The 72,089-nt window shown below is 44.1% G+C and overlaps 1 protein-coding gene across 1 annotated transcript; it reads left to right on the plus strand.

Annotated features, from left to right (window-relative positions):
* The first annotated feature begins 2,895 nt into the window (after positions 1 to 2,895).
* On the plus strand, positions 2,896 to 22,131 carry Adamts8 (ADAM metallopeptidase with thrombospondin type 1 motif 8). Its single transcript, XM_012950387.2, has 9 exons — positions 2,896 to 3,633; positions 10,699 to 10,938; positions 12,328 to 12,463; positions 13,012 to 13,179; positions 14,084 to 14,385; positions 15,615 to 15,798; positions 18,231 to 18,403; positions 18,492 to 18,667; positions 20,937 to 22,131. The coding sequence occupies exons 1-9, from the start codon at positions 2,896 to 2,898 to the stop codon at positions 21,505 to 21,507; spliced, it is 2,688 nt and encodes an 895-aa protein (XP_012805841.2). The 3' UTR covers positions 21,508 to 22,131.
* The last annotated feature ends 49,958 nt before the right edge of the window (positions 22,132 to 72,089 follow it).

The raw sequence follows: 72,089 nt of genomic DNA on the forward strand, positions 1-72,089 counted from the left end.
GAGAGATTGGCAGGTTGCCCATTTGGAATTTTCACTGGTGGGCGTGTTGGTGTTTGTTTTGTTACACTGGCTTCACCTGCCTGGCTTCTAACTGGTTCCACCACAAACCCTCTCTCCTTCCTTGCAAGGAGAGCCCACGGATCAGTATATCTGGGGTCAGCCTGACACCTAGTGGTTGTCTTACAAACGACAAGCTTCTCCCGGGAGGTTTCCAGTGAGGCACATCCGCTGGGAAGGATGCAGCCCAGGAAAGAGCAACAGTTTGCCAGCCAGCAATGAATATTATGATTGTAGTGTGGTTGTTGATGAAATGAAGCAAGTCCTCATTTCACAGTCCACTGTCTGACTCTCTTCAAAAGTAACTCCCAGAAACATTTCTTTCTATTAAAAGAAAAAAAAAAAAGCAGCAGCTACTTCCAGATCTTTCCCAAATTAAGGTAGCAAGGACATGCCCTTCCTCTAGTCTGGTTCTAGCCTCTAGCCTTTAACATATATTCAGGAGGAGAAAGGAGAACTGAGTACTCTTCTCCAGTGATCACAAAAGACTTGAAAGAAGGTAAACATAGGGGATCTATTGCTAATGCAAACCAGGAGTTTAAAGCCTGGCATGATGGCACATGCCTATAATCCCAGCTCCTAGGAGGTGGCTGAGTTGACAGTCTGGAGTCTGAAGCCAGCCTGGGCAACACAGTGAATGCACAATGTAGCCAGTCTAGGCTACATGGAGACCTGTCTCAAGAAAGAAAAGAAAACCTGGAGTTCCCCTCTGGAAAATGACAAATATGGACCTTTAAGAAAGCAAAGGCCTGGAGTTAGAAGCTGAGGCAGGAGGATTGCCATGAGTTTGAGACCGGCCTGGAACTACAGAGTGAGTTCCAGGTCAGCCTGGGCTAGAGAAAGACTCTACCTCCAAATATAAAAAATAAATAAATAAATGAAATTTAAAGAAAGCGACTGCAATGTCAGCACAGCGCTGAGGCAAATGAGGATTAGTCACTGTCTTCACAGGTCAGACTGTCCCACTGTTACAGGATGGGCATTTTGTCCATTTTGGCAAAGGGCTGAAACAACAGTTCCTTCCATGCCCCTGCCTCTAGAAGTGTTTCCCCTGATCCACCCTAGACTCAAGTTCTTCTATCCTCTGCATTATGTAGAAGGTTCCATGCCATACTAAGTTGGAGGTTCACAGTCTCCTAAGGCAGCAGATAGAGGGTACTTGGTGAGTTCTGTACTAGCAAAAGTGCTTCTGTCACTGCAAGAGCCTCCTCTTGGAAGGTAACAAATCCTGAAAGTCTCATGTGCACCCAAACCTTCATAGAAGGGGATCAGATGGGCTAAAAGAAGTAAGGATGCCTTCAACTGTGGGCATCCCTGTATCAGCAGAAAGCTGGGTAGCTGGGGTAGGTGAGCTGGCAAAGGACCTAACGCTGGATTCTGTGACCTCCTAGTGGGCAACTCAGAAAGGCCCTGAAGGCTAGGTCTGGGTGCTGGTTCTGCAGAACAGGATTCCGAATCCAAATGAGACCTGCATCATTAAGACTGGATTCAAGTGCTGAGTTTTCAGCTCTTGAGAGCCTTCCATCTCTCTATTCCTGGATGCCCCTCTTTTCGGAAGATGTGGTGGTATTGGCAGACTGACTTAACTCAAGCATGTTTGTACTGGAAGCTGAGAGGGATGTAGTGAAAGGGGGTCTGCCACCTCTCCTAAAGTTCCCAAAGAAGCTGGCAGAACTGTACCGCAGAAGACAGGACTGGAGACTTGCTTGTCTCCTGGGGAAATGCGACCCTGCCCTTTGAGGTGAATCCACGTTACCTCCGGGCTGGTAACTTCCTATTGGACTAGGTTTTGCCCCACTACCCTTGGACAGGAGCAATTAAGAATCCTTGCAGCTGGGTGCTATGCGTCTTTAATCCCAGCGCTCAGGAAACAGAGGTTGGAAGGTCACCATGAATTCCAGGTCAGCCTGGGCTAGAGTGAGACCCCGTTATACATCCTTGACCAGGTGTACTTCTTAATGTTATGCGGTGATTGGTGCGGAAAGCACAATTTTGATGTGACCCTTCCCACCTCCCTCTTGTGCCTCATCATTCAATTGGCTCTGGAATCTTCTCCAAAGACCTATCTCCTGACACGGTGAGGGATCTGAACACTAGCTGAGACCAGTGCACAGGCCGTTTATGATGCCTCAGTCACCTGGCCCCAGGGGACAGAGAGGCTAGGGTTTCCCCAGGGACTTCGCCTGCAGGGGCTGCCCAGCATGACAGGAGTTAACGTGGGTCCCTGAGAAAGGGAGAAGTTTGAAGTTGACATCTGACTGAGGAGGGAGGGGGCTCGCTGACTCCTGATTGGTTTTACATTTCATCCAATTTTTTTCCCTCCTCTGTCCTCTCTCTTTTCTGTTTCCCTCCTCCTTCCTTCCCTCCCTCCGTCTTCTCCTTCTCTCCTCTCCCCCCGCCCCTCCCCCGGGGGAGAGGAAACGGGAATAGTGAGAGATCAAAAATAAACCTCTTATGTCAAAGCCGGGAAGGAAGTATAAATACGAAGGGCTCTGCAGCCCACTCGGTGCTTCCCAGGCGGGCAGCGAGGAGGAGGAGGCCGCAGGCTGCTGCGCCGCGCCGGGCCGGGTCGGGGGCGGAGGACCGGCGCACGCGGCCGGCCGGGGCGCCAGCTGCTCGCTCGCTCGCTGGCAGGCGCTTGGCTCGCTCGGCAGGCGGGCGCGGGAGGAGCGGGCTGCGCGCCGCGCAGGGGCCGCCAGGGGACCGCCGCTGAGCCGCCCTCGCGTCGGCTGGATCCCTTTCCTGGAGAGAGCTGCCGGGCGGTGCCCGGGCTGCCCGCACCTGCCCGCGCCCGGGCGGACTTCTTCCCTGGGCCCGCGCTCCGCCGCCGAAGCCCCCATGCTCCGCGCGCCCGCCGCCTCCCGGTGGCCGCCTCTCCTGCTGCTGCTGCTGCTGCCGCCGCCGCCGCCGCGTGCCTGCGGCGCCCCGGCCGGCCCGGGCACCGGGGGACAGGCCTCGGAGCTCGTGGTGCCCACGCGGTTGCCAGGCAGCGGGAGCGAGCTCGCCTTCCACCTGTCCGCCTTCGGCCGGGGCTTCGAGCTGCGCCTGGCGCCCGACGCCAGCTTCCTGGCGCCCGGGTTTAAGATCGAGCGCCTTGGGGGCTCGGGGGTGGCGGCCGGGGGTGAGCGCGGACTGCGCGGCTGCTTCTTCTCGGGCACGGTGAACGGGGAGCCCGGGTCGCTGGCGGCCGTCAGCCTGTGCCGGGGGCTCAGCGGCTCCTTCCTGCTGGCCGGGGAGGAGTTCACCATCCAGCCTCAGGGCGCCGGGGACGCCCTGGACCAACCGCATCGCCTGCAGCGCTGGGGGCCCGGGCCACGCCGCGGGGACCCCGAGCTCGCCACCACCGAAGCCCGCCGCCCCCCTCAAGGACTCGAGTGGGAGGGGGAGATGGGAGAGGGCCAGGAGACGGGCGACGACGAAGACGAGGAACCCAGAGAGGCAGAAGACGTCAGCGAACTGCCATCGCCCTTGACCGCCACGACCAGGACCAAACGGTTCGTGTCCGAGGCCCGCTTCGTGGAGACGCTTCTGGTGGCCGACGCGTCCATGGCAGCCTTCTATGGGGCCGACCTGCAGGTAGGACTCAGAGCCTCCCAAGGTCTCTCAGCTGTACCCTCCCCAGTCCCTCCACGCTCCCTAGCCCAACCTCAAACTAGACTTTCTCCTCCCTGGGAAGAACTGTAACTCCTTAATCTTGCCACCCAGGCCTCTTGCTCCCCCCCCCCCCCGCCCCCGCAGACCACCCCCTCTCGCCCAGTCCTTTCCAGTGTTTCACTGGAGCAAGCATCCCGAGGCTGCACAAGTCCCAGGCACCTGCTTCTCCCACCAGAAATGAAAATTGCACATTTTGGAAAGAGCCCTCCATCAACACTACCCCACCTCAACACCCCCCCTTCCTCAGCTCTGTACTGTCCCCGGCCCTCAGAAGCTCCCAAGGAAAGGCAGCTGGGAGGGGCCACGGTGTCTGTTGGACTCCCTTTGGGTACCAAGCGGAGGTTGCCTTAAATAAAGGGCATTGAAGGGAATTGAACTTAAAAGAAGGCCGCCCAACTTCTGTATGCCCAGCTGGTTCTGATCAAGGGGCACGGATTACCTTGCCAACCTGGCGCTCAGCCCTGGCAGAACTTGGCAATGCCAGCATCCAGCAAAAGAAGGGAGGAGAGCAAAATTTCTGCCTGGGGGCTCAGCCCAGCCAACTGTAGTTTCAGGAAGAGAGGGAACAAGGGTGAGGATGAACTCTTGCAGTTAGTTGCCTCTGGAGAGACAAAGTTGAGCCAGATCCACCCAGCTGCCCTCTGTCAAGACAGCTTTCAAATGACCTGAAGCAGCAAAACGGTCCAGAAAACATTGCTTGTAGCAGAGGGTTTCTAACTAGATGCAAAGGTGTTGCTGACTCAGCAAGAGGTGTTTGTATATCCCTAAGCCCCATTCCCAGAAGGTGTGGTAAGAGTTCTGTCTTCCTGCTGGGAGCATAAAACCAGCTCTAGAAGCGTGGACTTGCCCAGTGACCGTAGTTCCCTGAAACAGATCCTGGCACCACAGCAACTCAGTTAACACTTTCGTAGTGATGACATCCTTGGCCAGGAACTCCATCCTAGGCTCAGCTCAGCCTGGGCCTGACTGTTGGGGTCACCAAAGGCATGAGCATTGCCTTTGCAGAATGGCCAGACAAGAAGGCAGTCAGCCTTGGTTCTCATGTGTAGGATGAGAAAGAAAGATCCAGTGAAAAATAGATGGAGAGAATGAGAAGGGCAGTGAGTGAGAGGTCCACGTGACTGCTTTTCTAGTTTGTAGTGTTGGCTCTTCCCAGAGTACCACAAAGCAACTCCAAGCCATCAGCACAGTCAGTTCCTGGGGGTTTGGGTTGGTGCTGATTTCATATTTGTTTCTCTGCCTGCCCTGAGACCAGGGGGAGATGCCAGCCACCTTTTCCGACTCCTTTCCCCCAGCAAGCTGCAGAGAAGGTATAGGAGAGGGACGAGAAGAGGGCTGCCACTTGTCATTAGAACCACCATGGCCAGCTCCAGAGCTCCTCCAGGAGCAAGCTGAGATATATTCATTAGAAACCCACTGAGTAGACCTGTCTCTGATGTCTGCATGGGAACCAACAGTGTAAAAAAGCCAATGAGAGCATGGGTAAGCAGTGGGACAATTTAGACTTTAGAGCCAAAATGTTCTCCCCAACACCTAGACACCGAAGGTGCTTAGCATTTCCTTCAAGGACCTACTTGGCATCTCTAGAAACTGCAACTGTGCCAAGGCAGCCCAGGCAGCTGCAGGGTTCCCAAGCCCCTGAAACAAGACAGCTTGTTCTGTCCCAGGCCATGCTCCTGCTGCTTGAGTCCAGTTTTGTTGGTCATCTTAGTTGGCTTTCTTTGTCACAAAAGCAGGACAGTGGTGTTCATGCTTGCCCTTCTACATGCACAGCTTTCCTGACAATTCATAACTACCCCCAGGCACCTCCACGCCCAGCCAGCCAACTTGGCTCTGGAGAGGACACAAGAATAGATGTCAGGTACCATGAAAGCTGAGTTCCCTCCCTAGTGAGTCTACTAGGTCTTAGACTGAAAAAGAAGACTTTGGTTAACCAGACTTGCCCAGCTCCCTCCACCTTGTTCTCATAATGTCCTGGCCCACCTGCACTCTCATTCTTACCTGCTGAGGTGGAGAAGGGGCTAAGACATAGCTGTTTCTATAACCTTCCACTGGGATCCTCTAATTGGACCTGAAATTCTCAACTCAGTCTTCTCTGGGGCCTCCTAAAATGGGTCCTTTGAACTCAGCCAAGAGAATAGTGAAAATCAAGTCCTAGTCACTCAAGACCTGGCTTACTTATACCAAGCTTCCCCAGATAGAATCCAGCCTTTGACACCTAACTTTCAAGGAATGGCCTGACAATTTCATTCACACTTGTGGGCATGTTGGAGTATCTTAGTATAGCAGTTGGGGTGGTGGTGAAGAAGATGATGATGAAGAAAAAGAAGAGAACCCCTGGCCCTCTAAGGAGCACCTGAACCAGGTAATCAATTCTGGTCTAAGTGTTTGTGTGGCTGCTTCATGCCAAGCCCATCTTCAGGAAAGGTGTTGTCCTTCTTAGTATGTTCCATTGACAGGATAGCGTTACATGCGTGACCTCAGTGGTGCTTGCAAGAAGGCAGAACAACACACAGCTCACAGAGGACTTGTGACTCTCCCAAGGTCATGCTAGTAAATGGTAGACTGGGGTTTTGCCCAGGACTCCTGAGCATAAGACTAGCATTGTCTGTCACTGTGCCATGCAACGTTTCATGAGGAGGACCTGTGACTTTCACCCACTCACACCTATCTGTGTTGCGCCATGGCTCCTTAAAACAGCGTCCTTGGTGTCCTGCCCAAGGGCAAAGAATATAAGAAGAAACCACTTTTGCCTTCAAATAAAAGGCTGGTATCACTGTTAAGTGACAATGACATTTTCCAGAACTCTGTGCAACTGAGTTCACTTAATCCCTTCATAAGAGAGGCTCCTGCCTCACACCTTTCTATTTGGTCTCAGAGTCAAGGAGTTCAGACAACGGAGACTTTCTGAAAGGAGGGACCACCTCAGGAGAGTCCATTAACATTGTCCATGTCCAGATGAATTAATTGTCTCCTTGGTGAACCTGCAACAGGTCAGAGTGCGCGGCTGGCTGAGAAGCCTCTCAGCAGTCAGCAGAGCTTCTGGATCTCCCTAGCAGGAAGGGCCTGTAAGCAGACTGCCATGCTCAGTCATCAGGCTCCTGGGGGCTGATCTCAGGGAAGGGCTGGCATGGCCATCTCATTTCCCCTTGCCTCTGTCCTGAGGGGGCAAATGTTTCCCACAAGCCCTAGTACTACAATAATCCTATAACCGGGTTCACCTAGCACAGTGCCACTCATACCTGTTGTGACATCTTTGATGTCAAGGGCATCTGGTCTGGGAGATATACATCTTCACCAGCTCTGGAGCTATTCCAGTTTTTAGGAGTGAAAGACAAGTATTTTGCATGCATCCATTATGCTCATCCCATCCACTTTCAAATTGATGGGTCCTTTCCATTCCTTGCATCTGCGGCAGTCAGAATGACCAAAAATACTTAGTGTTTCCTAAAATATGCAAATCTCCAAAGGTGTGGATAATGACAGAGGCAGCCTTGTTTGCTTGCATGTGTAAAGTTTGTTTGGGCTACACTGAACTTCTCATAGCATCAAAGACTGCTGGAAGTGTGGTGACCAAGAGTATAGACCTAAGAGGGAGAGAGAAATATCTAAAATTACCTATTTCTGGGTTCCTTGATTTCTTTTCCAGTAAAACAGGAATGGTCATACCTAAGCCATAGCATCGTCTTGAGACTAACAGAACATGGAAAGCGCCTGGCTCAAGGCCTGGTACACTGTCGGTACTCAGCAAGGCACGGCTATGACTAGAGTTGCCTTTGGTGATAGAGAGCAGTTGTCAGTGCAGGTCTGATGTCGTGGCCATATTCTTGAGGTGCCAACCATTGCTTGTAAGCCTCCACATGGAAGAGACTTTCCTCTGCAGATTGTTCCAGGTCTGAGGGATTAAGGTTGTCTTGCGGTAGTTCTACCTAAAGGTTGCTCTGGAGAAGTGGCGTCCCTTTTTGCTGTTTGGAGAACAAGGCGAGATGAAAGTGGCCAAGCCAGTCTCCCTCTTTCCTCTTCCTTTGTTTCTCCCTCACCTCCTCCCCAGCACTGTACCAAGCCCTAGGGCTACCCCAGGAACTAGCTGAGTTGCCCATTGCCAGTCTTCTCCTGGCCTCCCCAAGTGTGATGCATGGGGAAGCTTTGGGATCCATACTGTGAAAGCAAATGAGCGAAGTGCAACAGGTGACATTCCAGTCAGAACGAGGAGCTTTGGGAAGTGCCCAGGCCAGGCTCAGCCCCCAACAAAGTTCCCAAAGGAAGGTTTTGGCTACCATAGGCCCAGGATCCCTAGGTGGTAGGGATATTCTTATTTCTAACTCAAAGAATTCCAGGGGGTACCCAACAAAGGAGGACACGCCCCTTCCCTCAAATTTCACCTTTCCCTAAAGATAGTTCAGGGCACGAGATCAGGACATGAGTTGGTTGGCCATCCTTGGCTGTATGGATGATCATGAGTTCCAACCACCCTGAGGTGATTTGGGTGGTTGCCTGCCATGCTACAGCCCCTAGTCCATGGGGAACAGGATCTCATTCCCATTCCCATTCTTCAGCTCACAGTTACACTTGGATGATGAGCATGGATGTATAAATAGCTCCCAGGTGGTGGAACAAGCTATCTGACCTTTTCTTGACTGGCTCCTGAGTCTGCTTCCTGTAGGTCAGATCTGCCCTTCAGGCCCTCAGAATGGATGGCGAATCAGAGACTCACAGGCTCCAGATGGCACACACAGCCCAGGCTCAGTGGTCCTTGTCCACGGAGAGCTGTGAAATGCACTGCGATGGGAAGCTCCACCACATCAGGACTGGACATGGAAGATGGTGGGGATGACCATACTTCTCAGAGAGACCAAAGACCAACTGTACAAAACAGGGGTTCTGAAAGGAATACCCACAGATTCTATGTGACCTCTTACCATGCATGTTTTCTTCTGAGATAGCCAGTTATCAAGAACAACTTCAGATGTCTTCACAGCCAGCCATCACATGGAGGCACAATAGCTTCTGAGACAATAGCTAAGTCTGACAGCAGCTCAGAATCTGGAGTGGAGGCTCCTGTGAGCTCCCTACATTCTACAGATGAAGACTCCCTTCAGGCAGTCATTTATACAAATTCTCATGGATTTTCCCTGAGGGGCCACTGGTCTGTCACTCTGCCTCCATCTGGTTTGGACTGGTCAACTTGGGTACACCGACCATTCTGAGACCCTAAGTCTTCCAGTTCTTCATGCTAAGCTGCCTTGGCCCAACATTTAGAAGGTGGCATCTTGGCTTTGTGCTATCTTTGAAGACTTTATGGTTCCCAGTTTTTCAAAGTGTGGAACTGGGACTCAATAGGAAGATATCTCTGGAGGACAGTTGCAGATTACCTTATAAGAAATTCCTGCCTGACAACCTCTGGCCCCTCCTGGAGAGACCAGGAGACTCTGCCCTTTGGATGCAGTGAAAACCTGGCTAGGAATTTGCCTCACAAGTTCCCATTCCTCAGGGCTCACTACCGGTTGCATAATGATGTGATTGCTTTTTTTCCTCAGGAATCCAACTCTGAGTGCTAATGCCAAGTTTCAGCTTTGCCGATAAGATGTTTACATCAGCCTCAACAAGCTGGAGTGCATGGCAGGCCAGGCTGAGTAACCTGTGCTTAGACACCTGCCAACCCCTGGTTGTAAGACTAACGAAATACCTGGCCCATTGCCTATGAGATGAGCAGAAAGGTCCCATTCACAAATAAGGGGATATGTCTGAAACTCCCACATGTGCCTTCTCCCAGCGGAATGTCCCTCACTAACCTTTCTTCCCGCCCACTTTGCAGACAAGAGAATAGAGAGAGAGGAGCTGAGGTGGAATTCCAGGAGCAGAGAGGCAGAGCAAACAAGCAGCTGTTCAGCTGGCCACACCATGGGCTCAAACCATGACTGCCTCTGCCCCTTTGTCACTATGTAAAATAGTCCAAGAGGTCCCAAGGCAGAAGAGTGAGCTCCCATCTGGCCTCCTCTCAAAGCCTTAGAATCCAGCAGGGGAGCATTTGGCAAGCCAAGGATAGGCCAGTGGCCAAGCAATGACATAGGCCCTTCAATTGGCCGGGTTGGAACTGAAAGCAGGTGGGAACCTCCACACATGAGTCTCATTAGGCCCTCTGGCTTCTCTCAAGCCCCAAGCAGAAGGAAATAAACCCTTTTGGGATTGTCTAAGCAGAAACCAGTAAGCTAAACTCTGAGAAAATTAAGGAGTGTGAACCTCAGACTCCTAGGCTGGCATGACAGCTTTAAGAGCAGTGTGACCTTTAACAAGTTAATGAACTTGAGTGACCTTCCACTCCCTCGTTCATGAAATAGGAACTGCAATGCCTGATTGGTAGAATTATTGTGCGAAGTTAATGAGGTGGCCCGTGTCAAATGGCTAGGACAGAGTAGCTGTTCTGACTACAATCCCCATCCTGAAAAGTAGACGTTACCCCAGCAGACATTTGGGTGGAAATCCCACTAACCTGGAACCCTCATTGCCTCTGAGAAAAAGCCAAAGAGGATGGGGGTACTCAGAAGGACATGGTTGGTGTTCAGATCAAAGCAGAATAAGCTATGCAGCTCAACCAAATTTCTGTTTACAGCTCTAATATAGCAGCCATGTGCCAAATATGGCTGGTGTGAAAGAAGAACGATCCATTCTAATTTCATTGAAGTTTAATCACCTGGACTTAGATCACCCCAGGAGCTGGTCTGGGTGTGCAATGCACAAGCTATACAGTCAGCTTTGCAACCTTGAGCCAGCGACCAGCCCTTGGGTTTTGTTTTGTTTTTTTTCTCTTGGGATATAACACCAAGCCCTTTAAGCCTTTTGCCAGTACTCAGCAAGATGCTACCTATCCAATGTTCACTTTTGAACTTGGAACACATGAAAGTGTCTCCTAACAAGAGGTGGTGGTGGTGGGCAGCAAGGGCTTGGACAGAGATCACTTTACTCTGCATGATTCCTCCTTCCCGGCAGAACCACATCCTCACCGTGATGTCTGTGGCAGCCCGCATCTACAAGCATCCAAGCATCAGGAATTCCATCAACCTCATGGTGGTAAAGGTGCTGATAGTGGAAGAGGAAGGATGGGGCCCTGAGGTGTCAGACAATGGTGGACTCACACTGCGCAACTTCTGCAGCTGGCAGCGACACTTCAACAAACCCAGCGACCGCCACCCGGAGCATTACGACACAGCCATCCTGCTCACCAGACAGGTGTGCAAGCTGGCTCTGAAGCCCCGGGGGGGTGGGAGGGACAGGAGACAGAATGGGTGGATCAAAGGGAGGCCTGCCCAAACGTGAGGACTATCTCCCCTGCTGGCCCCAGCTGGACCCTGGAGGCCTTCTGATGGAATGAGGAGGAAGAGGTCATGAGGACAAGTGTGGGGCCTTTTCAAGGGAAGGCGAGAAATCTTGTAAGGGCTCTTTTCCAAAGTTTTGTGACCAGCTGTCTGCTGAGGTCATAACAAAAGGAAACAGGCTCAAGCTGCCCTGTGAGAGGTCTGAGATTGGAAGTGGGAAAAAAGTTGTGTCTCTAGTCCTTGTTAAGCATAAGACAGGTAAAGAGTTGGTCCCTCAGTGTCCTCCACACAGCAGAAGCGCTATCCACTTCTTTGGTATGATTTAATCAAATAGCTGTCATGGAGGCCAGTAAACATGGTCATATTCACCTCTTCAGCCCTCTCAACAACCCACAGGTAGAAGTGGTGTTATCACCATTTTGAGAAAAATGAGGCACAGAGAGATCACACAGAGCCATGCCCATAATTGAGTCCAGGCAGTCTTGCTGCAGGTCTATGAAGCATTTTGTCATTCTGCCTTCCAAAGAAGGCCTTTGAAGTCCCAGCCAGGCCAACCACTCAGAATGGCATGACTGGCCTATGAGAACACAGAATTTCTGTTACTCAGAAATGCCTCTTGCCGGGCATGATGGTGCATGCCTTTAATGCCAGCACTCGAGAGGCAGAGGTAGGAAGATCACCATGAGTCTGAGACTACATAGTGAATTCCAGGTCAGCCTGGGCCAGAACAAAACACTACCTTGAAAAAAAAAAAAAACAAAGACACCTCTTGGCAGCTTGGTAGATAGATAGATGATAGATAGATGGAAATGAATATATAGGTAGATAAAGATACATAGATGTGTGTACATATATGTGTATGTGTACATAGGTATATATTCTATTGTGATATATGGGTTTAAATATAATATTTATATGTGTTTTATATATATATATATATATATATATATATATATATATATTTGTGTGACATATGTTCTTTCAACAATATTATATTTTATGGATCACTCTCTAAGTTAGACAGGGATGGGGGAACTAACTGGACCACAACCAAGACAGAAAGAACCAGTAGTGCAGAACCACCAGCTAAGAGGTCCAAATGGATTGAACCCTAGGGCTGCTTCCCATGCTAAGGAAGCTTTAGGAAGCTCAGTAAGCACAGGTATTACTTGCTCCAGTATGCATTGTCTCAAAGAAAGCTCAGTGGGGGACATGACCTGTGTACACTGGAACCTCCCTATGTTCCCCATGGTGGCTGCCTGCCCCCCCGCACTCTCACTAGCAGGTTCTCTCCACCCAACAGAACTTCTGCGGGAAGGAAGGACAGTGTGACACTCTGGGGATGGCGGACATTGGCACCATCTGTGACCCCAGCAAGAGCTGTTCCGTGATCAAAGATGAGGGACTACAAGCAGCTTACACATTGGCCCATGAGTTGGGTAAGATTTGCTGTTCCAGAGCTGACTTCACACATCAGGAAAAGAGGCAGCTTGACACTTAGCCATTGCCAGAGTGCGGATTTATATAGATAGCTGCTGGGCTTGATATTGTTAACTCCATTCCCACCTTAAGCACAAGACCAAAGCAGTAAAACAGCATTCTAGGCCATCAGCAGAGCTATCTGGAGAAGGCCAAAACATACAGCATGTGCTCAGTTACTATGGCATCATAACAAGCTGAGCACCAAGGCTTTGGAGGGAGATGGGTTATGAAGTGTTCTATGCTAGGTAGACAATAATAGAGGTGAATATGAGTGACAGACATGCTAGAAAATACTGGAGTCCCTATTGGTCCTTTGTCACCTGATAAGGTTTCTTGGAAGGTGGAAGCCCATGAGGAGGCACAAAACAAAGTTTTCCGGGAGTCTGGGTGGTGGTGTGAGTGAGGACTAGTGATGGAATGGCACAGCAAAGCCCTTCTCCCTGAGGCAGAACAGGGCAACTAGAAAGGGGGCAGCTGAGATGGAGCACATCTTTCTGCTCCCCAGGGCACGTTCTCAGCATGCCTCATGATGACTCTAAGCCTTGTGCACGGCTCTTCGGGTCCATGGGAAAGCACCACATGATGGCGCCGCTCTTCGTGCATGTGAACAAGTCCCTGCCCTGGTCTCCCTGCAGTGCCATGTACCTCACTGAGCTCCTGGATGATGGCCACGGTAAGCCCTACTCGGCTCCCCACTTCCTCTCCCCATTCAGCTGCTGTGGAGCCTCCTTGAAGTCTGCTGGCACCTGACCTGCCTCGGGGACTCCCTGCAGCTGTGCTTGTTCACAAAGCCTGGAGGGTGGGGAGAGACTTCAGAGGCATGTCATTCTCCAAAGGCATGCTAAGCATCCTCCTGGAGTGCTCATCCTTGCCCCGTCTTCCTGCGTCTGAGCTTTGAGCTAGCTTAGATTTATTCAGTACAAAGCGGGAGGAATTCATCTGGAAGAGGTCAGTTTAGGCAGAACTTAGAGGAATGGAAAGATGTCTTCTGAAGGAGCAAAGAAGAGAATGTTCCAGGCTGGGGTGATGGGCCATATGGCAGCTCAGAAATGTCAGACTGAGAGGAGGTCACACGAGAGCAAGAAGCTAGGGTGGGTGCCTACTTAAGTTTGAATTGTTGAACAAGGCTCTGAAGCAGTGTATTCTCAACTCTTCTCATTGAAAGAGGCAGAGAGTGTAGCTTATGCAAAAGTTGGAGACTGTGCAAGTGCCAGTTCTTGGGCTATTTCTGCATGTCATGGCTGTAAAGTGAAAAGTAACATCTCCCAATATATTATGATGTGACTTAACAGTACATGTAGCTGATAATCACTAGGTTGACACTGAGTGTCATGGGGCATGCATCTCAGGTGTTCTGGACAGCAAAAGAAAGTCCACCCTAAAGAAACCACTGCTGAGCAGAATTAAATGAGTTTTATGTAGAGGGCTGTGTGTTGATGTCTAACTGAGGACAAGGAAACTGGGATGCCTAGATGCTACACCATGTCATATGGAAATGGATCTTAGCACGAGAGACTAGGGAGAATGGAGAGGGAAGCATGCCCTCATTCTGACACCTCTACTTCCTCTGTTCTCAGGAGATTGTCTCCTAGATGCCCCCACCTCAGCTCTGCCACTCCCCACAGACCTGCCTGGCCACCACAACCTCTATGAGTTGGACCAGCAGTGCAAACAGATCTTTGGTCCTGGTTTCCGCCACTGCCCCAACACTTCTGTGCAGGACATCTGTGCCCAGCTCTGGTGCCGCACAGATAGCGATGAGCCCATCTGCCACACAAAAAATGGCAGCCTGCCCTGGGCTGATGGCACACCCTGTGGGCCCGGACACCTCTGTTTAGATGGCAGCTGTCTTCCCACAGAAGAAGTGGAGAAGCCCAAGGTGAGAGAAGCAGAGAGACATGAGAGGAAACAGGAGCAGGAGAGAGCTGTTTGCTGCACGGGTGTGGGGCATCACACTTGAAAGCCAAGAACTAAGATTGAGAGGCTGTCCTTGTAGTCAGTGGGATGCTGCCAGTTCTCCCAGCATTTTGGCAATGCCCAACCTTGGTGCTACTTTAGGGTGGTTTGAGAACTCACGCAGATTGATAAGAGGTGTGAAGACTGGAAAGTGGGCACTCAATAAAAAGGAGCCTTTATGAATCCACTATAAATAGAGTGACATTGGATAATAACATTTCATCAAGGACTGAGTGAAATGTATTCATAGCCTACCATGTTTGAGCTAAGTTTCTAATTAGAGATCAGAGAATAAGAGTAACTGTAGGAATTTTATACTCCAAGAGGAGGAATGGACCTCTGTCCAGGCAGAAAAAACTTGGCCCAGTACAGAGGAGTCTTGCATGAAAAACCAAGGCAATGCCAATGAGAGTTTTTAAGTGACTCATTCTTTGCCCTTCTCTGAACACTTCCAAATAGCAAGGCTGATCACATTTCTCTTACTGCAAGTTACAGAGCCATCATGATGAAATACCATCCGATGAGTTTCACAGCCTGGCCTCTGCCCAGTGCTGAATCTCCACGGTGGCACAGGCATACTCCAAGGACTATCCTCAGTGGCATGCCTTTTAGACTGAGGCTCAGGGGCCTCCTTAGGCTGTGAAAGCTGCACACTCTCATTTGAAGCATGGACTGGTGCAGCATTCACATATTCTGGCTCTGTTGCCTTCCACTCTTATTATCATCCTCTTCCTATGGTATTGAGGGAGAGGAGAAGGACCTATCTACACATTTGCAGAGGCAGCACTAAGCTAACTACAGTGAGAGAGTGCCACAAACCCATGGTGGATTCACAGAACATCATAGGCCCCAAATGGAGAATGACTGTATCAGAAACAACCTTAAACCCATTTTAAAAACCTTTCCTTTACTTAGAAGCTGCTGTTTTGAGCACCTGGCTGGCACAAGGTGCTATTGTACACACTAAGCAGTTGTAGTGAACGAGCTCAGCACAGCCTTTGTGCTCACTAGGCTGCAGCCAAGTAGGCAACACTGTCACACACTCAGATAAAAATAAATAAATGAGGAAGTCATGCCCCATAGCCACCATGTGGCACAGATAGATGAATTCTCTCCTTTTTGCTGCTGACTCAGTGCTATTGTGTGTTGCAGGCTGTGATAGATGGAGGTTGGAGCCCATGGGGACCCTGGGGAGAATGTTCCCGCACCTGTGGAGGAGGAATACAGTTTTCCCATCGTGAGTGCAAGAATCCCGAGCCTCAGAATGGAGGAAGATATTGCCTGGGTAGAAGAGCCAAGTACCAATCATGCCACATGGAGGAATGCCCCCCGAATGGTAATTCCCCATCAGGGCATCTGCTGTGCTTGGTGCAACAGATTGCCAGAGAAGGGGAAGGGTGGTCTTCCTAGGTACAGAGTTGGACAGAAATGGGCTCTGCAAGGCATCAAGCGAGGGGGCAGCCCTCAGGGACCCAGGACAGCTCTCACTATTGGGAGAGGCTGGCAACATTAAGAAGGGAAACTGACCTCATCCTAGTCTTCTGAGCTATGGATCTAGTGCTTGTCACTCCCAACTAAAGCTATCTCTGCGGGGGGGGGGGGGGGCATGCAGGATTGGCATCTAGGATAATAATCCTCCTGGAAGCATCTGAACCTTCGTCTGCATGCAGTGTGGAAGCCTTTTCCAAAGCCAGTGTCAGAGCCAAACCTCCAAGGTCTCTTTAGCCAACATTCAGCCCAGGCAGGAGGGAGGATTTCTAAGTGTGTTCCTGTGCACATTCCTTCTGAGGAGAGTCGCCCATCTCTCCTTGGGGCCATGGCAACTGCCTAACAGAACTTTCCCAGGAAGGTAGAAGACATACACATTAACTCAGAGGTGGAAACTGGAAGTAGCAAACTTATAAAGGGGACCAGAAGTTTTTCCTCACTATCCCATCGAGTTCCATTTTGGGCAGCTCCTGGAAATACTGGAAGCATGAAAAGACAAGCCAGGCTTTAGGAGAATTCCAAATGCCAAGATGCCCTGGCACTGGGCTGGTGTCTGCAAGAAAATCTATATGTTCTGCAGTTTTTCCTAAATGGGAAGAATCAGCAACGTCATGAGGCTCTAGAAACTTTACTTTGAAATTGTGAGAGTTTGCCTGGAATGTGGGCTGAGATATGCTGGGGTAGGAAGAGTCCAGGTAAGCCTGGGTGATAGATGAGGTCATGATTTCCTATACACCAAGATCAGCCACTTCAGTCAAGTATTTATCAGTTCTTCTGAGTGTCCAGAACTATCATAAATGATATAAAAGATCTAAACAATTCACAAGACATAGTCTCTAACCTCAAGGAGTTTGCAATCTAATTCATGATCCAAACTCCTTTACACAATTAAGGCTTAATTTCCAAGATACAGACCCTAGGCTTGTGAGGTGCTCAAAGAAAGCAAAAGCTTTGGCAAGTATGAAATTCCTCGAGGAGTTTGGAACAAGCAGGGCCCAATGGACAAGATGGTGGCTGAGGTAGGAGTGAATGTGTTAGGATGGGGCAGGTGGATAGGATGGAATCAAACAGAATTAAACAGCATGCCAAGACCAGACGACAAAGATCCTTAAAGGCAAAGAGAACATATGGGGATTGGCCAGGTCACCTGGAAGCTTTCCCAAGTTTGTATAAAGATCCCCTCAGCTGTACTGACTATGCTGGAGTAATGTGTCTGTGTTTAGAAGCCCTGACAAGCCATGCTGATGCACTGCAAGGGCAGAGTAGCATGGTAGGAAGAATAGGTCTAATCTCAGGATTGTACTGTAGAAATACCCACTTCTTATCTCAGTGGATTCTGTAGAGACAGTGCATGTAGGAGGCTAGGCACTGGGTTCCCAGGGAGACTTGGGATTATGAGAATAGCATGCAGGTATTTTAAATCACAAATTTCCCTGAATCCACTAGAGGATGACAGATTAGAAATAGCAGATAGAAATGAACAAATATGCTGAATGTGAGGTGCATGCCTTTAATCCCAGCACTTGGGAGGCAGAGGTAGGCAGATCACTATGAGTTCAAGGTCAGTGAACATAGTGAACTCCACGTCAGCCTATGCTAGAGTGAGACCTTACCTCAAAAAAATGAAAAGAACAAATGTAGCCACATGGTGACTCGTGCATTTAATCCCAACACTTAGGAGGCTGAGATAAGAGCATCTTCATCAGTTTGAGGTCTTCCTGGGCTATGGAATGAGTTCCAGGCCAGACTGGACTAGAGTAAGACCCTGACTCAAAATTTGAAAAAAAGATAAAGATAAAAGAAAGCAATGCACAAATGTGGCTGCTCATGCACAGCATCAGGTTGAGGCAGAGATCCTGTCTCACACACCAGTGAGCAATAAGAGGACACCCATCTCTCTCCTCTGGCCTCAACACACACTCACGTGGGTGTGCACATTGGCACACCACACATATTCTAAACACACACACACACACACACACACACACACACGCCCACAGGCACACATATATGCATGCAAGGAAACAACCAGAATGTCATTCCTAAATGGAAAAGATATTTGTTGCAGAAAGCCCAGCATAAGGCTAGATGACTCCTTCCCTTGGCCCTTTGGGGAAGGTTTGTACCTGCACCCAGGTGTGTCTAGGAACACTGGGCCTGTGTCCTTAGGGTTGAGTCCAAAGCCTACATGACAAAAGGAACTTTGAATCCCGCCCTTTCTGCAGCAAGAACCTTCTTCACCAGGTGTATAAGCTCCATGCTATTTCTTACTCTTTTCAGGAAAAAGCTTCAGGGAGCAGCAATGTGAGAAATATAATGCCTACAATCACACTGACCTGGATGGTAATTTCCTGCAGTGGGTCCCCAAATATTCAGGGGTATCCCCCCGGGACCGATGCAAGTTGTTTTGCAGAGCCCGGGGGAGGAGCGAGTTCAAAGTGTTTGAAGCCAAGGTGAGACCAGAGGTGGGAAGAAGGCCACCTTTCTCCACTCTGCCTGTGGGGTGCTTTGGAGCTCCATATACCCTCTCTTACCTCTCAGGTGATTGATGGAACTCTGTGTGGACCAGAGACCCTGTCAATCTGCGTCCGGGGCCAATGTGTCAAGGCTGGCTGTGACCACATGGTAGACTCTCCTAAGAAGCTGGACAAATGTGGGGTGTGTGGTGGCAAAGGAACCTCCTGCAGGAAGGTTTCTGGCTCCTTCACTCCTTCCAGGTGAGTATTCCAGTAGTTGTATCTTGGGAGAAGACTATAAGGGGCTTTGAACTCTAATGGCTCACAATTTGAAGTGCAACTGCTACTTAATAGTTCTAGAACTCAGATGAGTCTTATTTATACTTCAAGCCTCTGTTTCTCTCTAGAATGTCAGTGATCACCTCTCTGTATCTCAGAGTCACCATGAGAATTCCCTAACACGGGATGTAACCCAGGGCAGCCATTGTTTTATTAGAACCAGAGACCACATGGATGGGGATGTGTTAGCCCTGAGTCAATCGGCAGGAGAATTATATTGAGTAACACAGGCATTGGTCAGAAAACAGCCCCCTCTAGGCTGGTTATAGGAAGAACAACTCACCCTAAAGCCAGTGAACCCTGTCCTTCCTACAGATGGGCCTTTACCAGAAAAGGTGTCACAGGTGGCTTCAGCAGCCTAGTGGATATAAGGACTCAGGGTACTTCTCATTTCTCAGTGTCCCACATGCTTTAGAGCTCCTGGTATTTTATAAGCTGCTTTCTTTCGATTCTTAAAATAAATCCAGGAAGTAGGCAAGACCAAAACTGTTATTCCCCATGTTATACATGAAGAAACACAGCACAAAAGAAGACTAAATAGCTCTTCTAAGGTCACACTAAGAGTTAGTAACGATCAGGAAGAGAAACCTGGGTTTCTCTTTCGTTTCTTCAATGCTGTTGATTAAACGTAGACCCTTGTGAAAGCCAGGCCAGGTTTTTTAAACACTGCCATTCATTTCACTTCCTGGAGAGTAAGGGCAAGGTCAGGTGTTTTGTTTGTGCCATACTCTGCCACTCTGGAATCAAGCACATACATACGACTTTCTGGCAGCTACATGAACATTTCTGCCTCCTTCCAGTAACCAAGCCTCAGAGCTTTGTAAAGTACTCAGCAACTAGTTTTCTAGAACTTTACTGTTTAGTGAAGCCTGCTCTATATTATTTCCCTCTCTCTCTCTCCTTCCCTCCTCTACTATCCTCTCCCTTCCATAAACATGTCTTGTATTTGCGTATATACACATATAAATACATATATATATGATCATATATACATATGTGTATATTTCATCTCACCAGTCTCAAAGTATAGATCCACCCCATAGCAGATAATGTAGAAATATCTTCATATTGAAGATCAAAAGTTATAGAAAAAATTGTCTGACATGGTGGCACACGCCTTTAATCCCAGCACTTGAAAGGCAGAGGTAGGAGAATCACTATGAGTTCCAGGCCATCCTGAGACTAACAGTGAATTCCAGGTCAACCTAGACTAGAGTGAGACCCTACCTCAAAAGGAAAAACAACAAAGTTATAGAAAAAAACCATGTGCCAAGTATGGTGGTGCACACCTTTAATCCCACATTTGGGAGACAAAGGTAGGAGGATCGCTCTGAGTTTGAGCTATTCAGATCCTATGTCTGTCCTTTAGCCACTCTCCCTAATGCTCAGCATATGGATCTTAGATACTTTCATAACCCTAGAATAAGCAACTGGCCCCAGGTGGACATTTAGAAAAAATCTTAAGACCCTGCCTGACTGTCCTCAATACACTTCCCTTTCTTCCTATGTAACTCAGACTTCCATAAAACTAAAAACTAAATTTTTGCCATACTACCGAAAGCCTTGTGTCTTGAACAGATTCAAAACATTTTCCCAAACAGCATCTTAAAAGCCCTGGTGCTCATACTGTCTGGAGACACTCAGAAGGTAACTACAAAGAAACAGGTTTTATCCCCCATCCTTCTCTGAGTCCACTGTAATCAACTACTAAATGCTGATTGACTCAAAGTGGTGGTGTGAATCCTCCATGCCAGTCAGGTTCTGGAATAGGGTAGGGGTTCACATGTTACCACATGGGTTTGAGCTCTGGGCATGGAAGTAGCCAAGCCTAGTTTCCTTCCACTGCAGGTAACTAAAGTATATTTGAGATCTGATTTGAGCCAAGAAGCTCCAGGTTGTCTCAACTTTTCAGTATTTCTGGGCTCTCCTGTCTATGCTATTGTCAATATGCACAACCTAAACCCCTCAGCCCAAGCATCCATAGTCAACATGCCACACAAAGCAAAAGCCCTTGGAAAACCGGACCCCTGTCCACCTCAAGAGCTAGTTTATATAGAATTTTGGAGCAGTCATTTTATTCTTTTTCTAGTTGATTTTATCTGCCCATTCCCAAGCACCTGAAGAACCCACTTCAGTCTCCAAAGCACTGGGTAGCCATCAGCCTTACAGATTCTTTCTGTCCCTATCACAGTTATGGCTACAATGACATTGTCACCATCCCAGCTGGTGCCACAAACATCGATGTGAAACAACGGAGCCATCCAGGGGTCCGGAACGATGGCAACTACCTGGCACTGAAGACAGCCAGCGGGCAGTACCTGCTCAATGGCAACCTAGCCATCTCTGCCATAGAGCAGGACATCTTGGTGAAGGGGACCATCCTAAAGTACAGTGGTTCCATTGCTGCCCTGGAGCGGCTGCAGAGCTTTCGGGCTCTACCTGAGCCTCTGACAGTTCAGCTCCTGACTGTGCCTGGTGAGGTCTTTCCCCCCAAAGTCAAATATACCTTCTTTGTTCCTAACAACATGGACTTTGGCATGCAGAACAACAAAGAGAGAGCAACTACCAATATCATTCAGCCACTCCCCCATGCGCAGTGGGTGCTAGGGGACTGGTCTGAGTGTTCCAGCACTTGTGGGGGTGGCTGGCAGCGGAGGACTGTGGAATGCAGGGACCCCTCAGGCCAGGCCTCTTCCACCTGTGACAAGGCTCTGAAACCTGAGGATGCCAAGCCCTGTGGAAGCCAGCACTGTCCCCTGTGATCCTCTGGTGGTAACATCTTATGCTCATGGACCTGGGCTGCTAGGGAATAGACAAGGGTCCACTCTGCAGTGATACTCTACATCAAGATGGCATGGCCTACTCGGCCTCTTATTGCTGCAACCCTTTGGGTGCTGCCTAAATTCATAAGGAGGCATAAAGAGGGTATAGGGTGATAAATCCTTAAGTTGACTGTCTAGTGGACTGAACCTTGTTTGAGTTCATTTAGAGGGCATAGGTTAAAAGGTAAAACTGCACTTCTTGACCCAAATGGAAGATTTTAGAACCAATTTTTTTGCAAAGGACTAACAAATGAAAAAAAAAAGTCTTTTCTATTTGGTTTCCCTGATAAATAATCTACCTCACAGGGGAAAAAATTAGTACAAGAGATGTGTGGGGCCACAAGTTGGTGGTGAATATTAAAGCAAGCTTTATTGCTGCCCCTGAGCTGCCTTTGGAAATGACCATAACTCTCTTCACTGGCAAAATCCATTGTCTAAAAGGCAGTGGTATCCATCACAGAGTTGTGGAGAGCTACATGTTCTCAGGCTGCCACCTGCTGGGGTGGATCTATTTCAAATATTTATGCAAACATGTCTCTGAACTAAAGTGTGATCTTGTGCCAATGAAGTGGTCTAGTCTGGTTCATTACTGCCTTGGAAAGGGCAGGAGACTCAGCACCAAAGCTGAAGGTTATTACTAGGTCAGCTAACCTCCAGCACACACAAGACAACTGATGACTTGCCTACATCTTTTCAGACCTTCAGAATGAAGGTATATTCTTTGTGTTCTAACGAGACAGCTGGATCCAGCTCATGCAGGCAACTGTTCATTTGCATAAGTAGACCAGTGGTTCTCAAACCTGCTTCAGTGGGCATCAAGGCCAGGTAGAAGGCTTGGCCCAACATGTTAGGTGAACCCTACCCCAGAGTGTTTGATACAATGGGTTCAAAAGCAGATGAACACAGATGAAAATATGAATTCCTAAACTGTGGTATGGAGGCTGCAGCTTTAGGGACTACACTTTGGGAACCTCAGTGCTGAGGGAAATACCAACTCAGAGGTCCTGATGGTTATGTGGTGCCTCTGGGTACATTGTTCTTGAGAAAAAATATCCTGTGTCACTCTGCATACTTCCCCATCATTACTCTTCCATGCTGACTTTTAAGCCAAAGACACAGGAGCCTCTTAGGATCCCAGGAATCTTCACCCTGTGTGTAGGTGATAGCACCCCAATGACCTCGGCTGCCTGCTCAGTGCCTGACCTCCTCTATATTTCACCCATATCTCACAACTTTTGCTCCAAGCAATTTGCAACTTCTCAATGAGCTGTTTTTTTTTTCCCCAAAATGACGTCTTAGCATGCACTGGAACTCTCCCTGAGAGCCTCTGAAATCCTGTCCCCATATTGCATTGTCTTTGTAGAACCTGCAAAGACCTGTTCATGGCAACTCAGCCCTTGTAACAAATAGGTGGGAAGAAATGACATTCAAGTAATAAGAGTGAAATAACTATGTTTTCATCTTCCTGTTTTTTAATCACCTTAGACTTACTTTTTCCATGCCTCCAGATTTCTCTCAACACATGGGGACATGGACAGACATGAGGTTAAATGGAACCTTGGTATAAATGAGGACTTTAGAACTTTGGGGCACAAGGTAAGGCCAGTGGGATTGCAGCTGATCCCCCATAGCCAGTGTCTAGATAGTGGCAGCCGACAAACAGATGAGGGCTTCTCCATGTCTGTGCAGTCCTTGCAGTGAGTAGGAGGCCAGGCTTACCTAACCTAAGCAAGCATGCACACACGGGTGTGTTGTTGACGACCAGTACAAGCAGAGTTTCATTGCTGCGCCCATTTGCTGAGGCTCATGGATGTTTTTCTCCAGGTCTTCATGTCCTTCCATTTCTCAATCTCACCCAAAGAATCAAAGGCAAGTGTGACCCTCTTTACTGCCCATGTCAGGCCAGCTGTGCCATCCCAACTGCCTGCATCATTACCAGGCACAGCTTTCACCCCGGAGTTCAGCTGGCAGCAGAGATGCTGATGTGCAAAGCAGAATGGAATCCAGCTTGGCTCTCCCTTGCTGTGTGGGCTCAGCAAGGCTCACAGAATACATACTTGTTTGTGTCTGGAAATTCAACAGCTGCAGCTCAGGGACTCAGCAAATAGAGCTGCCGAGGCAGACCACACTGTTGTTGGCCCTGGCCAACTACAGCCAACGTTTTAGCCCAGTAAAGAAGAGGCTACATTTCTTATGCTAGGAGCTTGCATTTTCCAGCAACTGCTCCTGGTAGAAACTGGTACTGGTGCCTTCTCATGGGAGTCCCTAAGACCCTGACTCAGGAGCTAACATGGCCATTAATTTGGAGACTGCAAGAAATATTTCAAAAGCAGTATTGGGCTGGAGAGATTGCTTAGTGGTTAAGGTGTTTGTCTGCAAAGCCAAAGGACCCAGGTTTGATTCCCCAGGACCCATGTAAGCCAGATGCACAAGGTGGTGCATGCATCTGGAGTTTGTTTACAGTAGCTGAAGGCTCTGGAACACCCATACTCCCCCCCCCCACTCTCTGTCAAAAATAAAATAAAATAAGTGGTATATTAGCATCAAGGTTCCTTTCTCATCTTTCATCTTTAAGACAACAAAACCCTAATCTGGGAATAATGACACATACTTACATGTAAACCCAGCACTTGGGATGCTGAAGCATGAGGATCTTGAGTTCAAGGCCAGCGGGGGCTATATAATGAGATCCTGTCTCAAAAATTAAAGATAAGTGAATCTGGGTCTTGGGTTTCTTCTCTGCCCTTTATTCCCCTCTGGCTGACCAGAAGATTTTGTGAATTTGGGGCAGGAATTTCCTAAGCAATCCAAACTTCCAGCTCTATCATGAATCAAACTATCAGCCAGTTGAAGGCCATCCATAGTGCTAGCACAGAAAGCAGAAGCAAGAAGGGACAGCACTCCTGTGACTCGGGGTAAGCACTGGTTTGCTCTCCTTTGGTGGCCCATAGCAGAAGGACAGCACATCTCCCTCTGTAGTCCTCAAGCTAAGATTGGCAGCTTCAGAAAGTTGCACACAACATGAAAGAGACAAGTCATCATGTAAGCAGATAATTCTGTGGTTCATTGTGAGCCATCATTAAAGAAACAAATACTATGGTTTTATTCATCTTACAAAGGAAAATATTATAGGGACTGGGAGTACAACTCGGCAGTAGAATGCATGGTTAGCATGAGTGACACCTTGGGCTTAACCCCCACCATTGAGGGTAGGAAAAAAAGGAAGGAAGAAGAGGAGCAGGAAAGAAAGTAAAGGAAGAAAGAAAGAAAAGAGAAAGAAAGGGGGGGAAGGAAGAGAGAAAAAGAGAAGAGACAACGAGAAAGGAAGAAAGGAAGACAATATTCTTTTTTAACTTTTTTTATTTTTATTTATTTATTTGAGAGAGACAGAGGCAGATGTAGAGAATGAATACACCAGAGCCCTCAGCCACTGCAAATGAACTCCAGATGCACGTGCCATGTTGTGTTCCCATCTGGCTTTACATGGGGAATTGAACCTGGGTTCTTTGGCTTCTCAGGCAAACACCCTAACCACTAAGCCATCTCTCCAGCCTAGAAGACAATATCCTAAACTACATCATCTAACACACCAAAAGAACTATGAGTTGGAGTGTGGAGGAAGCAGTAGCAGTAGTTGAGTTGGGAATCTGTGCTGTGTTTATACCAGTATGGCTCCTTATGGTCCTCTAAGACCTAAACCATAGAATGGCCTTGCTGGCTCATGAAATGTGTTTTTGGTTGGTTTTTTTAATCAGATGGGGAGAGTCTCTGACATTCTATTAAAGAAGAGGTCAGCCTTGCTTAAAATCAAGTGCTAATCAACTGAATAACCCCCTCAAATAGATAAAGGAGTTCTCACAGCCAAGTACTGGGGAGAGAAACATGACACCAATATACAAGTACATTCATAACTACAAAGCCAAGGTTGTGGGGAAGAAAGCCACCTGCTTCTCTTAGAACATACTTACCCTCTGGGCCTTGGGCTCAGGGAGGAGAGACAGGAACATCCTAGCTACTTTTCCACCCGCAAGCTGCCCGCCCAGCCTACCTCTGGCAGATGTACAACTGCCCTAGGAAAGGAGAAAACCAAGAAAGCTTTCCGCAATCCTCACCACTCCTCCCTCCAAACATCTTGTAAGTCTCAGGAGCACTGAGCTTGTCTTTAGCCAAACACAACTTCCTGTTTCTAAGAAAGGGAAGAAAAAATAGTTGAAAAGATTTTTGGACACTAGAGATTTCTAGTTTCTGTAAACGCAAATGAATCAGACACATGTGGAATAAATTTCTCCGGAAGTAACAGACAATGCTATGTGTTCCTCAAAAAAGGAGAAGAGAAAAGCTGGAAAGGGAGGTGCATCAGATGCTGAAAGGAGAGAGAAAAGTCATGCAGATACCGGATCAAAGAGAGGGTCCCAGTGATGACAAGGATCAGTTACACCATTCCCAAGACCACTTCCTGACTTGCTGCTTACTCAGAGCTTCTCCACCTCTGAAGTCATGAATTCAAAGATCCCGCTCCCTGACCACAACTTCCCAACTCTCCAGATACATTTCATTAGCTCCATTACACATCCTTCTTCATCCTCGGGGCCCTCAGGTCCCTGACCACCCCCATATAGATACTTTACCCATCAGCCTCTACTTGTTCTGTGTATCTCTAGCTTTCTCTGGCCAGCTTAGACTCCATGTTTTTGAGTCCTGCCAATATTCTCAACATTCTTTACCCCAATGACTTTCTTTCTGACACCCTAGCCCCAAATTAGCTGATACAGCCCTTCCCAAAGTTGCCAACTTCCCTTGCCTTCATTATTCCAACATGCAAAAGGCTGTTCACTGGAGACCCACTGTGGATATGCAAACAACCTGACAGGAGATTTGTGCCTTCTCCCCCTGATCTTCAAGGGCCAGTAAGGGCTTACCAGACATTGCTGGAGCCCAGACAATTTCCAATGTACACGATCAGCACCAGCCTCAATGACATTCTCTGGTGCTCCCTAGCAAGGCCTCACTCTGGACTCATTCAACTCTCTCCTCAAATTCATTATCATGTTAAGCAGGATCCACACAACTGAAGGCCACAGAGCATAGATAGACCACTGAGAAGCTATGGTGTCCGGTGGAAACCACCCAGTGATCAAAGCAGGAAGTTCCAGCTCTAATTCTCCAGGGGAATGGTCTTACATTCTCTCCACTCTCCAGACTTCCACTCATGAGCCTCCCACATTTTACTGTGACTGGATGAGCTAGTCTCTAGTACTCAGCAGAACCCAGCAATGTGTCCCCTACAGGGGACATGTGCACTGTGAACACATCCAGTGGAGACACGAATCTAGACCATTACAATCCTACCTTATATTGGAATCAGGAAACATAGTACCAAGTATGCCAAGCCCATTAAAAGTTGATGATAAAATCACTCAAATCACTCAAATCCTTTGAAGGGCAGCATGTCAGATTTCACTTCATAGCCCCGCTTCTCTAGGCTATCATTCCTGCTGACCCCTCTGCTCTCTCCAGCACTGACTTGCTCTTATCTGCCAATTGTGCAATTCTAGCTGCTTTTGCTGCTAGATGTAGCTGGCTCTTCAGACCCCAATACTGAAGGAGGGAAAGGAAAAGTACCCACAGAGACAGGATCAGAGACAACACATCTGAAGACAAGAGACTTCCCACATAGCCAACCTTGGCCTCCTGCTAGCCTATCTCTGGTATACTATAATGCTGAAAGGACCTCTCCCTCTTCTCTATATTGAGCTGAATGTCTAAAGGTTCTCTCCTCCTTTTCTAGCCTACAGATGTTCCTAGACCCCAGGAAACAGGACATAATGTAAAAAAGAAAAGCACCTGCCCCACATAACAATAAAACTTATTGAGCTAGAGAGGTGGCTCGGCACTTGCTTGCAAAGCCTGAAGGCCTGGGTTCGACTCCCCAATGCCCACCTAAAGCCAGGTGCACAAACTAGCACATGTCTGGAGTTTATTTTAGGGACACCAGGCCCTGGTGCACCCATTCTCATTCTCTCTCTTTCTCTTTCTCTCTCTCTCTCTCTCCCCTTGCAAATAAAATTTTAAAAATAATAAAACTTATCATGAGAGAATTCTGTTTCTTGTTACCAGTCCTAAAGTTGTGCCTGTAGTTATAGCTGTCCTTTGTAAAGAAAACTCTACCTTTCTCATATGTTTCTGTTACCTGGAAGGGTAAACTTGTCCCTTCTAGATACTATAGCTTTCTATCTCCTCAAACTCCTCAACCCATCTATCAGCCCCTCCCTCCCCTGGCCATTTGGCCTTCCATTAGTGTCTGCAGGGCTGGGTACACTCACTCCTGTCACCTTGCAGCCACCTACCCCCACTCTCTCACACCCCTCCAAAGCATGCACTCTTTTCTCCCTCCAGAGAGTCACATATATTCTTCCATTTCCCAGAATGTTCCTTTTCTCCTTTCCTCTCTACCCACCTCTACACACTTCTGTTTATTCTTCAAGTCCCAGATAAAAGGTCACCACCATCCTCATGTAAATCCTCAGAGTGGGTTAAACACTCCATTGCTCTTCTTTTTTTGTTTTTCCTTTCATGAGATAAAAAACTTTGTTTAAAAAAATTACCTCCTAGCCAGGCATGGTGGTGCACACCTTTAATCCTAGCACTCAGGAGGCAGAGGTAGGAGGATCGCTGTGAATTCAAAGTCACCCTGAGACTCCAGAGTGAATTCCAGGTCAGCCTAGGCTACAGTGAGACCCTACCTGAAATAAAAAATTACCTCCTAATCCCTTTCCATTACCCTCCTTTGTCTGCCCTTCCCTACCTCCTCATTGAATCCCCACTATTCCTACTAGTCCCTCGTATATATCAATGTCTTTTATGCCCCTCCCCCATCATCCCCAGTGTTGATGAGCCCAATATTATGCAGGTCTTGTGCAGACAGAAACAGCCACTATGGGGCTGAAGGGATGGCTTAGCGGTTAAGGCATTTGCCTGCAAAGCCAAAGGACCCAGGTTTGATTCCCCAGGACTCACGTTAGCCAGATGCATCAGGCGGCACATGCATCTGGAATTCATTTGCAGTGGCTGGAGGCCCTGGCACTCCCATCCTCTCTCCCTTTCTCTGTCAAATAAATAAATAAAAGTAAAAATATTTTAAAAAAAAAACAGCCACTGTGAAATCATGAATGCACCTACCACTTTGTATCCCTGAGACAGCATTCCAAACCACTCCTCCCCATCTTCTGTCTCTTTCATTCTTTCTGCCACCTCTTCTACTCTTGTCACTGAGCCATTAGAGGGTTTTATTGAGTACCGAACACTGAACTATCACTTCTCTGCACTAACTACTTTTGAGCCTCCCCAGCAGCCATTGCCATCCTAAAAGAGAGACTTCTCTAACCAAAAGTGAGAGCAGCACTAAAATATATGAATAGACACAAGCATTTAGAGGGCAATTTGGTGGGCATAATACACCCATGTAATCAAACAACAGTAGTAACTTTCCCACTAGGGTTTGCGACCCAGCCATAGGCTTTTTTGCTGTTGTTGTTTTTGTTTTTCAAGATAGGATTTCGCTCTGGCCCAGGCAGGCCTGGAATTCACTATGTAGTCTCATAGTGGCCTTGAGTTCACTGCAATCCTCCTACCTCTGCCTCCCAAGTGCTGGGACTAAGAGGTGTATGCCATACCTGGCTTCTTTTTTAAAAAACCCTTTTAACTTATATATGTTTTAATTACTTAATAAAGAAGCAGGTTTCCGTATGGGCTATTTTTAACCTCTTTAGATTTGATTTCCTTGCACTCCCTCCCACTCTGACCATTCCACCCCCAGTATTCTCCCCTGTTTTTATCTGCTATCTTTGCTTTTCATTTTTTTAAAGTTATTTAATTTTCTTTTTTTTTTTTTAGGGAGAGAGAGAAAGAGAGAACTGGCCCACCAGGGCCTCAGCCACTGCAATGGAACTCCAGATGTCTGTACCACCTAGTGGGCATGTGCAACCTTGAGCTTATGTCACCTTTGTGTGTCTGGCTTACATGGGATCTGGAGAGAGATTGAACATGGGTCCTTAGGCTTCACAGGCAAGAATGTCAACCAATAAGCCATCTCTCCAGCCCTATCTTTACTTTTCAAATACCCAGTGCAAAAGGTTCCCTCCTTTCCTTATTGTTGAACCACATACTGCAGTGAGTTTCAGACTATAACTTACATTCATTTGCATTACTATGTCTTGCTTACAACTTGCCACACAGTAAACAGAAAAAGCAAATGGTCACACTTTGTTGTAGCTTTCAAAATGCATGTATATTTTCCCCTACATGCCTCTGCTACCTCTTTGTCCCCTCCCATACTTGAGAGATTGGCACTCCTCTTATGACCCCTAATGAGCCAGTTCTCCCCACAACTGCTTACAGGGACTGTCTGGCCAAGGTCACTGATGGCCTTCTGCTGAATCCAACAGACATTCTTCAGTCCTATGGCTGGAGTTCTGGCCCTGCTGTGCACATTGTCTCCCTCTGTTTATCCCTCAGCTGTGGAATTCCTCAGGGTTCTACCTCATCCTTTCTGGCTGACGTCATCTGCTACCCTGGTTTCTGGTTTCTATACACACTGATTCACTGCCAGATTTAAATCCTGAGGCTCTGTGTCAAGACCTCCCCACCTCTGGCACCACCCCAGAACACCCATCTTTAGGGCTGGGGAGATGACTCAGTGGTTAAAGGCACTTGCTTACCAACCTAGGTTTGATTCCCAGCACTCACATAATAACCCCCCCCCAAACACACACACAAAATGGTGTTTATTTGCAACAGCAAGAGATCCTGCATGCCCATATGCCCTATCTCTTAGGGATTTGCTAGGACTTGGGACTTGGGACCCAGTGTGTAGCTGTACTCTGGCTAAGGTATAGTGTAGTAGTACAGCAAGGATATGCAGCTAGATCATGAAGATGAAAACACAGGTAGAATCTGGAGGAATCCACATGCAGCCTTCCTATACTGCTTTCCTCCTAGGAAGGACAAGCCAAGCTCACTCTACCCTACCCTCAAAACCCTAGCATAACAGGGTGATGTTTCTGTCAAAGGAAGCCAACTAGAGATTCAATAACCAAGGGCTTGCTGGGGCTGTTCATGTTAGCCCCTTCTTCTTCTTAGTTCTACCTAAGTTCTAGCCTACCAGAAGGAAAATGAGCCCTCAGCATGAGCCATACTGCTATCCATGGGAACCCCACCTTAGAAGTTAACTGTTGGGCTAGAGAGATGGCTTAGCGGTTAAGCGCTTGCCTGTGAAGCCTAAGGACCCGGTTTGAGGCTCGGTTCCCCAGGTCCCACGTTAGCCAGATGCACAAGGGGGCGCACGCGTCTGGAGTTCGTTTGCAGAGGCTGGAAGCCCTGGCGCGCCCATTCTCTCTCTCTCCCTCTACCTCTCTTTCTCTCTCTGTCTGTCGCTCTCAAATAAATAAATAAATAAATACATTTTTAAAAAAAATTTTAAAAAAATTTTAAAAAAATTAAAAAAAAAAATAAATAAATAAAAATAGAAGTTAACTGTTGATTGGGGGTACTCTGAGAGCCAAATTCCTAGATGTCAGTCTGGATCCACCCTGACAGGCACATGATTCTGGGGACAGCAGAGTGAGGCCTGCTGCATTAACTCCTTTCTGCACAGACTGCGTATTTCTCCCACCTTTTCGCCAGACACAATGAGCTCAAACTCACCTCTTCCTCTCAATTCGTGCACCCATGGCTTATCTTCTGTTTCCCCACCCTTCCACATCCATCCTGTCCATGGCCCTCAAATGCTAATACCTCTCTATTCCATCATTCAAGAAGCTCTTGGGCTGGAGAGATGGCATAGTGGTTAAGCGCTTGCCTGTGAAGCCTAAGGACCCCGGTTCGAGGCTCGGTTCCCCAGGTCCGACGTTAGCCAGATGCACAAGGGGGCGCACACGTCTGGAGTTCGTTTGCAGAGGCTGGAAGCCCTGGCACGCCCATTCTCTCTCTCTCCCTCTATCTGTCTTTCTCTCTGTGTCTGTCGCTCTCAAATAAATAAATAAAAAATTTTTAATTAAAAAAAAAAAAAAGAAGCTCTGCATCCCCTCATCTCAGCAAGGCTATTCAACCCTCTCCTGTCTCCCCCACCCCCTTCACTTTCTGGCCAAACCATCTCTCACCCAAAAGCTTCATACATGCTGCTTCAAGCCTGAGCTCCCCTCTCACCTGCTCATGGCTCGTCTTTGCCCAGCTTATCCTCATGGTCTAAGGTGAACCCAATGAGGCCCCTGTTATTCTTTCATATGTAATCACTTTGTACTCCTCCTCTGCTCCTCACCACACTGAAAGCTCCATGAGGGCAAATCTCTGTTCACCACTGGATATTTAAAACCAACCTAATGCTAGTCATGTGACCAAGTACACTGCCAGCTCATACAGCTATGACCATCTGTGGCTTAAACAACAGTTTTTTTCTTACAGCTCTAAAATCTGGAAATCGGAGATCAGTGTACCAAGAGGGATCTTTTCTTTCTTTTCCCCCCTTTTTTTCTTACTCTTTAATATTTTTGTTTTTGGAGGTAGGGTCTCACTGTAGCCCAGGCTGATCTGGAATTCACTATGTAGTCTCAGGGTGGCCTTGAACTCAAAGCAGTCCTCCTAGCTCTATCTCCCAAGTGCTGGGATTAAAGGCATGTGCCTTTAAATTTAAAATTTTATATATATTTTTTAGTTACCATACAAAATAATGAGTTTTGCTACATTTTCAAACATTATACTTCTTTATTATTAACCACTACCCCTCTCCCGCATTCTCTTCTCTTGCTGGTCCTCTCCCACCCCCATAATCCCTCCTTTTGCTTTCATATTACAAATATTTCATCATGGCCACTGCCTCACCATGCTTAGATGGCCCCTCCTCAGGTGCCCATGTGCAGGAACAGAGCTAAAGCTAGAGCGAAAAGAAGAGCAAGAGAGACAGAAAGAGCACTGATATGTTTTCTTATAATGACATTAATCCCAACATGAAGACCCAGCCTTATGATCCCCATCTTATATAAAACTAATTACCTCCCAAAGGCCTAGCTCCAAATTCAACTGGACTTCCATGTTGAGTGTTCCACATCCTCAGATCCAAAATATTGGGGGAAGGACTTTAAAACATTCCAAAGAGGGCTCAGTCAGTAAAGTGCTTGCCTTGTAAATATTAGGATCTGAGTTTGATCCCCAGAACCCTTAAGAAAGCCAGTCATGAGCCAGGCATGGAGGTACATACCTTTAATCTCGGTAGGCAGAGGTAGGAGGATTGCTGTGAGTTCAAGGCCACAGAGAATCACAGAGTGAATTCCAAGTCAGCCTGGGCTAGAGAGTAAGACTCTACCTCAAGAAACCAAAAAAATAAATAAATAAATAAAAGAAAGCCAGACATGGTGGTATGTGTTTGCAATCCTAGCACTGGGAAGGTAGAGACAAGTGGATCCAGGAACTCACTAGCCATCTAGTATACCCTACTTGAAATCGCTTCTTAGCCTTTTGGCTAAGATCAAGTGTAGTATAGCCTACTTGGAAGGCTTCAAGTCAATGAGAGGCCCTGTCTCAAAAAAGGTGGATAGGGGGCTGGAGAGATGGCTTAGCAGTTAAGCACTTGCCTGTGAAGCCTAAGGATCCCGGACACCAGATGCACAAGATGGCACATGGTCTGGAGTTCATTTGCAGTTGCTGGAGGCCCTGGTATGCCCATTTTCTCTCTCGATCTCTCCCTCTCCCTCTCCCTCCCTCTCTCTCTCTCTCTCTCTCTCTCTCTCTCTCTCTCTCTCTCTCTCTTTCATAAATAAATATACTTTTTTTAAAAAAGTCTACCAACTGGACACTTTCAAAGCCTGTCAGGCCAGGTGTGGTGGTGCACCCCTTTAATCCCAACACTCAGAAGGTAGAGGTAGGAGGATCACCATAAGTTCAAGACCACCCTGAGACTACGTAGTGAATTCCAGGTCAGCATGGGCTAGAGTGACACCCCCATCTAAAAAAAAAAAAAAGGATGGATGGATAGCCACACCTTCCAAGGCTCAGGGTCCATTGCGGAAGAGGTGGTGGAAGGAATGCAAGAGCCAAAGGGCAGGACTCCTTACAACATGCTCCTCCAGACACAAAATGGCCTGCATATCCATGACCTCACAGTGCCTGAGACTACCTACACAAGACCATCATAACAGGAAAGATGATGACATCAAAATAAATAGACTGACTGTGGGCTGGAGAGATGGCTTAGCAGTTAAGCGCTTGCCTGTGAAGCCTAAGGACCCCAGATCGAGGCTCGGTTCCCCAGGTCCCGCGTTAGCCAGATGCACAAGGGTGCACACACGTCTGGAGTTTGTTTGCAGAGGCTGGAAGCCCTGGCGCGCCCATTCTCTCTCTCTCCCTCTATCTGTCTTTCTCTCTGTGTCTGTCACTCTCAAATAAATAAATAAATAAATAAAAATAAATAGACTGATTGAGAGGGGGAGGGGATATGATGGAGAATGGAGTTTCAAAGGGGAAAGTGGTAGAAGGCAGGGAAGGAATTGCCATAGATATTGTTTACAATTGTGGAAGTTGTCAATAAAAAAAGGGTGGATAGCTGGATAGAAACTGAGGAATGATGCCTGGGGTTGTCCTCTGACCTCCACATGCACACATATATATGTATGTATGAGGACAAGTACTCATGCACACAATGTACACATCAGTTACAAAAAGCAAGGTTTGAATTTGCTGTGTATTGAGTACAGTGAAAAGTCAATATGAATAAAGTGACCTGTAGACATTGCATTAGGAATTATGAGTAAATTTGAAATTATTTAAAGTAAACAGGAGGTTGGCTGGGGAGATGGGTAAGCAGTTAAGGTGCTTGCCTGCAAACCCTAATGACCTGGGTTTGATTCCTCAGTATCCATGTAAAGCCAGACATACAAAGTGGCACATGTGTCTGGAGTTTATTTGCATCAGCTAGAGGCCCTGGCACACCCATTCTCTCTGTGTGTTTATCTCTCTTCTCTATGTGTCTCTCTGCTTGCAAATAAAATAAAACAAATAAAAAAGATAACATCCAGGCTGGAGGGGTAGCTTAATGGTTAAGACATTTGCCTGCAAAGCCAAAGGACCCAGGTTTGATTCCCCAGGACCCACATTAGCCAGATGCACAAGGGGGTACACATATCTGGAGTTGGTTTGCAGTGGCTGGAGGCCCTGATATGCCCATTCTCTCTCTCTCCCTCTTTCTATGTTAAATAAATAAATTATTTATTTATTTATTTTAAAAAAGGTAACATCCAAAGGATACAGGAAGTGTGCTGAGGAGATTGCTCAGTTGATTAGGGGTACTTAACTTCAAAATCTGCTGGGCCCAGGTTCAGTTCCCCAGTGTCCCCGTGCCCATGTAAAACAAGATGCACAAGGTGGCACATACATCCAGAGTTTGTTTGCAGCAGCAAGAAGCCCTGGTATGCCCATGCTCACTCTTGCACTCTCTCTCTTTCTCCCTCTCTGCCTCTCTCTCTTACTTTCTCTTTCCCCCCTCCCACCACCCATTTTCTCTCTCACTCTGTCTCCCTCTCAACTCACAAAACATAAAAATAGTTTGTACAGGACTGGAGAGATGGCTTAGCAGGTAAGAGGATTAGCTGCAAAGCCATAGAACCCCCAGATTTGATTCCCCAGTACCCACATAAAGCCAGATGCACAAGGTGGTGCATATGTCTGGAGTTTGTTTGTAGTGGCTAGAGGTCCTGGTACACCCATTCATTCTCTCTCTCTCTCTCTCAAATAAATAAATGAATAAATAAATAAAAATATTTGTACCAACGCAGTATATAGGAGGCTACCTATATGTGAAAGCACTGTGCCATTTTATATAAGGGGCTTGAGCAATGTAAGGATTGGGTAACTGTGGGCAGAGAGGTAGAATGAACCAATAACCTGCAGATACCAAGGGACAGCTCTGCCATCACACTGGGAACCAACACTTCATGGTCTGAACTGAAGGTTGGGGAACAGTTCTGTCCAGTTCAGTCCTGTCTCTGTGCTCTGAGAATAAGAGCATAAATTACAGATGAGGGCTATTTCTAAAATACAAGTTTGATCTTGCCACTTCTTTCCTGAAAGTTCCTCAGTAATTTACATTGCCTCCTAAAGTTTTCAGCTCAGTGTCTGAGCCCACAAAAACTGTATTAGTCAGGGTTCACCAGAGAAACAGAAATGATAGAATTAATATGTATTATTAAAGGGATTTATAAGCTTATATAACAAGAATTGGGCAGTCCAGTAATAGTTATCTATAGGCTGTAGAGTTGGAGAACCCAGTAGCTGCTCAGTCCATGAGGCTGGATGCCTCAGCAGTTCCAATCTGGCACTGGAGACCTGGAGGACTCCTGGAGAGCCGTTGCTCGTCAGTCCATGCTGGAAAGTTAATGCAGCTGGGTTCTGATGTCCATGAAGGACAACAGAGTAGATGCTCACCAGCAAGTAACGTGGGCAGCCAGGCATAAGGCCCTGTTACCTCTAGAAGCTTCTTTGGAGTCCACTACCAGAAGGGCTGCCCATTCTGTGGGAAGGACTTAACTCCCTCCATCAATCCTTCCTGGAAACACCCTCACAGTTCTACCTTAAGAGGTGTGTCTCTTACTTGATTCCTGATCTGATGAAATGAACAACAGAAATTAACCCCCACATAGCCCAGCTCCCTGAAAGGCGCAGCTTTCTTCTGCAGAAGCACATCTGCACATGCAGTACAGGGAGGGCCTTTGAGGCTGCACAGTAAACAGAAGTGGCAAAGCTGCCACAAACTTATGCTCCAGGAACTAACAAACTACTGGAAAATAAACACTGTGAAGATGTCTATACTACCAAAAGAAATCTGCAGATCCAATGCAGTGCCCATCAAAGCACCAGTGACATTCTTCATACAACTAGCAAAAATCTGAAAACCCATATAGAAACACAAAAGACCACAAATAGTTAAAGAATTAGAAATAGAAAGAACACAGATGGAGGTCATCATATTACTTGATGTTAAACTGTACTACAGACACTGAGGTCACCCGGATACTACACAGTGAATTCCAGGTCAGCCTGGGCTAGAGCTTACCTCAAAAAACAAAAAACAAAAAAAATTGTACTGGGATGGAGTGATGGCTTAGCGGTTAAGCGCTTGCCTGTGAAGCTTAAGGACCCCAATTCGAGGTTCCCCAGGTCCCACGTTGGCCAGATGCACAAGGGGGCGCATGCATCTGGAGTTCATTTGCAGAGGCTGGAAGCCCTGGCGCACCCGTTCTCTCTCTCTCCCTCTGTCTGTCTTTCTCTCTGTGTCTGTCGCTCTCAAATAAATACATTTTTAAAAAAATTGTACTACAGAGAAATAGTGACAAAGATAGAATGCTGCTGGCACTAAAACAGATGTATAGGTCAACACAGTATGATAGAGGACATGGAGATAAGCCTACCCAGCTACAGACACCTAGTTTGGGAAAAAGGCCTACTTAATAAATTTTGCTGGCAAAACCAGATATGCACCTGCAGAAGAATGAAATCAGATTCATAAGTCTCACCCTGAACAAACTCAACTCGAACTGGATCAGAGACTTGATTTAAAACATGAAATGTTCTCTGTCTGGCATTCTGAAATAAATAAATAAAAATGAATGAAAAACATATTTAAAAAATTTTTTAAATGCTAGAGAGACGGCTTAGAGGTTAAGAGCTTGCCGGTGAAGCCTAAGGACCTGGTTCAAAGCTCAATCCCCCAGGATCTATGTAAGCCAGATGCACAAGGTGGCGCATGCATCTGGAGTTCATTTGCAGTGGCTGGAGGCCCTGGCATGCCCATTTTCTCTCTTTCTATCTACCTCTTTCTCTCTCTGTCACTATCAAATAAAAATAAATGAAAAACATATTTTTTTAAAAAACCTGAAATGATGAAACTGCTAAAGGAAAAACAATAGAGGTATAAGCAGGAATTTTTTTAATTTATTTATGTTCCAGAGAGATAGCGTAACAGTTAAGGCACTTGCCTGCAAAGCCAAAGAATCCAAGTTCGATTCCACAGGACCCACAGAGGCCACAGATACAAAGTAGCGCATGCATCAGTTCGCTTGCGGTGGCTAGAGCCCCTGATGTGCCCATTCTCTCTCTCTCTCTCTTTCTCTCATATAAATAAAAAATTTTAAAAGTCATTTATTAGTGTGTATGTGTGCTGTGCACACACGCACATGCACACTACAGTTCAGGACCTTTTGTCAAATGCTAAACACTTGTGCCACCTTTTTTTGCTTTGTTTTGTTTTTTGCTTTTTATTTGTTTGTTTGCTCATTCATTTTTACAAGGTAAGGTATCATTCTAGCCATAGGCTGACCTGAAATTCACTATGTAGACTCAGGCTGGCCTCAAACTCACAATGATCCTCCTAGCTCAGCCTCCTCAGTGCTGAGATTAAGGGCATGCACCACCTTTTGAGTCCAGTTTATATGGATGGTTTAGGAATTGAACTGGGGCTAGCAGGCTTTGCAAGTAAGTGCCTTTAACAGTTGAGTCATCTTCCAGCTTCTAGGCTGGAAATTTCTGAACAGAATTTCAATAGCATAGGAAACAGCCCCAAGAATTGACAAATGGACTTCTGGATAAGATGGCTGCATAGGAGTCACACCAAACCAGCCTAGAGAGGGATCTAAGCAAAACCACAGCAAGATACACTGTTCTTCCAAAAAGTGAAGGTTTCTATCAGCTACAGCAGAGAAGCAGGAGAGACCAAGATCTATCAGAAAGGAGGAAACCAGCCAGAATCCCACTGAGGCGTTTGCAGCCCTGATCCATGCACATCCACTCACCCGCCTGGCCTGGCACTGAGCTGCAGGAGCAGAGACCAAACAAAGGGATTTTCCAACCTCATCAGCCTCTTTGCAAAGTCAAGAAACTTGATGGGGAGTCAGCAGAGACCAGCTGAAGAGGATACAGATGGGACTAGCCAAGCAGTTCCCGTACAACTTCAGGCTTCCTGCATTCTCCCATCCCCTAACCATCAGAACCATGAACCTCGAGAGAACGCATTGAGCCCCTGGCAGCAGGGCATCTAGCACAGCTAATCAGAACACCAGATCCACAGCACAACACAAAGGGACCAAGGTGGGCACTCAGCATTGGTGAGATTGGAAGCCACTCCAGAAGGTAACAAAGCTGACAGACAGAAAAGCAGGTACATAGGCCTTCCCTGTAAGTGCTAATCTCTCTTCCCATGTCAGGGCAGGTTATGGGTTACATATTCTTGGTAGGCTTTACCATTCTCAATTAAGATGTTTTGGGGGGTTGGCTATTGTGGCCTTTGATGCTTTCAGATTCATAGGGCCTTTGTCTTTTTCTTCTGTAATTATTGGGGGCAGGGTTTGATTCAGACCAAGCTGATCTGGAACCCATTTCAGAGCAGAAATCTCAACCTCCCAGCTAATAGGATTAAGGGTGTAGAGCAACACACGCCCTTAGGGATTTTGGCTTTATAAGGTTATCAGTTTGTTTCAGTCCACACACTTGAATACTCTGTGCTTGTTTTTATTGAATGTGTATATTGCTCAGTTGAATTTGCCAGTAACTTGCTCCACCCAACCCATTAGAATACTTGAATAGCAGGCAAACAACACCTAGGAATTACTTCTGCAGTTGGATTGGAGTTCAAGAGGTACACTAGGCACCTTATACTCCTACTCTGAAGATACACAAATTTGGATTTCCAAGTCTAAGAGTACCACAGATAATTAGAAAACCCAAAGCATCAAATCAACTCAGGATGGATGCAAAACTCGCTATATTATAATAAGAAATGCAAAGAATCAAGACAATATAATCCCACCAAACATTAGAAATCCATCAGAAATGACCCCCAATGAGACTGTTTTAGATGAAATGTCTGACAAAAATACTTTAGATGATTTTATCTATACTCGAATAAAACAAAGGAATTAGATAAGAAAACAAATTAAAGAAGAAAACAAACTCCTGAAAGAATTCCAAGAGAACACAGGAAACCAGCTTAATGAAATAAGGAGGTCATTACAAGACATGAGTAAGGAAATAGAAATACTGAAGAAAAACCAGGCAGAAATACTAGCACTGATAAATACAGTAAGTCAAAAAAAAAAAAAAAAAAACCTGTGGGAAGTCTCACCAGGAGAATGGATGAGGGAGAGGACAGAAGATCTAATCTAGAAGACCAGGTGGCAGAACTAATAGAGTTCAACAAAGAGAAGGACAAACAAATAGGAAGGTATGAATAGGAATTTCAAGATATTCAGGATACTATGAAAAGATTAAACCTAAGAATTCAGAGTGTAGTAGAAGGAGAAGAATTTTAATCCAAAGGCATATTAGGCATTTTCAACAAAATCATAGAAGAAAAATTTCCCCAAACTGGAAAATAAATTCCAGTGCAGATATAGGAAGCTTTTATAACACCAAACAGACAAAACCTGGAAAGAACATCTCCTCACCATGTTATAATTAAACTACTAAACATACAAACAAAAAAAAAAAATATAATGAAAGCAGTTAGAGAGAAAAAGCAAGTCACCTATAAAGGCAATCTCATTAGGATCACAGCAGATTGCTCAACACAAATTTTAAAAGCCAAAAGGGCTTGGAGTGAGGTATTCCAAGTTCTGAAAAGTAACAACTGTCAACCAAGATCACTTTATCCTGCAAAACTATCTAACCAAATTGAAGGAGAAATAAGGACATTCCACAACAAAAACAGGATAAAGGAATTTATGACAACTAAACCAGCTCTACAAAAAATACTTGGAGGAATCCTTCATGCTGAAGAAAAAGCAAAGCACACACATGAGGAAACAGGAAAAAATAAACCATACTCAACAGTTAAAACAGGAGAGTAAGGGAAAACAGGAAGCACTACAAAAAAAGAATGGTAAGAATAAACACATACCTTTCAATAATGACTCTTAATATCAATGGCCTCAATGCCCCAACCAAAGACACAGGCTTGCAGACTGGACTAAAAGGCAGAGTCCTGCAGTTTGTCATAGAAAAAAATGGACCTAACAGATATCTACAGAATATTACACCAAATGCCGAAGAATATACATTTTTCTCAGCAGCACATGGAATATTCTCCAAAATAGACCATCTATTAGGACACAAAGCAAATCTTAGCAAATACAGGAAAATTGAAATAATCCCTTGTACTCTATCTGACCACAATGGGATTAAACTACAACTCAGCAACAAGAAAAACTACAGAGAATACAGAAATTCATGGAGACTAAACAGTACACTATTGAATGATGAATGAGTCATTGAAAACATCAAAAAGGAAATCAATAAATTCATAGAATCAAATGATGATGAGAACACAACATACCAAAACCTTTAGGACACAATGAAGGCAGTCCTAAGAAGAAAATTGTAGCTCTAAATGCCTATATTAAGAAATGAGAGAGCTCACAAGTAAACAATTTAATGCTTTACCTTAAGACCTTGGAAAAAAGAACAAATCAGTAGATGAGAAGAAATAATAAAGATTATGGCAGAAATTAATGAAATAAAAACCAAAAATCAACCCAAAGAGTCTATGAAACAAAGAGTTGGTTCTTTGAAAGGATTAATAAGATTGATTAAACCCTTAGCAAATCTGACCAGAGAAAGAGAGAAGAGACAAAAATTATTAAAAATTAGTAATGAGCCAGGCATGGTGGTTCATGCCTTTAATCCCAGCACTTGTGAGTCAGAGGTAAGAGGATTACAGTGAGTTCAAGGCCACCCTGAGACTACATAGGGAACTCCAGGTCAGGCTGGAATAGAGTGAGACCCTACCTTGAAACTGATCCCCCACCAAAAAAAAATTAGAGATGAAAAAGGCACCATTACAATAGATACCAAAAAATTCAGAAAATCATAAGTACATAATTTAAGAATACATATGCCTCTAAGTTTGAAAATCTGAAAGAAATAGATGATTTCCTTGATTCATATGACCTACCAAAATTAAATCAAAATGAGATAAACCATTTAAATAGACTGATAACAAGCATGGAAATCCAAGCAGTTTTAAAAAGTCTCCCAACTAAAAAAATCCAGGCCCAGAAGGATTCACTGGTGAATTTTGCCACTGCTTCTCAAACTTTTCCATAAAATAGAAAAGGAAGGAATTCTATTAAACTCCTTCTATGAAGCCAGCATCACCCTCATACCAAAACCAGACAAAGGCAGAACAAAAATAGAAAGTTACAGACCAATCTCCCTCATGAACATAGATGCAAAAAGTATGAACTAAATATTGGCAAACAAAATACAAGAATATATCAGAAAGATTATTTACCCAGATTAAGTTGGCCTTATCCCAGGGATGCAGGGATTGTTCAACATATGAAAATTGATAAATGTAATACATCATATAAATGGTCTGAAGAACAAAAATTACATGATCATCTCAATAGATGCAAAAAAGGCATTTGACAAAATCCCAAATCCCTTCATGGTAAAAGTATTACAGAAACTGGGAATAGAAGGAACATAACTCAACATGACAGAAGCTATTAATGACAACCTACAGCCAACATAATACTAAATGGGGAAAAACTTGAAGCTTGTCTACTAAATTCAAGAACAAAACAAGGGTGTCCACTGCCCCCACTTTTATTTAATATAATGCTGGAAGTCCTGGCTATAGCAATAAGGCAAGAGACACTCATAAAAGGTATACAAACTGATGGGCTGGAGAGATTGCTTAGCGGTTAAGGCACTTGCCTACAAAGCCAGGTTTGACTCCCCAGGACCCATGTGAACCAGATGAACAGGGGGCCACATGCATCTGGAGTTTGTTTGTAGTGGCTGGAGGCCCTGGCACGCACATTCTTTCCCTCTCTCTACCTGCCTATTTCTGTATCCCTCTCTCTCAAATGAATAAATAAAAATAAAATATTTAAAAAGGGATACAAATTGAAAAGGAGGAGATCAAATTATCATTATTTGCAGAAGACATTATTCTATAGATAAAAGACCCTAAAGACTCTACCAGCAAACTGTTAGCCCTGATAAACACCTTTAGCAATGTAGCAGGATATAAAATAAACACAGAAATCAGTACTTTTCCTATATAATAACAACAAACATGGGGAGGATGAAATCAGGGAATCTCTCCCATCCACAATTGCCTCAAAAAAAGAAAAGCACCTTAGAATAAACCTGTCTAAGGAAGTGAAGGATCTCTACAATGAGAACTTTAAAACACTTAAGCAAGAAACTGCAGAAGACACCAGGAAATGGAAAGACATTTCATGTTCTAGGATTGGGAGAATCATTATCGTGAAAATGTCAATCTTTCCAAAAGCAATCTACACATTTAATGCAATCCCCATTAAAATTTCAATGGCACTCTTCACAGAAATAGAAAAAACAATCCTACAGTTCATTTGGAAGCACAAAAAAATCTCAAGTAGCCAAAAAAAAAAAAAAATTGAGCAACAAAAATAATGCTAGTGGTATCACCATACCCATTTTTTTTTTTAATGAGGTAGGGTCTCACTCTAGCCCAAGCTGACCTGGAATTCACTCTGTAGTCTCAGGGCGGCCTCAAACTCACAGCGATCCTCCTACCTCTGCCTCCCAAGTGCTGGGATTAAAGGTATGCGACACCATGCCTGGCTCATGCTATTTTTATTACTATGCCTTTGTAATATAGCTTAAAATTTGGTATGAAGCTGGGCATGGTGGCTACATCCGTCTGATTTTTGACAAAAATACCAAAAAGAAAAATCAATGGAGAAGACAGCCTCTTCAATATTGGTGCTGGGAAAACTGGATTTCTATATGTTGAAAGATGAAAATAGATCCTTGTCTTTCTCCATGTACAAGAATCAAGTCCAAATGGATCAGAGACCTTAATACTAGACCTGAAACTCTGAAACTGCTAGAGGAAAAAGTAGGCGAAACCCTTCAACATATTGGCATAGACAATGATTTTCTGATTATAACCCTAATTGATCAGGAAATAAAATCACTAATCAACCACTGTGATCTTATGAAATTAACAAAAGTTTTTGTACAGCAAAGGAAAATTTGAAAGAGACAACTTACAAAATGGGAGAACAATTTTGCAAGCTATACATTTGACAGAGGATTAATATCCAGAATATACAAAGAACTCAAAACACAAACAATAAGAAATCAAACAACCCAATTAAAAATGGGCTATGGAACTAGAGAGTTCTCAAAAGAAGAAATGCAGATGGCATATAAACATCTAAAAAAGTGTTCTACATCGCTAGCCATAAGGGAAATGCTAATTAAAACTACTTTGAGATTCCATCTTACTGCTGTAAGAATAGCTGTCATCAAGAAAACAAATGACAATAAATGTAGGTGAGGATGTGGTAAAAGGAGAACCCTTCTACACTATTGGTGGGAATGTAATCTGGTACAGCCATTGTGGAAATCAGTGTGGAGGTTCTTGAGACAGCTAAGAATAGATTTACCTTATGATCTAGCTATAGCACTCCTAGGCATATATCCTAATGACTCTTCTCAGTACTTTAGAGATGCTTGCACAACCACATTTATTGCTGCTCTATTCACAATAGCCAGGAAATGGAACCAGCCTAGATGTCCCTCAACAGATGAATGGATAATAAAGATGTGGTACATTTACACAATGGAGTTCTATTAAGTGGTAAAGAAAATTGAAATCATGAAATTTTCTGGCAAATGGATTGATCTGAAAGGATTATAGTAAGTGAGGTAATCCAGGCCCAGAAAGCCAAACATCACATGTTCTCTCTCATATGTGGATTCTAACTACAAATGTTTAGACTTGTGTGTAAGCTGGAACCAAAACTCAGTAGCAGAAGCCAGTAAGCTAGAAAAAGGCTATAAGAAAGGGAGAAGAGGGAAGGATGTAAGAGAATGGTATTGTATATATGTAAGTAGAACAGATTACAGGAAGTGGAATGGCCTATGTGAGGCCAGGGAAGAGACTGAGTAAAAGAAGGGTGGGGGGAGGGTCAATCAAAACTCAAGATATTCTGAATAAGACATATGAAAGCCTACCTTTTTGGATAATGGCACATCCAGAAGCCATAGATTGTTACTAGAAAATTTTTAGTGCCAGGGATGGAATACCTTTCAGTGAGTTGTTGGCCAGGGGGGTGCCTATTGCTTCCAAAATATTATAGGCTATTGCCAAGGCCCTTGGTTTCACATGAATAACAGATGGTGAGACCTTATTGCTAAAGATTTCATATACCTGGGCAGCAAGGTCACTGAGAAAGCAAGTTGGTGCTGAACTGAAAACCTCCTCCCTGTAGACCAGCCAACTGAAAGCTGGAAAAAGTTGCACTGCATGCAGTCCTATGGGAGACAGAAGTCATCAGCAGTGAAAATAGTGGACACTTGAAGCCTCAGGTTTGGCCAGACAGGGCAAATGACTGAACAGGTGCAATAGCATGTCTGCCCTGGGGGAAAACCAACTGTTCTGTAATTGGACTGGAGGTCCACTCCAGTGGAGGGAATATGTGCCTGGTGCTGAAAACTGAATAAATAGCCTATGGCAGGGGAGGATAAGAGCCTTAGGGGTATAAAGCCTGCTCTTGTCTGGATAAATGCATATATTATGCTCACCAGACTGCCCTGAAAGCACTACACTTAATGTTCTTGTTCAAATATTAATGCTACTCTCACTTTTGGTTAGAGAAGCTTCTTTTTTCAGATGGTGGTGTCCACTGGGACGATCCAAAAGGCAACATAGTGCTGAGAAGTGACAGAGAAGTGTCCAGCACCAAAATATCTTTATCGCACCCTCCAAGGATCAGGGTTCATTGCAGAAGAGATGGCAGAAAGAACATAAGAGCCAAAGGAAGGGTAGACTCCTTGCAATGCAACTGTCCAGACAGAAATTGGCCTCGATATTCATAACCTCACAGTGCCTAGCAATACCTTCACAAGTCCATCATAATAGGAGAAAAAGAATATGACATCAAAATAAAAGAGAGACTAATGGTGAGAGGGAGGGGATATGATGGAGAGTGGAGTTGTGAAGGGGAAAACGGGGGAGAGGAGGAAATTATCATGGTTAATTGTCTGTAAGTATAGAAGTTGTCAATAGAAAAATTATACATAAAAAATAGAACTGACAAATAGGATTACATAAAATTAAAAGGCTCTGTACCATAAAAGAAACTATCAACAGAGTTAACAGGCAGCATACAGAATGGGAGAAAATTTTTCCCATCAATTCTTTAAGTAAGGGACTAATATCAAAAACTTATTAAGGAGGCTGGATAGATGGCTTAGTGTTTAAGGCACTTGCCTGCAAAGCCTAAGGACCACATTCTACTCTCCAGATCCCATGTTAGCTATATGCACAAGTGCAAGGTCGCATGTGTCCACTAGATGGCACAAGCATCTGGAGTTCAATTTCCGTGGCTGAGGCCCTGATATGACAATTCTCTCTCTCCCTCTGTCTCTCTCCCTGTATGTATATATGTATGTATGTATGTAAATAATTTAGTAAGGGGGCTGGAGAGATGAATCAGCAGTTAAGGTGCTTGCCTGCAAAGCCTGAAGACCTGGGTTTGATTCCCCAGTGCTCATGTAAAGCCAGATGTGCTAAGTGGCACATGCATCTAGAATTCATTTGCAGCAGCAGTAGGCCCTGGCTTGCCCATTCTCCCTCTTCGTGTCACTCTCTCTCTCTCTCTCTCTCTCTCTCTCTTTCTCTTGCGCGCGCTCCCTACCTATCTCTCTGCTTGCTAATAAATAAATGAAATATTTAAATCCTTTTGGTTGTTTGTTTGTTTGTCAAGATAGGGTCTCACTGTAGCCCAGGCTAACCTGAAATTCACTATGAAGTCTCAAGGTGGCCTCAAACTCACAGCAAGCCTCCTACCTGTGCCTCCCAAATGGGATTAAAGGAATGTGCCACCACACCTGGCTAAAATATATATAACAACATATTATAATATATATAACTGCAGGGCTGGGGAGATGGCTCTGCAGTTAAAAGCATGTGCTTGCAACTGCCAAATTAAGTTCCATCCTCCAGGTACACACATAAAACAGGATGCAAAGCATACATACCACTATAATCTCAATGCCCTTGAGAAGAAGTCCAAGAGAATCCAGAATGTCATGGGCAAGGTAGACTGGTGCGCACAGCAGCAAAAACAGAAGAGATCATGTCTCAAAAGAAGATGGAAGGAAAGAACAAACACCCCGAGGTTGTCTGTCCTCTGAATTCCACACACATGCCATGGTACATGTGTACCCATACATATACACCTGCACAAATTAAGAACAAAAAGAGGGCTGGAGAAATGGCTTAGCGGTTAAGGCATTTGCCTGTAAAGCCAAAGGACCCAGGTTCAATTCCCCAGGACCCATGTAAACCAAATGCACAAGGTGGTACATGCACCTGGAGTTCATTTGCAGCAGCTGGAGGCCCTGATGCACCCATTCTCTCTCTCTGCCTCTTCCTTGTGCTCAAATAAATAAATAAAATAGATTTATAATTTTAAAACACTGCAAAAATTAATTGATTTTTAAAAAAATATTTTATTATTTGAGAAAGAGAAAGAGAATGGGCACACCAGGGCCTTCAGCCACTGCAAACAAAACTCCAGACACATACGCCAGCTTGTGCACCTGGCTTACATAGGTCCTGGGGAATTGAATCGAGGTCCTTTGGCTTTGCAGGCAAACACCTTAACTGCTAAGCCATTTCTCTAGCCCCAACTAATTGAATTTACTTATCTATTTATTTATTTATTTATTTATTTATTTATTTATTTATTTGCAAACAGAGAGAGAGATAGAGAGAAGAGAGGCAGACAGAGAGAATGGGCACACCAGGGCCTCAGCCACTGTAAATGAACTCCAGATGCATGTGCCACTTTGTGTGTCTGGCTTTACATGGGTACTGAAGAATTGAACTCAGGTCATTAGGCTTTGTAGGCAAGTGCCTTAACCTCTAAGCCACCTCTACAACCCAAAAACTATAAAAATTGAATAACAAAAAAAATTGCCTATCAATAAATGGGTCAATGAACTGAACCAACAGTTCTCAAAATAAGAAACATAAATGAGCTGGTTCTGGTGGCACACACCTTTAATCCCAGCAGGTGGAAGGCAGAAATAGGAGGACCATCATGAATTCGAGGCCACCCTGAAATTACATAGTGAATTCCAGGTCAGCATGGGCTACAGTGAAACCCTACCTCAAAAAAAAAAGAAAAAAGAAAAAGAAAAAGAAAAAGAAAAAGGAAGGAAGGAAGGAGAAGAGAGGGAAGGAGGGAGGGAGGGAAGGAAAGAAGGAAGGAAGGAAGGAAGGAGAGAGGGAAGGAGGGAGGGAAGGAAAGAAGGAAGGAAGGGAAGAAAGATGGGCCAGACACAGTGGAACACACCTTTAATCCCAGCACTCAGGAGGCAGAGGTAAGAAAATCATTGTGAGTTTGAAGCCAGGCTAAAAATATAGTGAATTCTAGGTCATCCTGCACTACCGTAAGAAACATAAATGGCTAATAAGGGGTTTTTGTTTTGTTTTATTCTTTTTCAAGGTAGGGTCTCACTCTAGTTCAGGCTGACCTGGAATTCACTATGTAGTCTCAGGGTGGCCTCAAATGCATGGTAACCCTCCTATCTCTACCTCCCAAGTGCTGGGATTAAAGGCATGTGCCACCATGGCTGGCACAATAAGTATTTTTTAAGCATTTAATATCCTTAGACAGTAAGAACATGCAAATTGGCCTAGAGAGATGGCTTAGAGGTTAAGGCACTTGCCAGCAAAGCCAATAAGACCCAGGTTTGACTCCCAAGTACCCATGAAAAGCACATGTGTCTGAAGTTCATTTGCAATGGCTAGAGGCCCTGGTGTACCCATTCTCTCTCTCTTTCTCTCTCAAATAAATGAATAAAATATTTTAACATTTCATTTATTTAACAGAGAGACAAAGAGCAAGAAAAGTGGCATGCCAAGGCCTCCAACCCATGCAGATGAACTCCACCTTGTGCATCTGGTTTATATGGGTCCTGGGGAATTGAACCTGGGTCCTTTGGCTTTGCCAGCAAGTGCCTCAACGGCTAAGCCATCTCTCCAGCTTGCAAGATGATTTTTTTAAATAATGATAATAAATAAAAATACAAAGGCACTGCTAGAGAAAATCCCCATCCAGAAGGATGAAAAAGTGACAGGCACCGAGCTTGACCTGAATCCCTCGAAAGTCAAAGTCATTCTGAGATGAGCACAGAACCTTGGGCTAGCTGGGAGTCACTCCTGCCTGGCCCCTTGCCCGCCCTGGAGAGCTGCCCCCATCTGCTGAGTAAAACGCATCACAAGCCTTGGTGTGAACCATTGTTCTGCCACAGCCCTTCCAGTGTCCTTCCTACATTCTGCAAATGGCTGATGGGCAAGCGTGGGCACAGCAGACACCATACTTGATTTGTATGATGTTTTTATTTTCTTCTTCCCAATTTCTTCTTTTTTTTTATTTACTTATTTGAGAGTGACAGAGAGAGAGAGAGAAAGAGAAAGAGAGAGAGAGAGAATGGGCGCGCCAGGGCCTCCAACCACTGCAGACAAATTCCAGATGCGTGCACCCCCTTGTGCATCTGGCTAACATGGGACCTGGGAATGGAGCCTCGAACCAGGGTCTTTAGGCTTCACAGGCAAGCGCTTAACTGCTAAGCCATCTCTTCAGCCCTCTTCTTCCCATTTTCTAAGCACACACTCTGACTTCCACATTAGGCATAGGCTTCCAAGTCAGAGGTTTCCATCCTTGACCTCCTAACTGGACAAAAAAAAAATTGCCTAATTGAACATTCCTAGGAGATCATTGTGGATAAACTTATCCATTATTCCTCTTGTCTGAATAGCCTCATTATCTGCTGATGAAAATAAAACCTAAGAAAGAATTTTCTGAGCTGAGTATGATGGCACCACCTTTAATCCCAGCACTCAGGAGGCAAGGGTAGGAGGATCACCATGAATTCAAGGCCACCATGAAAGTACATAGTGAATTCGAGATCACCCTGGGCTGGAGTGAGACACTGCCTCAAATAAAGAAGATGGAAGAGGAGGAAAAGGAGAAGAGCAAGGAAAGAAAGAAAAGAGAAAAAGAAAAAAAAAAAAAGAAAAGGAAAGAAATAGGCAGAGAGTTGGTCATGGTTCAAATTTTGTCTCTGCCATTACCAACTGGGTGACCTTAGGCAAGCTGCACACATAGGCTCTGTGAGCCTTGGTTTCTTCACCTAGAAATCATCCTTCTAACAGAAATAAACTGTAAGAAAGACATGAAGAAATGTTATGTAACAGCGCTTTGAAATTACATGTAGCACACATTAGAGATGCAGCCTCTTAACTCCTCATGACTTGAGGAAGTTGAGGGCATCACCTGCTCAATATTTTGGTTACAACCAAATCCTTGGTTATAGGCAGAGGACAAGAAATACAGCATAAAATTAATTAACTTAGTGAGCAACAGAATTTGTAGCATCAGTTCTGTGCATTATGGCTAGTTGAAGCAAAGCAGGGGAAATGCGGAATGGGGAGTAGGTGGGCCAAGTACATTATATATGTGTATGTATATGGTAATGTCAAAATGGGCCCATTATTTTGTACAGTTAATATGTGGTAACAGCAAATGGTAAGAAAAGAGGAAGGGGGCTGGAGAGATGGCTCAGCTGTTAAGCCACTTGCCTACAAAGCCTATCAACCTGGGTTTGAATCCCCAATACCCACATAAAGCCAAATACACAAAATGGAGCATGCGGGCTGGAGAGATGGCTTAGCGGTTAAGCGCTTGCCTGTGAAGCCTAAGGACCTCAGTTCGAGGCTCGGTTCCCCAGGTCCCACGTTAGCCAGATGCACAAGGGAGCGCACGCGTCTGGAGTTCGTTTGCAGAGGCTGGAAGCCCTGGCGCACCCATTCTCTCTCTCTCCCTCTATCTGTCTTTCTCTCTGTGTCTGTCGCTCTCAAATAAATAAATTAAAAAAAAAATGGAGCATGCATCTGGAGTTCATTTGCAGTGGCTGGAGGCCCTGGCATGCCCATTCTCGCTGTCTCTCTTCCCTCAGTCTCTCTCTGTTTACAAATAAATAAATAAAAATTTTTACAAAGAAAGAAATGGAGGGGGAACAAACAGCAACACTGCTCCTGTCTGACTCCACAGTATAGAGCTTTAATCCTAGTGCTAAGGGCAGGCGTGGTGGCGCACTACTTTAATTCCAGCACTCAGGAGGCAGAGGTAGGAGAATGGCTGTGAGTTCAAGGTCACCCTGAGACTACATAGTGAATTCCAGGTCAGCCTGGGCTAGAGTGAGACCCTACCTAAAAAAAAAAAAACACCTAATGCTAGACTTGGCGGAAATGTGTACCACAGGTTATAGTTCTCCCTCCAGAGCAGCAGCTGAGGTTTTGGGAAATAAATGCAAGGTAAGAGGATCAAAAGATTTTCTTTAAAAAAAAATTTTTTTTTAAAGATTTTCTTGGACTTCCGGTTAAGATGGCAGCTTAGGTACCACATCAAAGCAGCCTGGGGGGGAGGGGGAGATCAAAAAACTCAGCAAAATACACACTTTTACTAAAAAGTGAGGTGTATAGGAAATCGAAATGGCAGTGGAGAAATAGAAGAGATCCAGAGCCCGCACAGGCCGGCAAAAGCGGCCCCAGCAGGTCCTCCAACCACGGTGGCAGCAGCACACCGAAAAGCCACCAGGCTTGGCTCCAGCTTCAGGAAAAGCCAGGTGAGGGGAGCTTCCACTCACACCAGCACTCTCCATGAACTCAGGAAACGTGAAGGGAGAGCAGCAGTGAGCAACAGAGGAGCAGACCGCGAGGTAGAAGAACACATGGAACAGCGAGAGAACCAGAGCAGCTACGGCTCCCTACCCTCCGCCACCGTCTATGCCCAGCTCCAGCGAACAGAGCAGCAGTCCCGGGACCCAGCCATGCCAACTTGAGCAAATAGCAGGACCCAAGCAGGATCAGGGTCCCGCAGCAACATCAGTGGCTCCGGCACCAGCAGCAGTGGCCCCAGCAGCGGAAGATCCAGTTGCAGCAGCAGTGGAAGATCCAGCAGCAGCAGCTTCAGAGGCAGCAATTGCAGATCCAGCAGCAGCTGAGGATCCAGCAGTGGCAAATAAAGCAGCAGCAGCAGCAGTGGTGGACCCAGCAGAGGTGACAGACCCAGCAGCAGCAGCTTTAGATACAGCAGTGGCAGTTCCAGAAGCGGGGGGTGCTGATCTGCAGGGCCACAGTTGCCAGGCTAGGTTTGCCTTGCAGAAAAAGCCAGTGCCCAGCTCCAGACATCAAAACAGCAGCCCAATGACCCAGCCATCAACTTGACTGAGACCAAAATCATCCAAAAAGGTAACTGGGATTGATTGCACCAGGGAAGGGTCTCACATGGTCACACTTGACTTGGATCCCTCAACAGACCAGAAATCTTAACCTCTTTGTTGATAGAGGATCTGGTTGTTACAAAAACTACCCTTGCATAAATATTCAGGGCTGTTTTTGATTGAATGTGTACAGTGTTTAGATAAATTTTAGAATCTACCTGTATTTAATTCCACTCAGCCTTCTTGAATACTCCCATGGCAAGGAAACTCAACCCCTAGAAACACCTTTGTAGATACTCTGAGAGACTTAAGAGTCACACCTAACACCTTAAGCTCCTATCCTGAAGATATATAACATCAAATCAACTGATAAAGCTAAGAATACCTAGCTAACTAGAAAATCCAAGCATTAACTTAATCCAAGATGCAAAAATATATACATTATAACACAAGAAACACTAAAAAGCAAGACAATATAAATCCTCCTAACAGAATTAATGCATCAGAAATGACCTCCAGTGAGAACAAGTTAGAGGAAATGCATGAGAAAGATTTCAAAAGAATGATTGTAAATATGTTCAAAGAAGTCACAGAACAAATCAAAGGAGTCAAAGAGAAACTCAAAGAGGAAATCAAAGGAATCAAAGAAGATGCAGGACACCAATTTAATGAGATAAAGAAGGCAATACAAGACATAAATAAGGAAATAGAAATAATAAAGAAAAACCAGTCAGAATTACTAGCAATGAAGAACACAGTTAATGAAATAAAAAAAACTCTGTAGAAAATCTCACCAGTAGAATGGATGAAGGAGAGGACAGAATATCTAAGCTAGAAGACCAGGTGGCAGATCTAATACAGTCCAACAAAGAGAAAGACAAACTTGTAGAAAAGCATGAGTGGGAATATCAAGGTACTCAGGACATGATGAAAAGATCAAATATAAGAATTCAGGGCATAGTAGGAGAAGAATTCCACTCCAAAGGCATAGTAGGCATCTTCAACAAAATCATAGAAGAAAACTTCCCCCAAATTGGGAAAGAGGTGCCAATGCAGATACAGGAAGCCTTTAGAACACCAGCCAGACAAAACCTGGAAAGAACCTCTCCTCACCATATTATAATCAAACTTCCAAACACACACAGCAAAGAAAAAATATTGAAAGCAGTTACAGAGAAAAATCAAGTTACCTACAAAGGCAAGCCCATCAGGATCACAGAGGATTATTCAACACAAACTTTAAAAGCCAGAAGGGCTTGGAGTGATGTATTCCAAGTTCTGAAAGAGAAGAACTTTCAACCAAGGTTACTATATCCTGCAAAGCTATCCATTCAAATAGACGGAGAAATAAGGACATTACATGACAAAAGCAGGTTAAAGGAGTATTTGAAGACAAAACCAGCTCTACAGAAAATACTTGATAGGATCCTCCATGATGAAGAAAAGGAAAAGCGCACATATAAGGAACCTGGAAAAAAACAAGCAATACTCAAATACTACTTAACACAAGAGAGCAAGGGTAGAACCAGAACCACACACACACAAAAAAAGGCAAACATATATACACACCTTTCAATAATATCTCTTAGTATCAGTGGCCTCAATGCCCCAACCAAAAGACATAGGTTTGCAGACTGGATTAAAAAGGAGGATCCTACAATTTGTTGTCTCCAAGAAACTCACCTTTCTACAAAGGATAGACATTATCTTAGGGTGAAAGGTTGGAAAACAGTGTTTCAAGCAATGGGCCTAGAAAACAAGCAGGGGTTGCTATCCTAATATCTGACAAGGTAGACTTCAGTCCAACGTTGGTCAAGAAAGATAAGGAAGGTCACTTTATATTGATTAAGGGCACACTCCAACAGGAGGACATTACAATCCTAAACATATATGCACCTAACATGGGGGATCCCAAATTCATCCAACAAACACTATTAGAACTAAGGTCACAGATAACACCAAACACAGTGGTGGTGGGTGACTTTAACACCCCACTCTCATCAATTGACAGGTCATCCCGGGAAAAAAATAAACAGAGAGGCATCTGGACTAAATGAGGTCATAGAAGGACTGGACCTAACAGATATATTCAGGGAATTTCATCCAAAAGCTGCCGAATATACATTCTTTTCAGCAGCACGTGGAACATTCTCTAAAATAGACCATATATTAGGACACAAAGCAAATCTTAACAAATTCAGTAAAATTGAAATAATTCCTTGCATTTTATCTGACCACAATGGAATTAAACTACAAATCAGTAGCAAGAAAGTCTATAGAGCCTACACAAAATCATGGAAACTAAACTATACACTACTAAATGATGAATGGGTCAATGAAGAAATCAAGAAGGAAATCAAAGAATTTATAGAGTCAAATGATAATGAGAACACAACATACCAAAATCTCTGGGACACAATGAAGGCAGTCCTAAGAGGTAAATTTATAGCCTTAAGTGCCTATATTAAGAAATTAGAAAGGTCGCAAGTAATGCTTCACCTTAAAGCCTTGGAAAAAGAAGAACAAGGCAAACCAAAAATCAGTAGATGGGAAGAAATAATAAAGATTAGGGCAGAAATTAATTAAATAGAAACAAAAAAAAATCCAAAGAATTAATGAAACAAAGAGTTGGTTCTTTGAAAGGATAAACAAGATTGATAAACCCTTAACAAATCTGACCAAAAGAAAGAGTGAAGAGACACAAATTAATAAAATCAGAGATGAACAAGGTAACATCTCAACAGATTCCAGAGAAATTCAAAAAATCATAGGGACATACTATAAAAGCATATACTCCACAAAGTATGAAAATCTGAAGGAAATGGATGAAATCCTTGTTTTATATGACCTACCTAAATTAAATCAAAATGAGATTAATCACTTAAATAGACCTATAACAAACATGGAGATCTGAACAGTTATCAATAATCTCCCACCTAAAAAACCCCAGGCCCCAATGGATTCACTGCTGAATTTACCAGACCTTTAAGGAAGAGGTAACATCATTGCTTCTTAAGCTTTTCCAGGAAATAGAAAAAGATGGAATTCTACCAAACTCCTTCTATGAGGCCAGCATCACCCTGATACCAAAACCAGGCAAAGATAGAACAAAAAAAGAAAATTCCAGACCAATCTCCCTCATGAACATAGATGCAAAAATTCTCAACAAAATATTGGCAAACAGAATACAAGAGTATATCTAAAAGACCAAGTAGGCTTTATCCCAGAGATGCAGGGATGGTTCAATATACACAAATCTATAAACGTAATACATTATATAAGTGGGTTGAAGGACAAAAATCACATGATCATCTCATTAGACGCAGAGAAAGCATTTGACAAAATCCAACAACCCTTCAGGATAAAAGTCCTACAGACACTGGGAATAGAAGAGACATAGCTCAATATAATAAAAGCTATTATGACAAGCCTACAGCCAACATATTACTAAATGGGGAAAAACTGGAAGCTTTTCCACTAAAATCAGGAACAAGACAAGGGTGTCCACTGTCCCCACTTTTATTTAACATAGTTTTGGAAGTCTTAGCCATAGCAATAAGGCAAGAGACACACATAAAAGGGATACAAATTGGAAAGGAAGAGATCAAGTTATCATTATTTGCAGATGACATGATTCTATACATAAAGGACCCTAAAGACTCTACTAGAAAACTGTTAGAGCTAATAAAAACCTACAGCCATGTAGCAGGATACAAAATAAATACACAGAAATCAGTAGCCTTCATATATGCTAACAACAAACACACAAAGGATGAAATCAGAGAATCACTCTCAATCACAATTGCATCAAAGAAAATAAAGTAACTTGGAATAAACCTAACCAAGGAAGTAAAGAACCTCTACAATGAGAACTTTAAAACACTCAAGCAAGAATTTGCAGAAGACACTAGAAAGTGGAGAAACATCCCTTGTTCCTGGATTGGAAGAATCAATATTGTGAAAATGGCAATCTTACCAAAAGCAATCTACACATTTAATGCAATCCCTATCAAATTCCAAAGGCGGGGTGGGGGAGGGAGGGAATTACCATGGGATTTTTTTTATAATCATGGAAAATGCTAATAAAAAATTTTTTTAAAAGCTTTAAAAAAAAAAGGCCAGTCTTTTGGGCTTGCCTCAAAAAAAAAGAAACTTTATATAGACACTTATTAAATACTTATATTAGTTAGCTTTGCTGTGGTAACAACCAGCTCCCCCCCCCCACAAAAAAAAGTTCCGAAGGCATTCTTCATGGAAATAGAAAAAAACAATCCAAAAATTCATTTGGAACCAAAAAACATTGAATATCTAAAATAATACTGAGCAACAAAAATAAGGCTGGTTGTATTGCCATACCTGATTTTAACTTATACTACAGAGCCATAGTAACAAAAACAGGGTGGTACTGGCACAAAAAACAGATATGTAGATCAGTGGAACAGAATAGAGGACCCAGATGTAAGCCCAGGGAGCTATAGCCACCTGATATTCGATAAAAATGCTAAAAATATTCACTGGAGAAAAGACAGCCTCTTCAGCAAATGGTGTTGGCAAAACTGGATATATATCTGCAGTGGGATGAAAATCGATTCTTCTCTCTTTCCATGCACAAGAATTAAGTCCAAATGGATTAAAGACCTTAACACCAGACCTAAAACTCTGAAACTGCTAGAGGAAAAAGTAGGGGAAACCCTTCAACATATTGGTCTTGGCAAAGACTTTCTGAATACAACCCCAATTGCTCAGGCAATAAAACCACAGATTAATCACTGGGACCTCATGAAATTACAAAGATTTTGCACTGCAAAGGACACAGTGAAAAAAGCAAAGAGGCAACCTACAGAATGGGAAAAAATCTTCGCCAGCTATATATCTAATAGAGGATTAATATCTAGGATATACAAAGAACTCAAAAAGTTAAATAATAAGGAATCAAACAAGCCAACCAATAAATGGGCTATGGAGCTAAATTAGAGCATTCTCAAAGGAAGAAATATGAATGGCACATAAGCATCTAAAAAATGTTCTACGTTGCTAGTCATCAGGGAAATGCAGATTAAAACTACATTGAGATTCCATCTCACTCCTGTCAGATTGGCCACCATCATGAAAACAAATGATCATAAATGTCAATGGGGATGTGGAAAAAGAGGAACCCTTCTACACTGTTGGTGGGAATGCAATCTGGTCCAGCCATTGTGGAAATCAGTGTGGAGGTTCCTAAAACAGCTAGAGATTGATCTACCATATGACCCAGCTATAGCACTCCTAGGCATATATCCAAAGGACTCATCTCATTTCCTTAGAAGTACGTGCTCAACCATGTTTATTGCTGCTCAATTTATAATAGCTGGGAAATGGAACCAGACTAGATGTCCCTCAACTGATGAGTGGATAATGAAGATGTGGCACATTTATACAATGGAGTTCTACTCAGTGGTAAAGAAAAACGAAGTTACAAAATTTGCAGAAAAATGGATGGATCTGGAAAGGATTATACTAAGTGAGGTAACCCACACCCAGAAAGCCAAGCGCCACATGTTCTCCCTCTTATGTGGATCCTAACTACAGATGATTGGGCTTCTGCGTGAGAAGGAAAATACTTAGTAGCAGAGGCCAGTAAGTTAAAAAGGAGATATAAAGGGAAGAAGAAGTAAGAGAGGAGGGTACTTAATAGGTTGGTATTGTATATATGTAAGTAGAATGATTGAGATGGGGAGGTAATATGATGGAGAATGGAATTTCAAAGGGGAAAGTGTGAGGGGGGAGGGAGGGAATTACCATGGGATTTTTTTTATAATCATGAAAAATGTTAATAAAAATAAAAGAAAAAATTTCTTTTATAATAGTAAAAGATGAATAACAACCTCATGGCTTTTTTTTTTTTTTTCAGTTTTTTGAGGCAGGGTTTCGCTCTGGCTCAGGCTGACATGGACTTTGCTATGTAGTCTCAGGCTGGCCTCAAACTCACTGTGATCCTCCTACTTCTGCCTCCCTAGTGCTGGGATTAAAGGCATGCACCACCATGTCTGGCTTATTTTTTTTTTTTATTTGAGAGAGAGAAAGAGACAGAAAATGGGTGTACCAGGGCCTCTAATCACTGCAAATAAATTCCAGATCCATGCGGCATCATGTACATCTGGCTTATGTGGGCACCAGGGAACTAAATTCAGGTCCTTAAATTTCACAGGCAAATGCCTTAATTGCTAAGCCATCTCTCCAGCTGCCTTTCTGACTATGGTGAGTTAACTTGTAGGAATTCATCCAGTGAAATACTATGCAGCCATTTCAAATGGTGAAAATGGTACTGTGAAAAACTCTTTACTGATGGTCAAAAAAATAAATGAGCATATGTACACATGGGTTTCTTTGTGCATGTATAAAACCTGTTGGGGAGGATATTGGAGTTGCTTAAACACAGGCTGCCAGCAGCACGTGGTGGTGCACGCCTTTAATACCAACACTCAGGAAGCTAAGGTAGGAGGAACACTGTGAGTTCGACGCTCACCTATGACTAGTTAATTCCAGGTCAGCCTGGGCTAAAGCAAGACCCTACCTCAAAAAAACAAAATACAACCCCACCCCCCAAAAAATAAGCACCACCTCTACAGAGAGGGACTAAGAAGACAGAGGACAAAATGGTAGAAAATGTTTCACTATGCATCCTTTTGTACCTTTTGAATTGTGTCACTGTAAGATTGCATTAGTGGATATGTGGATGTATGTCTGTACACGTATTTGTGTGTGCATATGTCATAATCAGGTCTCTACCCAAAGTTCAGACCCTTAGCCTGCACTTGGTACAATAAAATAAGTCTTAGACAGTAAGATGCAGGATCAGAGCAGCAGAGCACACAGGCAAGCAGGAAGCACAGCAAAGAGGCCTTAGCAGCAAAGCCCACTTTCCAGTCCTGGTGGGAAGAGAAGGAATTACAGTTTCTCCATCCTGACCCCTTTCCCTGCTGTAGCAATGCAAAGGCCAGGAGCATGTGCAAGCAGTATAAGGCAAGATGGCATTCAGGGGGAGGGCACACTCCCGGGCACATGTGGGAAGCAGTGGGGCTGGGGAGGTGGGATCCAAGAAGCAGCCAAGAGAGGCTTCTAGATTTACAAGAAGGGGTAAATGGCCTCAGGGCCTTGTGGACCACACACTTTTGTGAAGACCAGAAAATGAGATGGTGGCGCTGGGTGGAACCCTGGCATTTTATATGGTGCCCATTAGTGGACCAGATCATAAAGAGGGCGTAACCGTTGGTCTTTTCACAATTAGCAGGGATACTGAAAAGGAAGGACAATGTCAGACCTTCACCAGAGCATGACGCAGTGGGATTTTCTAAGGAAGCCCCTCCCTTTCCTGATCCTTTGTGCTCCCTCCCCCACACTTAGAAAACTCCCTCCAGTTTTCCAATGTTCTGTTTTACATTTGGCTTTGCTCAGCAGCAGCCTCCACTTAGCCAATTTCTGCTGAGAAGCCAAAGTGCCAAGAAACTACACAAGAAGACAGGGCCTGGACAGGATCAGAAAGTGCCAGAAATTTTGCCACCAAGCCTCCTCTACGGAGACTGCCAGGAGAGCTTTGCAAATGGAATCAATCTGAATGTGGCTGATGAGAAACATCTGAATGAAAGGAGCCAGGACAAACAGGAATCATGAGTTTCCCACTGCCCTGGGCTGCACTGGTTTCCCCAGAGTTTCTCCTCTGATGAGTTGGCCTTTCTATCACAAGGAAGACTAGTCTTCATTGGAAGCTTGCTGATGAGTCTGACCTCCTGAACTCTGCTCCCTTCCTCTTCCTTGCGCATGTCTGTGCCAGTCTGTTCAGGGATTGGTGAGCCTTGCTGCTGTGCTGAACACAGTTTGATGAGAGAGAAATGGGAAGAAGGCTTATGGTCAGAATGTGGGCCTTCCCTTCCCTGAAATTTGAAAAGCCTCCTGCATTGGACAGCTATGTCCTCGCTGCTCCCAGTAAAAGACCAGGATACTTGACCAATACAGTCAAAATATTTGCAAAGTTTCCTTACAACTTTCTGAGGGAAACATATCTAATGTCAAATAAGTGATGGCCATCTGGAGTTCATTTGCAGTGGCTTGAGGCCCTGGTGCACCCATCTTCTCCCTCTCTCTCTCTCTCTCTCTCCTCTCTCTCTCTCTCTCTGTCAAATAAATAAATACATAAAATTAAAATTTTTTAAAACAAATAAGCAATGGCATTATTCATAGTAACACATCTCAGATGATGTTATAACAGAGAACTGTGGTTGTCTGCTCCAAGCTGAGGGGAAAAAGAGAAAGAGAGAAGAGAGAGGAAAATCTGATCAGTAGTGGTCTAGCAAAGTCTAAAGAAAAGGGCACCCTGCCTATGACTAATACCTGTAGACTTTAGAGTGGAGACTCAGAATAACCTCAGGCTATACTGCCTTTAAACAGGTTTCGTTTCATCTGTATCCTACTTTCTCTCCTTGCCTATATTTTCACCACATGGGCTTCTCCATTTTAATTCAGTGCAGTTGACCCGCTGCATTCACCCAGCAAGAGTGCATTAGATTCATCTACAGGGTGCTATATCAGGTGCTCTATAGTTAGCCTGCTAGAATCTAGGCAAATTCTAGCAAGAGGTCTGGCAGAGCTTTGGTCCAGACCTGGGAGTGATGATGACTGATGGCTCTGTGATTTGATAGTTAGCACTGCCAAGAGACCCATCCAGAAACAATTAAATGGTTGGTCAAGTACTTGCCCTGCTTCTCAGTTTTTTTGAGGAATAACTTAGCCATGTGTCACACTGAGCATAAACAACGTTCTGACGTTGGTCCAGGAATTTAAACAGTGTCATTTAATGTAAACGCTAACAAATACCTTCTTGCTGAAGTACTCTGTTTTCAGGATGGTTTAGGGCTTCCTCTCTACAAAAGTACTTTAGATTTTTAGCTGACACAATAATGCAATAATGGTACATCTTTAGGGAGTACAGTGCCATGTTCTTGTACTTTATATGTTGTATAATGAATAACTTGGGACATTTAAGTTACCCATCATTTCAAACTTCTTTTTGAGATGAGATCACTTCAAATCCTCTCTTACAGCTTTTTTGAATATAAGACACCATTGTTGACAGTCACCCTTCTGTGTAACAGAACACCAAAACTCATTCCTCCTTTCTGTGACTTGTACCATTAACCAATCTCTGCCATTCCACCCACCCTCCCCAGTTGTTGGTAACCACTGCTCTGCTCTATGATTGTATGAGCTCAACTTTGATAGATTCCACAAATGAATATAATCATGTGGTATTTCTTTTTCTGTGCCTGGCTTATTTCACTTAACATTATGATCTCCAAGATCAGGAACAAGACAAGGATGCTCACTTTCACTACTTCTGATCAACCCAGTACTGGAAGTCCTAGCCAGTGTAATTAGACAAGAGAAAAGCATCTAAGAAGGAAGAGGTCAAATGGTCCCTGTCTACAGATGACATGGTCATATATATAGGACATCCTAAAGACCCTAGTTAAAAAAAAAACTGTTAGAATTAATAACTATAAAGTTGCAGGATGTAAAGCCAGCAGACAATAATTAGTAGCATATCTATATTCCAAACTACCAAAAAAAGAAACTAAGACAGCAATAACATTTATAAAAGCTATCCCCCCCAAAAAAAAGAAGAAGAAGAAGAAACAGGAAAGCCAGCACATGCCTTTAATCCCAACACTTGGGAGGCAGGGGTAGGAGGATCACTGTGAGTTTAATGCCAGCCTGAGACTACAGGGTCAATTTCAGAACAACTTGGGCTAGAGTGAGGCCCTACCTTGAAAAAAATTTTAAAAAGCTACAAAAGTAAAATACTTGTTACTACGTATACTTATTCCAAAAATAAGTATTTTACTTAACTAAGGAGGTTAAAGGCCTCTACAATGAAAATTATAAGACACTAACATAAAAAATTAAAGAGGACACAAACAAATGAAGATATTTTGTGGAGGTTGGGCAAGATGGCTCTGTAGATAAAGTATTTGGAACAACACTGAGTACCTGAGTTTAGTTCACCAAACTCCAAGTAAAAGCCAGAAGCTAAGCCGGGCATGGTGGCGCACATCTTTAATCCCAGTACTCAGGAGGCAGAGGTATGGGGATCGCCATGAGTTCAAGGCCACCCTGAGACTCCATAGTGAATCCCAGGTCAGCCTGGGCTAGAGTGAGACCCCACCTTGAAAAACCAAAAAATAAAATAAAACATAAGCCAGAAGCTGTGATAGATTTCTGTAATTTCAGTGCACCTATGGCAAGAAGGGAAGCAGAGACAGGAAAATTTCCCAGAAGCTCACTAAGGAAGCTAGTGAGCAACAATGAGAAACCCTGCTAAAATGAGGTGGAAAGTGAGGACTGACCTGAAGGTTGTCCTCTGACCACCACACAAGAGCCATGCCACATGCATACCCATACACAAGAACATGTACACACACACACACACAATCTCAAAACTTTAAAAGATATTTTGTATTCGTGGACTAGAAGAATCGATATTAAAACTTCCAAACTACCCAAAGTGATCTACACTTTTAAGTCAACCCGTTCAATCAAAATATCAATGCTGTATTTCCCTGGAAAAGAATAATACTAAAACTTGTATGGGACATTGAGTTTTAAATTCAATCAGATCTGTGATTCTTCTGTTGCTTGTATTGGTTAGCCTTCCAAACATTCCTACCAAGTTCTAAGGTCGAGGGAGCCCTCTGCTGATGATTTGGCTGTAACTTCGTAGCCCAAAGCAGGGAAAATGGGATGAATTCTAAAGATCTCCTGGATCTGAGAACTGTAATCTGTCTCTGAACTCAGAACAAACTTTTGTTGCGAAAATTCAGGCTCTAGAAATAGTTTGAGTTTTTCAAACTCTCCACATTTTCTGAGGTTTTATACTTTCATGTATTAGAAGAAAAATGGTCTGAAAGGAGGTCTACATGGTGCTAAGCACACATGCGTGCATATACAGAGAGAGAGAGAGAGAGAGAGAGAGAGAGAGAGAGAGAGAGAGAGCCTAAAACTATGGCATTATGGCCCACAATAAAGAAACCTGTGCTCTGAGTGTATGTGTCCTGAAATAAAGGAATGGAAGATACATAAGATCCAAGAATCAGAGGACTAAGTGCAGAGTTTATCCTTTGTAACATGTCTAGATAAAGGACTCTGAAGCCACAGCTTGGGAGAGATTGGAATTCTCCCCGATAGGTTGTGGTCTTGATGCTGAAGGTTAATAGCTTAGCAACAAGGTATGATGCCTGATCTGAACTCCTGAAATTACTGATGATAAAGGTGGCCGCCTGCCCAGGTCCAGGGTGTGAATCCCAAGAGAAGCGCCTTCTATTTTGAGATCTCTCTCAAACCCAGTGTGCTGTTCTCTGCTTTGACAGATGTCCCACCTCTCTATTTTTTCCAAGTCTTTTATCTTTAAACTCCCTTAGAAAACCCATGGACAGTGATAAAACTTATGGGCCTTCTGATTTGACAGAAGAAATAGCCATGTGGCATTATGAAGCAGATACTCAACCCAGACATCAACAGAAAGAACCAGTGTTATACTGCTTCCCCTCTCTTACCAGAAGTGTCCAAGGAAAGATAGAGTAAATGACAGAATATCAAACAAACGCTTGGACAAAAAGGGATAAAAGCATAATAAGGTCATTTTCCTGGAAAAGGAAACTAACAATGCATTCTTACACTATACCATACAACTAAGTGGCCAAACAGCTACATATGCAAAAGAGGCCATGAGTGGGGGGAGGTAATTCAAATGCTGCTACCCCCCAGTTCAAAATGCCTTCAGGACCTGGGCATGGAGGTGCATGCCTATGATCTCAGCACTCAGGGTGCAGAGGTAAGAGGATTGCATTAGTTCAAGGCCAGCCTGGGTCTACAGAGCAAGTTCTAAGTCAGCCAAGGCTAGAGTGAGACTTTATCTCAAAACAAACAAATAAACAAATAGCCTTCAGGGTGGAGAGGTAGCTTAGTGGTTAAGGCACTGGCCACAAAGTCAAAGGACCCAAGTCCGATTTTCTCTAATACCCACATAAAGCCAGAGGCACAAGGAGGCACATGCATCTGGAGTTCATTTGCAGTGGTTGGAGGCCCTGGTGAGCCCATTCTCAATCTCTCTCTCTCTCTCCCTCTCTCCCTCCCTCCCTCACTCTCTCTCCATCTCTCTCCTCTCTCTCAAACAAGTAAGTAAAATGTAAACAAATAAGTAGTTTTTAATATTTATTTATTTATTTATTTATTTTAGAGAGAGAGAGAGAAAGGCAGATAGAGAATGGGCACACCAGGGCCTCTAGCCACTGCAAATGAACTCCAGATGCATGTGTTACCTTGTGCATCTTGCTTATGTGGGCTCTAGAGTTTTGAACCTGGGTCCTTAGGCTTCACAGGTAAGTGCCTTAACCACTAAGCCATCTCTGCAGACCCTAAATAATTTTTAATTTTTTGTTTAAAAAAGCCTTCTGGGGCTGGAGAGGTGGCTTAGTGGTTAAGCTCTTGCCCGTGAAGCCTAAGGACCCTGGTTTAAGGCTCAATTCCCCAGGACTCATATTAACCAGATGCACAAGGGGGCACACACATCTGGAGTTCGTTTGCAGTGGCTGGCAGCCCTGGAGTGCCCATTCTCTCTCTCTCTGCCTCTTTCTCTGTCACTCTCAAATAAATAAACAAATAAACAGCCTTCTGTTCTCCCCATTGCCCTTAGAAAATCTAGTCTTTAAGAAAGCATTCAGAGTTCTTTGCTTTTCCTAATGAAGGAGGAGAAAAAACCTAATTATTTTAGGCAGTTTCAGTTAGGGATTGAGGCTCAAGGAGAATAAGGAGGTACCAGCTCCATGCCACCCCACATGCCATCACAAAAATACTACAGCACCCCCTGCTGTCTACTGCACTACCTGGGTGTGTTGACCCAAATGGGCTGACCATTGGTTTCATCCTCCAAATCTACTAGCCATTCAGATCTTCCTCTTACATGCCTGAATCTGATACTATAAAGGCTGTGGCCTTCCAGCCCCTCCCTCTCTCTCTTTCTCTCTCTCAGGATCTCACTCTAGCGCAGATTAACCTGAATTCATTAAGATTTACTGAGAGATTACTCTCAGGCTGGCCTTAAATTCACTGTGATACTACTACCTCTGCCTCCCGAGTGCTGGGATTAAGGGCATGTACCACTGTGCCTGGCCAGCCACTCCCTCTCTCTGGACATGACCCTCAGTGTGTGTGTGTGACTCTCTCTCCTCTTCTCTAGGGACACACTTGAGTCTGGCTTCCCCTCACCCAGCCTGGCTGGGAGCCTGGGACATAGCACTGTTTCTTGTCTGGAGAAATTTCTCCACTTCCTCTGCTTTATAGTTTGTGGTAACTTCTCACTTTAATTACATGTATGGCTTTTCTCTGATCTCTGAATCTAACATGTGGGTTCAGTCTCCAACTCTAGACTTGCTACCTGTGTAGTTACCCTCTTCATCCCTCATTTCTCCTCTGAATTTCTTTCTGCTTGGATACTTTCCCTCTCCAGAAAAGCACATGCAAATGCCATGTGTGTTCTTTCTGCGTCTCTCCACATATACATCTAATTTCTACTTTCCATGTGCCTACAACTTTGTTCCAGTTCTTTTCTAAAAACTTCAATTTGTCTTAAATAAACCTTATAAACTATACAGTGCTTCCTAAACCCCACAATTTGTGACTTCCCCCTTAATAAGCTTAATAATTCATCATTTATCCTTCTTGAGACTGTCTTTAGTAATTCTTTATTAAAGGTAGGACAGAATCTAATACGTGGGCTCCATAAATTCTGGGGGACCCCTCCTAAACCCCCAAATCCTGCATCACTGCTACAATTTATTTCCCTGTTCCAAAGCTTGCATTCATCCCTCTCTCTCTCCTTAGCCACTAGACCACATTTGCTTCATGTTTCCCCTGTATACTTCCTTCTCATTTGTAAGGTCCTGCATATCCTTCAGGCATTAGCTTAGATGTTCATCTCCCCCTAAAGTCTTCTCTAGCTCTATGAGACAGAATTTATTCTTCTCTTTCCCAGGTACACAAAGAAACTTACTTCTGTGCCCCCCATACAGCACCACTGTAACCCAGAAGGCCTTTGTAATTCAATCCCCAGTTTGTAAACTGAGGTCCTTTTTTGCATTCTTCCTCAAATTTCTACTTCTGCATAGCCCTCCATCCTTCTTCTCCCATTCCTCATTATCATCCTCCCTCTCTAAAACAGATCATACAATGTCTTCCATAATAGATTCATTGTTCACTCCATTAAATTAACACTTAAAATTTAGGAGAAGCTGGCATGGTGGTACATGCCTTTAATCCTAGCACTTGGGAGGCAGAGATAGGAGAATCGCCGTGAGTTCGAGGCTGCCCTGAGACTACATAATGAATTCCAGGTCAGCCTGGGCTAAAGTAAAACCTACCTCAACTCCCCCCACCAAAAAAGCAGAAGAAAATATGGTCACTCTGAAGCCAAGATATCAGTATCATGTTAATAGGCAAGTGAGACATCACATCGAATCCCAAGTAATATGAACTCTATTTGTCAGTTCCAACACAACTTATCTAGAAGCTTCTTAACATTTAACCCTCCAGTTCAAGAACCTTACCCTAAACATATAACCAAAGAACACTGAGACCAACTTTAAGCAGCTATGAATTAGAATTCCCCTCTGTTCTCAACACTACTTACTGCCATCTACTAGAAATTTGTCATACAAACAATCCAAATATGTTGTGAGCAGATGAGTGAGCCCCTGGAGTTGTTCAATGACCAGCCCTAAGCTTCATATCCAGTCAAGGTTTCTCCTTCAAGAGGGGACTCATGACAGTCTGAGAAACCTGATCTCCTGTCCTGGTTAACCAGCATATCCTTTAGCCTTTTAGTCTTCTTGCCTGTATAATTGAGCTGATAAAAATGCCCTTGCACAGAGTTGTTTTGAATATGGACTAACTAATGATTCAAGATAAATGCTCAGTGAATGATTGCTATTATTACCAGAATGCTCATAAGATGCAACACATTCTAAAAGTTCTCTTGAGATCTATCTTTAAAGCACCTTTATAAGCCATATGTAAAATTCATGGTGTGTGCGTGTGTGTGTGTGTGTGTGTGTGTGTTGGCATTCTTTTTGTGCTAAAATGATAATACTACATTTGAATCTCCATCTTACATCAGATGTAGCTAAAAATGATAGTAACGTGTTTGCAAAAGTTGAATCCATTACTTAAAGAAAAAGTTTTGTATCCACTCATTATGTGTTTTAAGTGCTTTAGGAAATGCCAAAGACATGGATCAAATACAAGTTTTCTGGGATAGAGTTTAACTGAGTAACAGGGGATCTACCTAAAATGTTGGAGGTTCAATCCCCACCCTCTGCACCACACACATACATCTAAATTTGGAATAATATTTTTAAAAAATTTAGGGGGATGGGAGAGATGGCTCAGCTGATAAGACACTTGCCATCAAACCCTAAGGACCCAGGTTTGATTCCCCAGTACCATGTAAAGCACTAGGTGATATATACATCTGGAGTTTGTTTGCAGTGACTAGAAGCCCTGGCATGCCCATTCTGTCTCTAGCTTCTTATTTCTCTCACTCTCAAATAAATAAATAAAATATTTTTAAAAGACATTTAAGAGCTAGAGAGATGGCTCAGCAGTTAAGACACTTGCCTGCAAAGTCTGACTCAAGTTCGATTCCCCAGTACCCACTTAAAGCCAGATGCACAAAGTAGTGCATGCATCTGGAGTTCAGTTGCAGCAGCTAGAGGCCCTGGCACACCCATTCTCTCCCTTTCTCTTTTCTTGCAAATAAATAATTTAAAATTAATTTTTAATTATATTTTATACAAATATCCCAAACATTACACTAATAAAATATTTCTATCATATGATATCTATAATATTTAACAGAAATTAGACAATGGTCATTTAATTCAAATGAAGTATGTATTAATTATGAAGGATATTAGCCAGATGTGCCAGCACACACCTTTAATCCCAGCACTCAGGAAGCATAGATAGGAGAATAGCTGTAAATTCAAGGCCAGCTTGAAGCTACAGGGTCAGTTCCAGGTCAGCCTGGGCTAGAGTGAGATTCTACCTTGGAAAAAAAAAAATATTAGATAGATAGATAGATACAGATACAGATATAGATATAGATATAGATGTAGATAGATATAGATATATAATGATGTGTGTATGCATGTATGTATATGTATATATATATATGAAGGCTATTGAAAGATGGCCATTATGAAAATAGATTTTATGAGTGTAAAATATAAAATATCAGAAACAGCCAAGAGTGGTAGCACATGCCTTTAATCTCAGCACTGGAGAGGCAGAGGTAGGAGGATTTCCATGAGTTCAAGGCCACCCTGAGACTACATAATGAATTCTAAGTCAGCCTAGGCTAGAGTGAAACCCTGCCTCAAAAAAAAATATATATATATATATATATACATGTATAAATATACAAATATATATATTTTATAAATATATGTATGAAACAATCCAACCCCAAAGCTCAGTTAAACTGACATTCCAGATTGCTATAGAATTTTCAGTGGAGCAATATTTTGTGGACTTTCTTCTTACTTGAGAATAACTTTAATTATGGCTGCATATTCCAATTTAAGGTTCCTGCATTCAATTATAAGTACAGTGAATTCTATTTGTCTAAGAGTGGATTATTTGGCTTGAGAGATTGCTCAGTGGTTAAAGATGCTTGCTTACAAAGCCTGCCCGCCCAAATCTGACTCCCTTGTATGCATGCAAAGCCAGACACACAAAGTGGCACATGCATCTGGACTTCATTTTGTAGCAACAGGCCCTGGTATGCCCATATTCATATACTCATTCTCTCTCATTTTCACTCTCACTCTCTCTTTCTCCCTCTCTGTTACTTCCCAAATATACATATTTTGGGAGGAGTTTCAAGGTAGGATCTCACTCTCAGGTTGACCTGGAATTCACTATGTAGTCTCATGGTGGCCTGGAACTCACAGCAATCCTTCTACCTCTGCCTCCCAAGTTCTGGGATTAAAGGTGTGTGCCACCACTCCTGGCAACAAAAATATTTTTAAGGGCTGGAGAGATGGCTTAGCAGTTAAGGCACTTGCCTGAGAAGCCTAAGGACCCAGGTTCAATTCCCCGGGACCCACATAAACAAGAATGCACAAGGTGCTGCATGCATCTGGAGGTCCTCTGTAGTGAGTGGAGGCCCTGATGTGCCCATTTTCTCTATCCGCCTCTCTCTATTCCTCACTCTCTCTCTCTCTCCAATAAATAAAACAAATGAAATAAAAATGTATATAAATGATTGTTACACATTCCTAATTTTCATTCTTTTTAGTTTTTTGTTTTTTGTTGTTTTTTGTTTTGGGGGGTTTTTTTGTTTTGTTTTGTTTTTTGCTTTTTGAGATAGGGTCTATTTCTAGCTCAGGCTGACCTGAAATTCACTCTGTATTCTCAGGTGGCCTTGAATTCTCAGTGATCCTCCTACATCAGCCTCCCAAGTGCTGGGATTAAAGACATGTACCACCATGCCCAGCTTCCTATTTTTAAATGTTTTAATATTTTTATTTTCACTTATTTATTTGAGAGACAGTGAAAGAGGCAGAGAGAGAGAGAGAATGGGTGTGCCAGGACCTCTAGCCACTGCAAACAAACTCCAGACACATGTGCCACCTTGTGCATCTGGTTTTATGTGGCTACTGGGGAAGCAAACACAGATTCTTAGGCTTTGCAGGCAAATGCCCTAATCATTGAGAAATCTCTCCAGCCCTCTATTCATATTTTTTGGTCACTGTCATGAATGAAACATAATACTCATCATTGTGTATGTAATCAAGACACACAGACCCCTGACATCATAGGGTTTCCAATCTAGGGAGAACCTAAAATTACAACTGAAAAATGTGCTTGCAGGAATCAGAATATAAAATGATAAAGGATAGATCATAACTGACAAATTACTCACTGTGTAAATAGTAGGAAACAGCACATGCTATGGAGAGAAAAACACCTGAGATTAATCTCAGCCTTAATGTGTGGAAGGACTTAACTAGCAGAGAAGGTGAATTATTCCAGGGGGAGTGACCATGACAATAATGACATATGATCTTAACCAATCCTTACAAAAATGCTAAAGTGGAGGTGTAGGGGTTGTAAAATCAGAAATGCAGCTTGGAACCACATGATGAAGATAAATGACAGAAATGAGAACTCCTACTTCATGCCTTGCACACTAAGGAGCGATGTGGCACATCATAGGAAATTGGGTGAGAATATGGAATTTTCAGGGGGTCCTTTTGACATCAACTCTCAAAGGATGGAGGGGGAGTAACTTTTTTTGCATTAAGAAGACAAGGAGTAAGACACTGACCTAAAGATTAGGTGTATACTTCAGTCTTCATGTCCACCTGGCCAATGACCATGGTCAGTGGTAATGAGCAGCTAAAGCAGGAAAAGCAAAAGTAACTCAGAGCTGCTGGTGGCTAGAAAGAAGTTGTTCCTGGCAGTAAAGCCTGCCTGTCTATGCCTGGGATAGAGCACTGGGATTAGGTGGTTCACTGGGCCCCACGGCATGGCCTGTGGGGCTGTCAACAGCCTTTAATCAAAACATGACGGTGTAGCACTCAGTGGTGGCTGGTTTATGTTCTGGTTATTAAATGCAGGCTTACGTGTCCCTCTATTTATACATGCTCCCAGGCTTGCTGGATGGCTGCCATTCCATTCAAGGGAGGTAAAATAAAACCCTCCTGTGTAGCACACACATTCCTGGAAGCAACAGGCAAGGGTTTGACCTCCAACCACAAAAGGGAATCCAGTAGGGAAAACCACACAGAGGCCTAACCAACCACAGAGAGAAATCCAACTCCAGAGTGTGGAACATTGGTCTTGGTAAAGCTTGCCTGCATTTCCATCAGCTGCATTGACAAACTTGTCAAACTCTCACCTCCAGAAGGCCACTTCCTTGGTGTCAACTTCATAGCTGATTGATTCGTCAGGCACATCCTCCAGCAGTCCTTCCAGAGAGTGAGCATTTCACCCACATGAGAGCAGATTGCACAAGTCAGCATGACTGTTTTGTGGGAACTTACTGGTCTGAGCTTGGAGACCTTGTACACAGACAACTGGTAAGCAAGCTATTTACACTGACAGAACTCTCTACTCAGTTCACACTATCCATATCCTGTTGCTTCTTGAGCATTTAAAGGTAGATCCATTTCTTATTTTATTGGCCATTCCCTTCCTAACTTCCTAATTTTCCCAGCTTTAAAGCTTCAGTGGATTTTCAAGACATGTTGCTGACTCATTCACTGTCTTTCAGAGTAAGGTGGCATGCTTCAATAAAACAGAAGTCTTGCCCAAAGTGAGAATCATGATTCAAACGCAGTGGTTCACCTCAGTAGCTACCTGAAACCTCAAATACTAACAAACCCAATACTGTTTATTTTTCCTACACATATGCACCAATGATAACATTTAGTTTATAAATAAGGTATAATAGATTAATAACAAAAATAACAAGTTAGAAAAATTATGACAATATACTGAATAAAATTTATGTGACAGTGTTTGCTCAATATTTTTCTCCTTGTTTTTTGCTTTGGTTTTTTTTTGGGGGGGGTGGTGTAGGTATGTGATGCTGGAGATCACACTCATGGCTTTTTGCATGCAAACTAAGAAAGTGCTCTACCACAAAGCTATGCCTCCATATGTTGCTTTTATTGTTAAGACAGGCTCTCATCCTGTAGCCCAAGCTGACCTTGAACTTACAATCTACTGCCTCAGCAACCTGTGTGATGGTACTACAGGTGTGTGCTACCATGCCTAGCTGTTACCATTGCACTGAACTCACCCTTCTTGTGATGGTTAAGATGATATATTCACTCCATGTGAGATGAAGTAAGGTGACTGGCATGGGCACTATGACATGGCATTGGGATACTGAAAGGTAAATTGAGATAGCTATTAGGTGCTAGTGGGTGGAGGGTGTATACAGTGTGTATGTGAAAGTGGGTGGGAGTGTCATAATATGCTGTATCATTGTACTGTAGTACTGTTTGGCCAATCTGACTTGCTCTGAGCAAATGATTGGATATTAAAACCAGGACCAAAATTACAGAGAGCTTATGACTAAAATA

Source organism: Jaculus jaculus, chromosome 3 (genome assembly GCF_020740685.1).
Source record: "Jaculus jaculus isolate mJacJac1 chromosome 3, mJacJac1.mat.Y.cur, whole genome shotgun sequence".
In the NCBI taxonomy this organism is placed as follows: Eukaryota; Metazoa; Chordata; class Mammalia; order Rodentia; family Dipodidae; genus Jaculus; species Jaculus jaculus.

Excerpts from the sequence above, each read along its gene's own strand:
- Adamts8 (XM_012950387.2), top strand. The coding sequence starts at position 2,896 with ATGCTCCGCGCGCCCGCCGCCTCCCGGTGGCCGCCTCTCCTGCTGCTG. Across the intron at positions 12,464-13,011 it reads CACATTGGCCCATGAGTTGG|GGCACGTTCTCAGCATGCCT; the intron begins GTAAGATTTGCT and ends TCTGCTCCCCAG. Across the intron at positions 15,799-18,230 it reads GGAGGAATGCCCCCCGAATG|GAAAAAGCTTCAGGGAGCAG; the intron begins GTAATTCCCCAT and ends TACTCTTTTCAG.